Source organism: Lactuca sativa, chromosome 8, assembly GCF_002870075.4.
Source record: "Lactuca sativa cultivar Salinas chromosome 8, Lsat_Salinas_v11, whole genome shotgun sequence".
Lineage (NCBI taxonomy): Eukaryota > Viridiplantae > Streptophyta > Magnoliopsida > Asterales > Asteraceae > Lactuca > Lactuca sativa.
The window spans coordinates 191774899-191846987 of record NC_056630.2 but is presented as its reverse complement, the minus strand read 5'-3'; the positions used below and the strand labels follow the sequence as shown (position 1 = coordinate 191846987).

At 36.4% G+C, this 72089-nt stretch overlaps 2 protein-coding genes across 3 annotated transcripts; one reads left to right on the top strand and one right to left on the bottom strand.

Moving 5' to 3' along the window:
• Positions 1-32599: 32599 nt before the first annotated feature.
• LOC111890491 (uncharacterized) lies at positions 32600-33222 on the bottom strand. Its single transcript, XM_023886598.3, has one exon. The coding sequence runs from the start codon at positions 33147-33149 to the stop codon at positions 32727-32729; it is 423 nt and encodes a 140-aa protein (XP_023742366.1). The 5' UTR covers positions 33150-33222; the 3' UTR covers positions 32600-32726.
• Positions 33223-50276: 17054 nt separating this feature from the next.
• Positions 50277-56206, top strand: LOC111890490 (phosphatidylinositol 4-kinase beta 1). Of its 2 annotated transcripts, none has more exons than XM_023886597.3 (15): positions 50277-52180; positions 52261-52443; positions 52619-52667; positions 52765-53354; positions 53435-53515; positions 53586-53708; positions 53805-53874; positions 54246-54343; positions 54433-54537; positions 54640-54693; positions 54776-54919; positions 55001-55054; positions 55182-55256; positions 55409-55492; positions 55603-56206. In XM_023886597.3, the coding sequence occupies exons 1-15, from the start codon at positions 50729-50731 to the stop codon at positions 55702-55704; spliced, it is 3264 nt and encodes a 1087-aa protein (XP_023742365.1). In that variant the 5' UTR covers positions 50277-50728; the 3' UTR covers positions 55705-56206. The 2 variants fall into 2 exon arrangements, with proteins under 2 accessions (XP_023742365.1, XP_023742364.1); XM_023886596.3 differs by having other exon boundaries at positions 50278-52180; positions 52258-52443.
• The last annotated feature ends 15883 nt before the right edge of the window (positions 56207-72089 follow it).

Sequence of the window (72089 nt, the reverse complement as noted above, 5' to 3'; positions counted from 1 at the left end):
AGAGTCTGAGGTACCTCATGGACCAGCCGAATTTGAACTTGAGGCAGCGTCGATGGTTAGATGTGGTAAAGGACTACGGTTGTGAGATCCTTTATCATCTGGTCAAGGCTAACGTTGTGGCCAACGCCTTGGGTCGCAAAGCGATGGCAGCACCAAATAGAGATATACGTCCGAGGATGACGGTGATTACTCCATTGTTGGAGCAAATTAGAGAGGCACAGGTCGAGGTCCTGAGGGAGGAGAGACAGAAGTGTGAGAGGATTGTGGGCCGAGTAGCTTCATTCGACTATTACAGTCGAGGATTTTTGACCCTTCATGGGAGAGTCTGTGTGCCGTATTGGGGAGGAGTATGATAGGTGTTGATGGATGAGGCCCACAAGTCCCGGTTCTCCATCCATCCAGGGGCGATGAAGATGCATAGAGATCTTCGACCCGATTATTGGTGGCCCTGCATGAAGCGGGACGTAGCCTACTACGTAGAGAGATGCCTGACCTACAGGAAGGTCAAGGCAGAACACCAGAGACCCCACGGCATGATGTGGCCGTTAGACATTCCGGTGTGGAAATGGGAGGATATCACTACGAATTTCATCACTAAGCTTCCCAGGACCGCACGTGGAGTTGACTCGATTTGGGTCATAGTGGATCGGCTAACCAAGAGCGCACATTTCATACCGATTCAGGTGAGCATATCGGCCGAGAAGCTAGCCGATATTTATGTGCGCGAGGTAGTGGCACAGCATGGAGTGCCTGTATCAGTAGTATCAGACCGAGACGTCTGTTTTACTTCTAGGTTTTGGAAGCGGTTTCATGTCAAAATGGGGACTCGTCTTCATTTTAGCTCTGCTTTCCACCCCCAGACGGACGGTGTGACAACCCGAAATTTCCATTTGTACAAACAATATCTATTCAATAGAAGTCAGTTCAGTTTCAGTGATTTTCAGACTTTTCCGAACAAGTTTGTGTACATTAGGGTTTACGTTTCAAGAGATACCAGGAGAGTGGATGCTCCTAGATTTGTGAAACTTGAACATTCCAAGTTTCATAATGACATAGTCCAACCTCTGGAATAAAAATATTTTATGTCAAAATATGTCAGGAGTCAGGACTATAAATAGATTTCTGAATTAATTAATTCATTATTCACAAATCCAACTAGAGAAAAGCCATTTTCTCTCTGACGGATCTTCGGGTTTTCATCCCAGATTGTGAGTCTACTTTCCTAGATGTGTTTTATTACTTGTTATATGCTTTATAACATAGATTACATGTCTAAAATGCAAGATCCAGGAGTTTACCGCCCAAGAATGTTCTTGGGGAGTAAACTCCAAAATGGAGCTTTAAGGCTACCTAGCCCCGTTTCCTTGTTAGACAACTAGTTAAGGACTTAATGTATAACCATTAGAGGCTATAAATCATCAAAGAACAACAAGCAATTGGAGTTTACGGCCCAAGAGTTCTTGGACCGTAAACACCATTTCCAAGGGCCAAAAGTGATCCCTAAATCACCCTTAAGGCTTAGGACATTTACCCTCTAATACTTGTAGCTAATTTGGACACCAAAACACTTCAAAATCATAAAGACTTAGGAGTTTACGGCCAAGACATGCTCTTGGGCCGTAAACCCCTTTTTGAAGGGCTAAGGATGCCCTAAACACCCCTAAGGCTTTGAGACTATTACCCTTTGATACTTGTAACTTGAATGGGGAGTAAATGACACAAAAATCATCCCTAAAAGGGAGTTTACGGCCAAGGAACATCACTTGGGCCGTAAACTCCAAGTAAAGGCACAAATGTGTGCCTAATGTCCCCTTTAGCCTTAGATAAAAACATAGAAGCTATCCTACATGTGCAAGTGCCTCAAATGAATTAAAACCAACACCCCATAGGAGTTTACGGCCGTAAACTCTAGGGGATATGGTCATTAGGCCGTAAACTCCTCTATGGAGCATTCTAGGGCCTTAAACTACTTCAAGGATTATTCCAACAAAGCTAGGCTTATTCTAGGATCATTATAGCCCCTTAAAACACCCAAAACCACCAAGTGAGGAGTTCACGGCCGTAAAATCATGGGTTCATGGCCGTAAACTCCAAAGGTGGGGTTTGGTGGGTGGTGAACTCTTATATAAGGTCTTTGGAAGCTTCAAACCCTTTTGCCTTGTCCCGTATCGACTTAGATGCAACCCTTAGGACCTATAACATTTATACAAAGTGTTTTCATGTTCCTAAGTGTCCCAACTTATTTTATTAAGTTATTATTTGGCTAATTAGTTATATATATGCTTATTATATGATAACTAGGCTCGTGCGTGTAAACAAGTCTCCGTTTGCCACCTAGCACGGTATCCGACACTGCAATTCAAACAGCTCACCACAAGTGAGTTCATACCCCTTTAATCAACCTTTGAAATGATTTTAAATGTTTTAAATATTTTATGGGGGGGAATACAAGTCAAACACTTATAGTTATTGCTTCAATCACATGCGATTGCATTTAATCACATGTGATTAATAACTAGGAAACCAATGATTTTATCACTGTTCAAACTGTTTATCAAACTGCTTTACTTCAAAATGTTTTACAAACTCTTTTACTTTTCAAACTCATTTACAACTATGATTTAAAACAAATGTTCCTTATACTTAAACTGTTTTATCAAATTTATGCCTTCAAATTGTTTTATAGATTGACATCAAATCGATCTTTTCTTGAAATAATATTTATGATTCAAATGTCTTACAAAATTCTTATTTATGCTTTTACTTCTTATAAATTGCATGCCCATATATGTATAGATGTATAAATAATGTTTAAAGGGCTTAGGAATGCCATCCGCCCTATTTCCTTTTCCTCGATTTGGATGTGGTCTGGTGGGATTTCGGGTGACCATCCGAAGGTCGTTTCAATATTAATTATATATCAAATATACATATATAGACATAAAAGTACTCTCATATTCATACGTACTAGACACATCATTAGTTAGTTACCATCGGGATAACACAGGATCATACATATACAACTATACTACGAGAACATATACAACTATACTACGAGAACGTATACAACTATACTAGGAGGAGACCATATACAACTATACTAGAACTAGAAACATTACATTACATATACAAGAATACGTTAACAAATGTGATCCACTGTATCGGAGCATGCCTTAAATGTCATGTCCCGAGTTGTAGCCAAAATTCTCTTGGAGGGAGAGCGTGAGTTTGCGTATAGATCTATATTGGATTGACTATCCTACACCTTGCTGCTAGCTACAGCGGGACCTGCAGGTCTGTGGGTGCCAAACGTCATTCCTTTATTACGACCATTCGTATGTCGTTGTTACCAGTCGATAGCATGGTGCAATTATCACATATTACCTTAATATAAATATGGTTTAAGGTAGTTAGTACAATAGTAATTTCTATAAAACAGAATTACAGTACTACATTGATTTACCCATTACATATTTTTAGTGATAACCTCACTTAAACATTTAATGTACAAACTATATTTTATTAAATGATAGTTACACTTGGTAAATTACACACTTTTACAACAAACGAGCATACAAAACAGTTAAGCCTTGGTAGAAGGCCACTTTAATAGAAAATATAGGATTTTCTGAGAGATTCAAACTTTTACAAACACTTACATACATTTTACGAACTTATACTTGAGACACGTTCAAACGATTTTGATAACAAACCCCGACACTAAAATACTTATGAACTCACCAGCTTAATGCTAATAAACTCTTTCAAAATAACTTGTATTCTCAGGTCATCAGTAGACAGGTACCGAGGCTAGCTTTTGAGAAGATGGAGTGCATTCAAGAATCATCATATTATTATTTTGATTTACGTTATATTTTTGGTGTCTAAAACTGTACAGAATACTCTTGTATTAAAAATATATATTTAATGCAATGGATGATGTTGTTTGCTTATTTACATTTACTGTGTTGTGATACTTTACATGACGTCCTCCACCCCAGAACGTTTCCGCCGTTCTTGGTTTTGGGGTGTGACAGACGGGCAGAGCGAGAGGACGATTCAGAATCTCGAGGACATGCTTCGGGCATGTGTCCTAGATTTTGGAGGCAGTTGGGATACATATCTTCCTTTAGTGGAATTTTCGTATAACAACAGTTACCACGCTAGTTTTGACCGCCCTCCTTTCAAGATGCTCTATGGAAGGAAGTGTAGGACCCTGATTTGTTGGGGCGAGGTCGGTCAGCAAGTCATCGGGAGTACCGAGGTGGTACTCAAGACCACAGAATTGATTCGGCAGGTCCGTAGCAGATTGCAGACTACGCAGAGTCGACAGAAGAGTTACGCCGACAAGAGGCGTTCGGACTTGGAGTTTCAGGTGGGCGATATGGTCCTCCTGAAGGTATCAACCTGGAAAGGTGTTATCAGGTTCTGGAAGAGGGGCAAGTTGGGCCCCAGGTTCATTGGTCCTTTTAGGGTTTTAGCCAGATCCACAAGACTTTCCATGTTTCTCAGTTGAGGAAGTGTTTGGTGGATGAGTCAGCAGTTGTACCCGTAGAGGATATTCAGGTTGATAGCAGCCTGAATTATATCGAGAGACCAGTTGCGATCTTAGATCAGAAGATGAAGACCTTGAGGAACAAGGTGGTTTAGTAAGTGAAGGTGCAAAGGCAGCACCGAAAGGGTTCAGAGTGGACATGGGAGACCGAGGGGGAGATGAGGGACCATTATCCTGAGTTATTTTCGGATTCAGCGGCAGCAGACTTCAAGGACGAAGTCTAAGATAAGTGGGGGAAAGTTGTAATGCCTTATTTCTTGTATGTAAATTTAATTAAAGTATCTTCATTTCTTAAGGGGTACTCGATGAGTCTGTAGCCCAACTCGTCGAGTAGAAGTGGGATGAGCTCGCGATTTAAGTTGGCTACTCGGCGAGTCCATATGTTTGGACTCGGCGAGTCTGCCTGTCTGGATGAAGCCCTAATTTCAAGGGTTTGTACACTATTTAAACGTCATTATAGCCTCCCACCCCAGCCTCCAGCACCTTTAGAGCATTTCCCCTGTAAACCCTAGCCCCCATTGTTGAGCTTGAGTGTGTTTGTGCTAGTTTGGAAGTTTTGGAAGAGAAGGAAGGAAAGAAGGTCCATAGAAGAGAAAGGCGATCCAAGAGTTAGCTTCCATCTGTTTCTCATTCAGGTAATAAAGTTATTACCTGGTGTATTCCTCCATTAAACCCTCTTTTATGCTTGTTATGTCTCTTTTGGAGCCTTATGTGATTCAAAACTTGAGATATGGACTCTCCTTTGGATGGCAACCTTAGATCTGATGTTATTGAACTCTAGGAGCTCATTATAGCCACCTTTATGCAATCATGGCCTTGTTCCAAACCCTAAGTGCTTAGTATTTGATGATTTTGGGTATTTTAGCCCTATACCCTTGTGCATGCACGTAAAGTTGGAAACTCTACGTGTAAAATCAGTCCTAGAAGCTCATATCTATGATTTGGAAGCACTGAAATCGATTAGAATCGACAGTATAGTAATAGCATGCTTGGGACTCAACGAGTTGTTCTTCAACTCGGCGAGTTGTTCTTCAGACTCGATGAGTTATTCATACGACTCAGCGAGCCACAGACTGGACGTGTTCATATGATGAAGGAGAACTCGACGAGTTGTTCATACAACTCGGCCAGTCGAATGAAGTTAGACTCGATGTTAGTATCAAAGAAGAACCCGTCGATTCTTTGCCAAACTCGACGAGTAGAAGCGAGTAGAGGACTAGAATGGATGATAGGGACTCAGCGAGTTGGTGGCCCAACTCAGCAAGTCCGGTCAACTGGAAGTTGACTTTGACCAGGAAGTTGACTTGACCAGGAGTAAATAGTCATTTTACCTTGAGCACAGTTATCAATATCTGATTTAGTGTTTATGGGATTGTAGTCGGGGAGTTCCGGAGTAGCATTCAGGTAGTTTTAGATTTAGCATCTCGGCAGCCAGCGTTACGAGGTGAGTTTCCTTCCAATAGGAACGGGTCTACGGCCACAATGTCGGCCCATCTAGTTAGCAATAGTTCCGGACTTCGGTCCGATGTAATATTTCAGGGTGCTTGATGTGTTTATGATTCAAGCCTGTCTTTGTGTTATGTGTTCCGGACATGGGTCCGATGCAGTATGCAGTATATGTGTTTATGCTAGTAGTTACGATTATGCTATGCTATGTTCAGTCAGTTTCCGGACTTCGGTCCGATAGAGAGGGAAAGGCCCTGATTAGTTCCGGACTTTGGTCCGATGCAGTTTCTGGACTTCGGTCCGATGCAGAGGGCAAGGCCCTAGTTAGTTCCGGACTTCGGTCTGATGCAGAGGGCAAGGCCCTAGTTAGTTCCGGACTCCGGTCCGATGCAGTTTTCGGACTTCAGTCCGATGCAGTGGGCAAGGCCCAATATGTGTTTATATGTTGTTGTAGGTTATGTGGTAGTTTGGGGGAGCTCACTAAGCTTCGTGCTTAGAGTTTAAGTTTTGGTTTCAGGTACGTCGCTAGCAAAGGGAAGAGCTCGGGTTGATGGCATCGCATCCACCACTGCTTCAGTTTTATCCTAGGAGTTTTATTCAGATATTTTGTTATGATTGATACAGTTTTGTTTTGACACAGTTACTATGACTTTTGAGTACTCATTCCATGGTTCTTATTATATATGACATTGGATGACGTGATTTTTAGTAATATTAAAACAAAAATTTTTGGGTCGTATTTTGGGTCGTTACAGTGGTTTTCTATGATGTTTACCCTGGGCGCATGACATACACTTTTCAAAAGTTATAAAATCTCTGACAAGTAAGCCTCGGACCATCTCATTCTTTGCAAGGCGATTTAGGTTCTTAGCGTTCGCATGACCAAGTCTTCGGTGCCACAGCATTGCGTTCTGTTCTAAAACCTTCGAAAAGAGGCAAGTGATTTGTTCAGGAATGTTGTTATTCATATCAATAATATTTGCATTTCCATCCCGCTTTGATTTGACAAGAATCCACACTTCTGGGATGATAATGCCTGGCTTGAGAATCACGCACTCTTTGTCAGGGAAATGTGTAGAATATCATTTGTCACAAATTTGGGAAACACTCAACAAGTTATGTTTTAACTCGGGAGCAAAGTTGACATTCTCAAAGCTTAGCACTCCATTTGTAACGGTTCCTCTCTGAGTTATTTTGCCACCTTCTCCGCCCGCAAAGGAAACATATCCCCATTAAAAGATTGAATGTTGCTCAATTGGGAGATGTCTCATGTCATATGCCGGGAGCAGCCGTTGTCGACGTACCAAGGTCTGACGACATTCCTCCGCAACTGTCCCTGCAAGATGAGCAGGATCATTTAGATTTAGGAACCCAGGTCATCATTATCCTAGGTTGACCCTTCTCTTTCTCTGATTTATCTTTCAAGATCTTCAAGTTTGAATTATCATTTTCGACCTTTTCAGAGGATGATGATGATTGATTGGAGGTTAATTTGGGCATCCAATGACATTTAGGTTTTCTAACAGCCACAAATGGTTTTGAAATATGTTTCTTATCAGTTTGCATGGAACATCTGGTTTTTCTACCATAATTAGTTGAAGATCCAGAGTTGTTATTTGACGAAACCGATCTTGGAGAAACCGTGTTCGGTTTTGGCAAACTGTTTGGGACTTTGTTATGAAAAACCTTTTTGTTCTTTTGAAAAACTGCCCTTTTCTACTTCGATCATCCTTCCAATCATCATCCCGAGAACGAATTCTTGATGATTTCTAGTTAAAGACCTTCCTTTAAATTTGTTCTCTCCTCTTTGTGACGTATAATGTACAAACATTCTATTTGGACAATTCCTAGCTATACGACCACCAATACCACAATTAAAACAAATATGTTTGTTATTATTAAAATATGTACTGCCTTTTTCAGATTTATTTTCCATACCGACGCCCTTACTTTTCTCACATGAACATGAACAAGAAGCAGGTTGTGAGATAAGTGAGGGTGTATCAGATGGAGTGACTTGTGGAAATGGTGAGTTTTTATTAGTATCATTACAAACATCAGAATTATCAAACAACTCATCAAACACTTCAAAACAACTTAAACCAGTATCAGCAGGTGCAGAAAAATCACAAAAAACATCGTCATTTTTAACATCAAAAATAATAAAATCTTTATTTGGAACAAAAACATCAGGTTCAGACTCAATTTTGTTATCAGAAACAGATCATTCAACTTCATGCTTTGACTGATCTAAGGATTGATCTACAGGGGTAGTAGAAACGTTAGAACTTTCAACATTAATAACTCCTCCTGAAACAAAACCGGTTGGCTTGCCATAAACCATGAAAGATTCGTTGGCAATCTCCTCATCAGTGACAGGGTGATACTGATAATTATGATTAAAAGGAGGAGGCACTTTATCGTATCCTAAACCCTTTTTCTGGTTTTGTTTAAACTGCAGGCAATGGTCAATCATGTTGGCAACTACCTCGCTTGATACATCATATTTTTTAAAATCAAATTTTGCAGTATCAAATTTGTTTTTTAATGGATCAAGCTCAGCAATTAACTCAACATTCTGTCTCTTGATATAATCATCGTTTTCACATTTATTACTGTAGTCTTCCTGAAGTCTCCTAAAGTCCTTTATCTTTGTCTCTAACTGGGCCTTTAGGGGTTTTTGTCCTTTTCTAAGTTGGTAACCCTCATATCTAAGGTCCTCTACTTCTCTACGCAAAGATTATATTTCGTCACGAAGAATTTTAACATAGTCAACACATGCTTAAGAACAAGAAGGTAAACTTACCTCATTTTTAGTTGGTTTAGAAGTAGAAGATACCATTAGCGCAAACTGCAACTCCATCATCTTTTCTTCTAGATCAGTTGCAACATCCTTCATGGGAGCTTCATCATTGACTTGGGCCAGGTGAGCATTCTCAGGTCTTGAAATGTTCAAAGCTTGAATCTGGTCCTCCCAATCAAATGACTGAGCAACCATAGCTTTCTCGCCGTTGACCTGAGCACCTCCCTTATTGTTTCCCACTGCAACCTATTATCCTGTCATTGTTTAATCTTCTATCCGGCTTCGGGCACTCACGAGCAAAATGAACCGGCTCGTGACAGTTGAAACAACGCAGCTTCCCTTTGCTAAACCCTACCTTTTTATCAGCATTCATGCCCCAGTTGTTCTTCCCAGTCTTCTTGGCAAACTGCTTAGCCCTGAATACTGCCATGGCTATCTGCCATGTGATGTCCATCTCTTCCACATCTTCTAGATGAATCTGATCTAGATCAGCAAATGACAACTAAGGTGGAAGCTCTGCAGCAAGAAGAGCATTATAGTAGTTCAAAAGTCCTGTGGCAAAGGCCAAATTGTCATCACATTCCTTTGTGTTTGAGGAAGATGCCACAACTAGTACATTGCAGGAGGGAGCAGCTTGAGGAGTGACATGCAACTGGCTTTGCGAGTGAGACATGGATGACGTAGCAGTAATTGTTTGGATCCAAGGCTGTTGAACAGAAAATGCTTGACTTGAGGAAGGAATGACTGATGAAAGAGCATTGTTAGAGGAAATACTGAGGTTTGCAGTCGAATAAGAATTCTCATGATTTATCTCCCGCTGTTTATCATCAATATCACAGGCTTTGATGATAGCCATTGTTTCAGCAATAGTGAGACGATTCAAATCCTTGATCTTCTTAATGACAGCTACATTCATATCCCATGAATTTGGAAGAGCATCCAGTAGCTATTTGTTTATCTCTGACTTGGTCAAAAAGATCCCATAAATGTTCATCTCAGTAGTGAGAGTGGTGAATCGCTGCAGCTGTGCCTCCAGGGTTTCTCCGGGAATGTAGTTGAACATGTTAAACCTTCGACACAACATATCCTGGCGGCTTTCCTTCATGTCTTCATTACCTTCATATACCTCAATCAAGGCTTCCCACAAAGCTTTTGCTGAAGTATACTCTCTGAAACCTTGAGCTATATCAGGAGATAAAGCCATGGTCAGAGTGGCCAAAGCCCTTTCCTGTTCTTCCACTTTCTCAAAATCTTCATCTGTATAGTTTTCAACTGCTTTGTCAACTATCTGTCCTGCAACAGTGGTGGTAATTCTGACAGGATTTTTGATGATGCTTCTCCAGATCTTGAAGTCCTTCATTTTAATGTACTTTTCAATCCAATATTTCCATTCAAGAAAACCATCTGTAGACAGCAGTCTTGGAATGCATGAAGTTGTGCCCATGACAGAATCCAGCTCATGATAATGTGTTTGACTTTGAGAATCCATTTATTATGATTTTAAAACTTAAAGTTAATATTTTTTTTAAATGTCAAAATTTAGTTTACAGTCAAGCTGTTTACAGTCGGGTAGTTTACGGTCAAGTAGGATGCATTGATTACGGTCCAAGAACACAGTGTACGGCTAATGAATGTTCTTCAGTTTATGGCCGTAAACAGGGTATACAGTCGTAATCTCTTGGCAGTAAACTCCCAGAAATCTCAGTAAACGCAAGTTTGAGGCAGATTTAACCCCTTTAGCAATGAAAACACCAAACCCTAATCTCAAACAGTGAAGAATATGAGTTTAAATGGATGAAAACTCGATTGAATGATGCTTTGACACCGGTCTCGCTCTGATACAAATTTTTAGGTTCTAAAATAGATCTTAACAGTTATCAAACAATCAAACAATCAATAGAAACAAGAATATGAATGGTAGAAGAGAAATCAAGCTTGCACACGTTTATTACTGAAAAACGTCTGGTACAACTCGATATGTCAGGCCGTGAACTCTGTGGTATCAACAACCAATAATGACCTAAACAACTCCTATATATAGTAGACTTGGGTCGGAAACTGGGTTTACGGCCATAAACTCACTAATGGGCCGTAAACACACTAACAACATACCAAAACACAATAAAGACTCAAAAGAACTTATTACAATGAAAGCCTAGACCAAACCACTAACTGCACCCTTCAAAAGCACACACACAGGTTAAGAACGAAGGGTAGCTCTCTCTTAGGGTTTCACTCTCTGAAATGGTGGCTGGGGATAAGGCCATCACATTCCTTATAAAGGGCTCAAGACACAATTAGGGTTTTGCATCTGGGCCGGTTACGCCCAGCGTAACCTTGGTACGCCGAGCGTACCCAACCGGGTCCACGTCCAACTTAAGCGCATGAGTATGTGCAGCGTACTCTTTAGTATGCCCAGCATACTCATTTTCCATAAACTTCTTTTAAGAGCTAAACTTTACAACTTAGAAAGGAAGAAGGGTTAAATAGGTGTACCTAAATTTCGGGATGTTACATGAAGGAGCATATCTCAGATAGAGATAAGTGTGAGATCACATTACCAATTCGGATTGGAATTCCAAGGTTGGTTCATCGTCAGGATCTCGGAAAGTGATATATTCCGAGGTGAAACATTCTCATGATATCGGACAAACTTATTAGATGGAACTTTAATGAGGTGGCAATCTGAAAAACTTAAGACTAGAAGGAAAGGTTAGACAAAAAGACATATAATGATCCTTTATTTTCCAAGAAGAAACAATTATGAGGTAAAAGGTTTGGTATTAATATTTGACTTTCCGATGTTTCCATCAAAGAGTACAAACTTCTTGAAAGAATTTAGGATCAAACATCATCATTCCCATTTTGTTAAGAAAACCATTGGATTTGGTTTCGTCTAATTCCTTAGTAAAGAAATCAGCAAATTTCATCATCAGATGGAATAAAAATGAGCTCAGTGTTACCTTTTAAAACATGATCTTTGATAAAATGGTACCGAATATCAATGTGTTTGGTCATGGAGTGTTGAATTGGATTGTGAGAGATCGCAATAGCACTTTGAGAGTCACAATAGATCAGAATCTGTTGAAATCAATAACCATAGTCCAAAAGTTGAGATTTCATCTAGAGAACTTGTGAGGTGCATCTTGTAGCAGCAATATATTCCACTTTAGTTGTTGAAAGAGCAATGTAGTTTTGTTTCGTGGATGACCTGCTAACCAATCTTCCTCCCAAAAAATTGACAACCACCAGATTTTATTTTTCTATCAAGTTGATATCCTCCATTGTTTAAGTCCGAATAAGCTTGTAGTAGGAAACTCTCATTTGCAAGATACCAAATTTTGAAGTTCTTTGCTCTTGAGATATTGAAAGATTTGCTTGACAAACAAAACATGAAACATCTTCGGATTAACCTAGAATCTAGCACACAGAAATGCAGAAAACATGATGTCGGGATGACTTGTAGTGAAGTACAGTAGCAATCCAATCGTCCCCCCATACTTCTTTTTATTAACGGCTACATCGGATGGATCCGAGAAGATCTTGCGTACGAAACCCATTGGAACCTTTGCAGAGGCATAGGTGTCTATTGAATATTTATTTAGAAGTTCAAAAATGTATTTCTCTTGATGACTGAAGATTCCTTTATTGGTATGTTTAACTTGCAGTATGAGGAAGACGCTTAATTCACGATTAATATATACTCATTTGGAATCGACTAACCATCAGCTTGGCAAAGTCAGCAACCATCTTCAGATCAATTGATCCAAAGATGATGTCACCGGCATATATTTGAACTAACATGAGATAGTTTCCATTGGATCTTCGGAATAATGTATGATCAAGAATTCTTTGTCGAAATCCAGAACGCTTCATAAAATTATTGAGTGTCTCATACCAAGCACAAGGAGCTTGCTTGAGGCCATAAACATCTTTTTGGAGTTTGTAGCAGTAGTTTGGATATGAAAGGTTTACAAACCCAGGAGGTTATTGAAGATATACTTCACTATTAATTTAACCAATGAGAAAATCACTCTTAACGTCCTTTTGGTAAGCTTTAAATCATTTATGAGCAGCATAAGAGAGAAAGATTTGGATAGCTTCAAGACGGGCAACAGGAGAAAAGGCCTCATCGTAGTTAAGTCCTTTGATCTAAGTAAATCTTTTGGTTACCAATCTCGCTTTGTTTCGAATTATAACTTTGGCGTTGTTAGGTTTATTTTGGAAAACCCATATTGTTCCAACAATAGGGTTATCATGAGGATGAGGGAAAAGAGTCCACAACTGATTTCTGTCAAATTCTGATAATTCTTCTTGTATGGCTGTAATCCAATCATAATGTTCTAATGCTTCTTTGATGGATTTAGGATCAACCATTGATATGAATTCTAAGAAGTGACACTCATTTTGAATGTTAGCAGCAGAGCGAGTTTGAACTCCAGCATTAAGATTTCCAATTACTTGATTCGAAGGATGATCCTTTGTCCAGATATGCAATCTCGGAAGTTCTTGTGTAGCAAATGATCCGACATCAACAATTGGGTTGTGTTGCTCCCCCTTAACAATTTGAATTTGAGGGTGATGGTCCCCCTGAACTTCTAAACCAGATATGTCAGCATCGTCATCGTTTGGAAAGTCTAAGAAGTTGACATCATCTTCATTTTTGTTTGGAATTGGGTTAATTTCAACACATTGATCTGTTGGATCTTGAAATCCATCGACATTTGATTCAAGGGTTGGATTACTATTCTCGCCCTCGGCCTGAGAAGGTTGAAATGTCATGGAATAAAATGGAAGAAAGCTTGGGGTCGGAACAAAGTCATTTTGAGAAACAGGAGTGACAGTTTAGGATGGTCTTGATTGATATTTCGAATCAAGAGAAATTTTTATTGGTCTGACAGGATTTCAAAATCAACTTCATAAATAACTTGAGGATTCGGAAACCTAGGAGGTGGAGCATCGGATTCCAAGATATGTGTAGTAACATGAGTAGGTACTGAGTTCCGAAAAAAATTATCATCAAAAGTGATATCAAAAATTTCTTCAATTACATGAGTTCTATGATTGAAAACTCGATAAGCTTTTGATTTAGCTGAGTATCCCAAATAGATGGCTTCATCGGATTTCGGTTGAAACTTGATGAGTTGCTCAAGGTTGTTTTTAATAAAGCATTTACAACAAAAAAATGTGCAAGAATGTGATACCTGGCTTCCAACCATTCATTGTTGCATATGGTGTCTTGTTGAGTCGACGATTGATGATGATTCAATTTTGAGTGAAGCAGGCTATAGAGACGGCTTCATCCCAAAGATAAAGAGGAAGATTTGCAAAGTTAAGCATTGACCGAGTGGCTTCAACTAGAGTTTGGTTTCTTCTTTCGACAACACCATTTTGCTGAGGATTGTAAAGGAAAGAAAAGTTATGTTCAATGCCATTATCTGCAAGGAATTTTTCAATTGTGGCATTTGTGAACTTGGATCCATTGTCACTTCGAATTCTTCAAACATATAGTTTAGTCAAAACTTCAATTCCTTTAATGAATTTTATGAGCTCAGAAGCAGTTTCCAACTTTAGCCTTTAGAAGTAAACCCAGGTGAACCTTGTGTAGTCGTCAACAATCACAAGAATGTACTTTTTATGATGTAAGCTTTCTACGGCAGACAACCCACAAAGATCAATGTGAAGAAGTTCAAGTGGTTCTGAAATGGATTTTTTTTATTAGAACATGATGACCTTTCTTTGATTGCTTCCCACATTTACATGCAGTGCAGAGATTATCGTTTTCGAATTTAAGGAGTGACAGACCTCACACCATTTCACCAGAAAATAGATCATTCATGTATCGGAAGTTGAGATGGGCGAGCCTCATATGGCATAGCCAACTAAATTCAGGAACATATTTTGATAAAAATACACAATTGAGACATCCCGGTAATCATTTTGATGTCCAGAGGATACATATTTTTGATGTGATCTAATTTGATAATACATTCTTTTAGGTCTTTTGTCATAACATGGCTATACTTCTTATAGAACTCAACTCTTCGATTTGCATCATTGAGTTGGGCCATACTAATCAGATTATGCTTGAGATCAACCACATAAGTTACATTTGAGACATATAAATTGTTGTTGGTCAAGACCTCATAACCTCGAATTTGGGAATTTGAATTGTTTCCATGGGTAATATAACCAACATTTGGATCAAGCTTCAGATCATCCAGAAAATCCTTCTACCCAGTCATGTGCATGGAACAAGCACTATAAATATATCATATTATATCTTGTTCTGAAGCACAAAAAGCCTGGAAAATCAGTGAGTTTTGGAGATTTTAGGCTCTGAGTTAGATTTAGGGACTTTAGCATAGGCTTTGGACTTGTAATTTCTGAGTAGTTGGTGTTTCAGAAGGATTTTTTCGAGATTCTTTTGGAAAAATGCAGAATGTCAGAGTCTTTTCATTAATCCAAAAATCATACTCAACTATCGGTTGTTTGGGCACTGCTTTCCTCGGAGGATCAGTTTCCTAAGATGTTTCAGGAAGAACTGTGTTTCGAGGTGTTTCAAATGAGTTCTCATCCTTTTTTATTTTCCATTCAAACTTTTTATTTGAACCTTTAGAAGGTTTCTAAACAACAGTGTTTCGAGCATCTTTTCCTTTGTTCACTGCATCCGTAGGAACATTTGATTTTGGAAATAGTTTTGGTTTTAAAATCATGCCATCCAAGGTGGTAACAATCACTGAAGAAGATACTCTTCAAGGAGAAATAATTTTCTTAGATGATGTCTCAATAGTAACAGTTTTAGATAACTTTTGACTGATGTATTACGAATATCCGAGCTAACAGGAATCAATGGTCTCTTAAGAATCTTAACAGGCATGAAAGTATTCTAATTCCTAGTAGCTAGAATGACTATTGGAGGAACTTTCTTTTCGGATCTCTCAAGGAACCTAGATCATTTCCTAGACCTATTTTATTTGCCTAGAGCTTTCCTAGCTTCGATCTTTGGATGAACAATTTCCTTCTTGCTCAACCAAGGTTTCTTCCGAGATTCAGATGATGACTCGGAAGTTTGTCCAACAAATGGATTTTTGAACCGAGGCTTAATTGAAACTTGGGTCTAATTAGAAACCAATTTTCAGTTAGAGATATAGGACTTGGATGAAGTTTCATCATCACACCAAATTTTGTCATCTACATCACTATCAAAAGATGCCTAAAATGAATTTGTGGTGTCATTAAGTTTGTTCAGGTCATGTCCGTTTATGTCAAAAATGATTTCTTCAATAACACAATTATTTGGAGGACCAGAGTCAGAAAAACAAACTCTAGTACCACGTGTGCAATGTGAAGGTTCTGAAGACGGATTCAGTTCCAAGGATATCAGAGGCGGAAATTTCATGGAATCAGGATATGTAATACTAATCTATTTGAACTCAGGAATTAATGATTGATATTTGTCTAAGGTCTCATGAAGGGACGAAAATGGTGAGATAGGGGTATTCAAATACCTATGATTCAGAATATCTCTCATGAATGTTAAGTTTTGAAGTTCCTTTAAGGGACAAGCAATAAGTTTCAGAAACTCGCTTCCGAGACCCGAAGCTTTAGACCAAGGGTGAAAAAAAATTATGTGTCATCCTTTCATTAGCTTCAAGAACATCAATTGAGTTATGTAAACTATCAATTTTTACATTAAGACACTTGTTATCATTAACCAAAAGATTTCTTTCACTAATTGAGATTTCACATTTTTCATTCAGAATAATACATTCATATTTGGACATTACAATTTCTCTCTCTAATGATTCTATCTTAAGCTTGTTGTCTTCAAATCGTAATCTAAGACGAGTCAACTCACTATCCAGCTTCTCACTAACTTCTATGGTAGACTCATATGCTCTATAAATAACTATCATATCTTATTAACTTTGAGTTAGATAAGGTTAGCAAACAGATAAATCAACATTATAATCAGTGGTCATAGATTTTACATGTTGGATGATGATACGGACAAGTGGATCGTTGGTTTCCATGTAGCAGTAGTTTGGCTCATCATCTTCATCATTAGCTTTAGAACCAGAAGACCAGTAACCTTCATCACTCATTTGACTGTCTAGCCTTAAGACACAAGTTTCTTGTAGATTTTCCTTCACCCTCATCTCCAGATGACCAATACCTATCAATATTCCTTGAAACCGTAGTGACAAAAGCCTATTCACTCTCAACAAGTTCTTGTGCTTGACGAGCATAGTAGGCAGAGTCTTTCACCTTTGGTTCTTAAGGAACATCAGCCAAACAGTCCTTTGCATAGTTGTTTCCGATACCATATTTGTGATAGCCAATCTTGGGCTTGGCTGAGTTCGGAACTTCCTGAGGTTCCAAGGAGCGATTCGGAATGTTGGATCGATACGATGGTGGATTTTTGGTTGGTTTAGGGTAAGGTTGAGGATTGCTTTGGTGAGGAGCATGAAATCTGTTTTGAGAAGTTTTTTTATTAGGATTCCAAGGCCGTCTATACTTCATAGACAAAATTGCAAACTCTTACATGAAACAAATTTCGGAATTAGCGGCTTTTGGATCAAAGTTTTCTTCGTACGGGTAGTTCGGAATTGGAGGAACAGGTGCAATAGGCAAAGTGGGTCGTGTAGGTTGAATATGTAGAACAAGTGGGATGGCTCCAAAAGGATCTGAAACAGATGGGTTCGGAATCAATGGATTGACTGAGCTGAATAAAGCGACAGGACCTCCTGAGAGTTTTCTCAACGTTTGGGCAACGTTGAATTCATGACCTTGAAGTTCGTCTAACAGCTGATAGAGCTTCAGTTTCTTCAGATATCCATTGCACTGAATACAGGACTTAACATTTCCGCATCCTTTTCCTAAATTGTTGATGAACTAGAGATTGTACTTAATAGGAGTTCGGACTACTCCATGTGTTGTTATGTTATTCACCACGATCCTATACCGATTTGATGCAGAGGCTACAGATTCACCAGGAGTGATAGTAAAGGTTTCAAAGTCACTTACCAGTGATGTCAAACACTTATCCTTCACGTTCTCTAATCCTTCAAACAAATCTTTTAGTGTATCCCAAATCTCTTTTGCAGATTTGCATAACTTAATGTATTCAAAGAGAGATCGAGTTACACCAAAACCTTTTCAGAGAAAGCGATTTGATCTTCATGAAGTTTCTCAATGTCATTTGTAGTCAGTGGTGCTGGTTGAGACTCTTCGTGACCCATGAGAGTGGAAACAACATCTCCAACCACTTGTCTTATAGCAACATGAGGATCTTCTTTCACTGACCTCCATATTTCTTCGCCTTTTTCTTTACCAAGCAAAAATCTCTCTATTCTAACTTTCCAGTGATCATACTCTTCAACTACCAGCAATGGGGCATGTGATAGGCAACCCATGCTATTTGTTATTTGCATTGAATACATTTGTTGAGATTGATTAGAAGCAGTCATTGAAGTTGAGATATTAGAGCTGAAGTGTTATATAGAAGAACTTTTATCCTGAACACATAAATGATTGAGATACCAAGGTAATATTCAACCAATTATAATATGTTCTTATAGATTCAAAGGACAACCACTTAGGCTCTGATACCAATTGTGAATGCATTGATTTGCGTGGACAAGGTTTGATAACTTAAACCTTGAATTAACTTAAGACCAATGATTGCTTATAATAAAGCTCCAGTCAATTTTGGTAAACCCGTCTTGTCTTGAAATAGAGATAATCAACAAAGTGCTCAATATGGAATAATAATAAGTATGAAAAATGTAAAGTAATTCAAGAACAAGAAGAATGTAAGAGAGAATGATTGACTGAATGATTATTGATTAGAATGAAAAAAGGTGCACACCTCTCTATCTTGATACAAAGATGAAAACACCTTAAATACTAAAGGAGTGACTAAAATGCAAATCAGATAAAGTGTGCATGTACTGAGAGACTTTTGAAGATCAATAGACTGACACCGATGTTGTTGTTGATCTTGTCTCTTCTACTGTACTAGAAAACAATTAGAACAATACAAAATAGTACTTGCAACAATTAATGCATTACAGGCGCAAAATATTTCTAAACAAACATAGATCTCGGATAGTACTGAACACTTTCACTTCGGACTCAATCTTCATCACTGAAGTCTTCATCTCGGATTGCATAAGGATCAATTTTCCATGTTCCAACAATTTGCCATATTACTGTAGCAAACTTTTCCACATGCCCGCCAAATTAAAATGGCGTTGAAAAAAGCAAGTTTACTCTTTTAATAAAGGAAAGTCGTGAAAATATGTTTGAAAAGGTACAAAATATGCTAAGAAAATCATGGAAAATCAAATTTAAGAAAAAAAATACATTTAAAAACTATTCATTTAGCCACTTTTTAATTTCAATATAACAAATTTTTTCATCAATTGTTTTTAATGTAAAATGTAAGTTTTGATTTGATGTTTTTATTATATATTATTATTGTTTGTTAATTTAAAAACTTTTTCATCAGAAAATTTCACTTAACATGGACTTATTGAAACACCTCTGTGTTTGTTTCTGGGTAAAGAGTTAAAGTTAAGTTACTATAATATGTGTCCTCTTTACCTTTTATAAGCTTTATTACCCTATTCTCTTTCAATTCCCATTGGGTATGGAATATGTGAAAAACCAAACTCTCTAAACCATTTCATTAGGAGTTGTCTCATGAAACAAACAAACACAATAGTTATTCTTTATATATACAAAAAAAACCTAGGTTTTCCAAAAAGTGAATGGGGCTAAGGATGACCAATAATTAAAGTTTTATGTCGATTACCATTTGGTACTAGACTCCTCGACTTTGAACTTCACCTTCACATGCTAGACTTTGAGGTTAAAACCACGGTTGATTATGAGTGATCCGGATGGAAATCGTGTTAATTTCTAAATTTATTGATCTGATATTGTTGTAATAACAACATCGAGTGGGTTTTTTTAGAAAGTGGGAAGATAAGACCCGATGTTGAATGACACTAAGCATGGACTTATTCAACCCTCAACCCCCCCCCCCCCCCCCTTATTTGTTTGTAGGTGAAGACCTAAAGTTCTGTTATTGGAAGGATGTGTCCTCCTTACCTTTTTTTAAGCTTTATTACCCTATTCTTTTTCAACTCCCATTGAGTGTGGGATATATGAAAAACCAAAGTCTCTAAACTATTTCATTAGGAGTCCTCATGAAATAAACAAACACAGTAGTTATTCTTTATATATACAAAGATAGGTTTTCCAGTAAACGAATGGAGCTAAGGGTGAACAATAATTAAACTATTATGTCGGTCACCGTTTGGTACTGGACTCCTTGGCTTAGAACTACACCTTCACCCGTAGACTTTGAGGTTAAAACCATGGTTGATTATGAGTGATCTGGGTGGAAATCATTTTAATTTTCTAAATTTATTCATCTGATGATGTCATAATAACAACATCAAGTGGGTTTCAAAGAAAGTGATTTTGGTGACACAAGTCTTTAATGGTATACATAAGGAAATTCTAATACATGGCCATTGAGTCATTTTTTCTAAGAGATGTGTAACTGACACGATTTAGGTGTAGTAGTCATTATTAGTTGGGTCTCCTATTATACTATCATACAACTGTTGAATTCCCTCAGCATCGCACGAAAGGAGGTCTTAGATTTATTGTAAAGCTACATGGTAGTCGTATTCCGTTTAGGATAATTTTTATAAAATATATTTGTGAGATGATACCGTAAATCGACAGTTCCATGATCAAATCGATTTTGCTCCACACATGATCATAATTTTCAATAGGAGTTTATAACATGTTTCGTCAATATGATAAAAAAAACATAGAATCCAATACAAAGTGTGTAAAATATTTCTTTTCGGTAATCATGATTCAGGCTGCCAAGGTTGAGAAATAAAAGAGCACGCTCTTCTATTTGTGATAGCGTGACATTGGAGAAAGAGGATGAGGAGGTGTCGATTATGGCTGCTTGAAAAGGTTAAAAATAAAGGTTAGTGGTTGTTGATGCTAAGAAGGATGTAGGGGAGAGGGATCAAAATTAGGAGAGACAGATCAGCTTTGATACTATTAGAGGTGATCCCAAACCCTAATATGCATGAAATTATTTTGTTGAATCTAACACAACTGTTCCTGAAAATTGTTGCATTTTCTATTGTGCGGTTTTTTGTATTTTGTTTTCTTGTACGTAGGTTTTCTTATTTTCGGATGCATTTTTTTCTTTTGTGAGAAACTCGGAAAATATTAAATAAAAATGAAGTATTATGTGGTATTTAGGAGTCATTTATAAATAAATTGTCCTAACTATTAAGAAGTTTTTAGTTTATTTACGAAACTAAGTAAGGTTTAATTATAAAGACTATTTAATTGTGGTTATCTCATTGATTCCAATGGTTCTTCTTCTCCTCTTCATGTTGTATTCCTTTCTATTAAAGGTTTATTTAAATTCCGTTAAGAGTACTCACTAGTACAAAACTGGCTTTTGCCATCGGTTTTTGAAAATACGGTGGCGTTGGCTTTCTCCAAATGTCATAAACAAATTTCTAGGATTCTTTCCATGACAGGTTACTCAAAACTAGTCAGGATTGCAAATCTGACTTCACACATTAACTTCGGTTTTACATAAGAATAGTGAAAAGTAATGCGAGAGTGGAATACCCATCGCCAAATATCATCTTTTATAATGAGTTTTTTATTTTATAAGTACATTTACCTTGTATCGGCCATTAAGTGAGATCTAAAGACATATAAGATTTTAAAATTTCATTTTAAATGATTAAATCTTATATGGAAATTTGTAACATGAAAAAACCCGTGACAATTCGTGTCACGGTCGAAAACGATTACCAAATGTCATCTTTTATAATGAGTTTTTTAATTGATATGTATATTTACCTTCTTTCGGGTATTAAGTCAGATGTAAATACATAAGGTGATAAACTTTATTTTAAGTGATTCCCTCTAATTATTTATTTTAGATTAATATAAATATTAAGTAAATTGGTAATATGTGTTTTGGAAAGTATGTTTTAATATATATATATATATATATATATATATATATATATATATATATATATATATATATATATATATATATATATATATATATATATATATAAAAGATCAATATGTAACCAACTTAAACTCATAGAACCATAAAACTATATTTATAACCATAAGATTAAAAAATAAATGAATTAGATCAAAAAGTTACACAATAAAAATATACACCTTTATATATGAGATCACATAAACAAGAAGATATAATAGAGATTCTACATTATTAGTATTAAATTAATTATTCTACATTATTATTATTCTACATAATTAAATTAAAATAAAAACAAAATATATTTTTTATTACCAATAAGGGGCAATAACATGATTGAACATTGTTTGTCTTCTAAATTAACAAAAAAATAATACTAGCAATGTTTTGAATAGTAAATCTAGCAACTAAAGTTTACAAAACGTCAAAACATAAGAGAATCTACATTATTTATTGGTTTATATATTGTCAACAGATTATGTATAAATTTGATAGATTTATTTTTATTTATTTTTTTTTTTTTAAATATTTTGAAATTATATATGCATTTCTGAAAGTGAGTTAACATGTGCATTGGTGTGAATTTATTGAATAAAACTGAGTAAATTACACGAATGGTCTCTATGGTTTGGGGTAATTTACGTGTTTGGTCTCTAACTTATTTTTTAACTCGGAAGGTCCTTACTGTTTGTTTTTGTTACGTGTTTGGTCCCTAATGTTTGTTTTTATTACACGGTTGGTCTCTATCTTACCTAAAAATCTATTATTTAAATAGCAAAAAAAATGATGGAGTAGGTAAGGTAAGGTGAAGGGGTGAGATTGGGGGTGAGTTTATTTAAATAATCAAAAAATAAAGGGCAAAATAGTATTTTTAGGTAAGATAGGGACCAAGCGCGTAACAAAAACAAACAATAGAGACCTACCGAGTTAAAAAAATAAGTTAGAGACCAAACACTCAAATTACCTTAACCCATAGGGACTATTCGTGTAATTTACTCAATAAAATTGTGTCCATAAACGATGTATATAATTTGTTGATTGATTTATTAACAATTTGTTTTACATGACTTGCCCAAATTTCAAGTCACTTCCAAAAACAACACAACTAGCGATTCTTCTAGTTGTAATAGGGCTCACATTAAACGGAGTCGGGAAAGCATTAACGATTGCACACTTTAACATATTTAGGCAATGTATTCAAAAACGTGTATGTTCATAATCAAACATGTGTACGTACAGTATTTAGTACGTCGTGAAATGCTCAAAACAAGTATTTAGTACGTTCAAACCTACAATTACACAAGATAAATAAATAAGAATTAGTCCAATATAAGATAACAGGTTCCATTTGTCCACCATAACATACACATAACAACAAATAGACAAAACTAACAAAGTTTAAATATGCATAGTAAACTTAATTAAATTGTGTTACTTAATGAAGACCTTGTAGAAATTAACAAAACATATTAAATATCCACAAATATTTGTTCTTGTGACAAGGGTTATGTGTAACAAGATTATATTGCAATAAAAGGGTATTTTGTATATACACACCTTCATTGCATGTTGGATGTCCTTTGGAGATGTAAATCATTCCAAGGACATAATATGCTTCAGGGTGATCTTTTCTTGTATCAGTTAACCAATTAATTCCACCTTCGAAATTACAATTATAGAATTACTTAGTATGTAAATAACATTAAGATTAACATTATTACCAATAACAAATCAACAAAATTTAAAAGTTTTCGGACATTGGTTATCACGATTCATACATACCATTCCTTTTCAGCATGAGGCCTCTTGATTTGTTCAATTAGTCGGTCGTCATAAATCAGAAACCAGGAAACAACAGATGGACAGAGAGAATGATTAAAATCCATGTCTTAGTCCATATGATATCTAGAATGGAGGAATATATAATCCTTTTTCTACTGGATGCGTCATTGACTAGGTTAGAGTTCGAAAACGGCTTTTAAGAGCTACGATTATTAGTCGGGTTGTGGAGTCATACTTGCAATAATAGTTATTAGACTTATCCAAGTGGGAGACTGTTGGATTAGGTGTCTAAGCTCATAACTATAAATGGTATGTACTTGACCCGAGAGTAGCATGGTCCATTTGGGTTGCATATCACCAGGACAGTTTGATAGGATGGAATTTTGAGAAGAGGTTATTTATGATTTGTTAATATATTATAAATTCTAATATATTAATATGAAATCATATGATTTAATTAGTATTGATCAAGAATTAATTTTGTGATCAAAAGAGACTAATTAAATATATGGGGATTGATTTGGTAAATCATTCATTCTTATAGTGTGGGCCAATGATCCATGATTCTTTAGGTTGGGCTAAACCCATGTGACAACCCATGGATGATCAATGGGGGTTTAAACTCATGTAGCCTAAGGAATATGGAAGGTCATGCATATTAGGTTTTACATGGTGTAACCCTAATCTTGTCACACTATATGAGAAGCCCCTTAGCATTCAAAATTGGCTACTACACACACTAGTGTTCTTGGAGTTCCTTGAGTCTATTTTAGTGCAAGAAATACTCTCTCAAAAGTCTCCTTTGTGGCTTTGTCCAAGGTGTGTTTTGATTCCATTTGAGGTGCAACACTTGGGGCACTAAGTTCTTAAAGGCCAAACTCTAGAAGTTCTACAAGCTACAACAAAGAGGTAATTATATAACTCAATTTTATGTTGATTATGTCATTTGCATGCTAGTTGTAGGTTTAATGCTTTAGAAACAATATTGAATGGATAATTTGAGAAAACATAGATCCAAAGCATTTAGAGTTGTATGTCCACCATAAGATGTTGTAGTATACTAAAACCCATCACTTTCAACTAACTAGGCCATAATATAATCCGGATAGGATACACACCTATGTCTAGGTTTCTAACCTTGCCCCTCTAAGTGTATTCCCCTTTTTAATTAATAAGTTATTAATTCATCATATAAGAAAATTACATATTTAACCTCCCTAAGTAATCACATACAATTATTATCATATTTTAAGAGAATATTACTTCTCAAATTACTCATTATGAATACATACAAATTAGCTATAACAAATTAACCATTTTACATCAACATATTATATCATACACATATCATCATAGCATTATTATGACATAACACTAGCATGCTTTGTCCTAATCATCGTAGATAGATATTTCCAAGAAATTATAACATGCATTCATCACATATAAACACAAAACCCTCTTTCTATCATGGACCTAACACACATCTCACATCAAAAATGTGAATCTAGCATATAATGCTTCCTCAATTCGCATACATAGAAAGGAATCATCAATACCAGTAACATATCATTCACAATATGGGTACATGAAACCTATACAACCTAGGTTCATTCCAATCCCTCTAAGATATGGAATTTCCTAAAAAAAGGTACTTCATTTCCAGAAAGATTGACTCACCTTTGTCAATAAATGACCGTTCCCTCTTCGATTCACGTAAGCACTTGAGGTATCAAGATTTCCCCTAATATCACACAAACAACTATCTTACTAGATATTTTCAATATTAAAAATGATTATTTTATATCACAAACACATAGACGAATTACTAGACTAAAGTTCCATATTTTGACCAAAAACAACAGCCTGTTTAAGTCCATTTTAACACCACCAAAGCCTAATGTGTTAAGTCCATACAATTTTTTTACAATTTTCTATGGATTTTACAAAATTACATATCAATGTAGCTAATTCCAGACCATCCTATGAAAATGACGATTTTCACCTTAGTTAAAATCAACATCAGGTCAAGGAAAAAATCAGGAACACACTAGATTCAAAATCCAAACTTTGAGAATTTACGGATCCTAAATTCGAATCTTGATGATTTTTCTATAATTTTAACAAAACAGGGATAGAATTGATAATTTCATATTATTTCCTAGCTTGACCCATGTTCGGTGTTTTGAGCATAAAACAGAATCCACAACTCCAAACAAGATGATACTAAAGTTTCTGGAAGCTAGACTTGATTTTCCATAACTTTGTTTTTATGGTGATTTTCTCTAATCCAGAAGAGAATGGCCTTTATATCACTCACAAGATGGGTCAACGAATCTATCCAGATTTCTAATTTTTTTATAAATATCACCATAACCTCCTAAATTGTCCATGAACCCAACAACAATCATTTCTAAATAATCAGTACAGAAATAAAGGTTAAAAGATAGATTACTGACCTCTATAAATCTTGAGGAACACTAGGAGAGATTTGATGAGAAGAACCTTACACCAATTCCATCACAAATTCATTAAAAACCTTCAAGAACACCCACAACCTTCACCTGGATCACACCAATGCTCAAAGATGGAATCTATCCTACTAAAACTCTCTCAAGTTGACTTGTTGGTTGCCATTAGGATTACAAACCCAACTATTAGGGTTAGCCTCACTTAAATACCCCATAACAACCATAATGAGCCCTCAAAGTATCACAAAATGACTCCTAGACCCATATACATGATTAAGGTTCATTTTATTACACTTTAGACCTCTAAATATTACTTTAAACAAATGAAAATGTTAGTTTCAGAATAAAACTTAACGGAACACTAACACTGATGATGGATAGAAATTTGGATCGTTACAGACTTGATATTGTCAACTGGTGAAAACGTCTCATCATAGTCAACCCCTTGGGTTTGAGTAAATCCCTTCGCAACCAACCTTACCTTGAAAGTTTGTACATTACCATCCATCTCAGTCTTCTTCTTGAAGATCCATTTACAAACTACTATCTTTCGACCAGGCGTATAATCAACCAAGTTCCACACTTGGTTATCATACATGGACTGGATCTCGCAATTCGTTGCCTATTTCCATTTTGCAGCCTCAGGGCCTACCATCGCTTCTTTGTAGTTTGTTGGCTCATCCAAATTTACCAATGTTTTATCACTAATAAATGTGTCCCATCCGCCGTTATATGTAAACCATAAAACTCGTGTGGCATACTAGCTTTACTAGATCTATGAAGAGGTAACGAAGTGTCAATGCGCTCAACAGGTTCATCCTCTTGTTAAGAGCTAGTTTCATCTAAGGTTCTTTCATTGAATGACTCTTAAAATTTTTCAATATTAATCGCACTCCCATTTTCCTCTTTGGATATGATCTCTCTCTCACGAAAGACTCTTCTTCGAGATACAAAGACCACGTTATCATAAGGTCTGTAGAACAAGCATCCAAACGACTTATGTGGGTAACCAATGAAAATACACCTCTCGACTATGGGTTCCGGTTTGTCTGCCTAATTGATTCTCTACCTCATGCTTAAAAAATTTGAACTTTTCAAAGGTTTCTGATTTATGCTTGATTAAATAGATATACCCATATCTACTATAATCATCAGTAAACATCAATTGGTGATAGAAAGGATTACCCATTTCCTACGGCAATCACATCATTCGGGGTACGACCATAGCTCTGATACTATTTGTTAGGATGAATACAAGCCCAACCATGCTCAACATAGAAGAATAATGAAGTTCTATTTTCTAAAACCAATTGGTGATAGAAAGGATTACCCATTGCCTTATATGCTAGCATATAGTTTCTCTTTTTATCGATGTGGGATTGAGTTTTCATCCCAACAAACATAATATGGAAAATTTCATATCCATTAAAATGAGATGGAGAGGGAGAGAGTGAGAGAGAGATACACAGACAGACAGCGGGAGGGAAAGAGATAGAGAGAGAGAGAGAGAGAGAGAGAGAAATCCCATTTTTAATTATAAAATATATATTTTTTAAAAATAATCATAAAGGTATTTTGGTTTTTTCATAATTTTTTAGTTGGGCTAGTTATAAGGACCATCTATACACTATTTTTCAAATTTAGGGACCATCCTTGTAATAAATTAATCATAAGGACCAAACCTGGCTTGTTTTGTAAACTACAAGGACCATTATGTAATTTTGTCAAGTTAAATAGAACCAATACTAGTAAATGGTAATCTATCTCTTCTGATAAAATAACCCCTAACATGCCACATGTCTCTTTAGATCAAAACTTTGACATGTGGTGTTTTTCCTGCATCTTAATTTCTTTTCCTACTCAATTGCTTATATACGAGTTTCCAAATTTGATACCCTGAATTATGTCCTTCAATCTCACTTATTAAAATATTTATTCATTTTTTGAAATTTGAATTCCTCCCCTCACTCTTCGCCTTTTATAATCCCACCCACAACTAAAACCCTAAACTTATCTTGCATTCTTGCAACTTCGCTGTAGAAAGTAAGGTTGGCCACTGTATTTTCTATTTAAAAGGAAATTCCATGGATTTAGCATCACCCCTATGCATCCCTCTCAATTACCGATATCAAAACCTTATAAAACTAGTAAAATCTCTAATTCTTGTATTTTTTTGGATTTCACAAGTTTGATGTTTTGTTTTTTTATATCCTTGGTTCGATAATCTATGATTACTCCATCTTCGTGAAGCCACAACTACCAAATATATGTAGAACAAGAACTTGGTACAAACATCACTCTCATATTGAATCCCCTTTTTTTACAGCTGATATATAGACTAATTTGGTGCCTTTTTCTTTTGAAAACTTAGAGTTCTAAAGGTACGTAATATGTCAATGTATGCTTGGTTTAAAGGATAAGGTTTTGTTGTTTAAACGTGGATATTTTTGTATATTTGCGTGATAGTTATGATAAATTGTATCTAACAAGCAAAAAGGGTGAACTGTATAAGAATGGATGATGATTGATCATCTTTGTGGCTTGATTTTATTCATAAGAATCATTACTAAATCCAAAAAAAGGAGTGTGAATATGTATGGGTGTTTTATAAAAATTACCAACAACCTGTTTAGGATCAAGTTCACAACGTAAAGTTTTGTGAATTTCTATTGGTGTTTCATAAAAATCAACAACTACATGTTTAGGATCAAGTTCACAATGTAAGGTATGATCCTTTTAGCTAATTAAAACATGTTATATGTATTTGTAACATCCCAAAAATAGAGATAAAATTTTTCATTTTAGAAATCATCAATCCTTACATCAGGTGTCTTAAAATAAAACACAATACAATGTATCAAAATCATCAGAGTAAAATAGTAATCAATGCAGAATCATAAGGGAGATATTGTGCGATCACGTCAGGCCTTTCCCTTGCAAACCGAAAGTATAGGAAACATAAACATGAAACTGTAAGCACAAAGTTTAGTGAGTTCCCTAAAATACCACATGTCATATTAATCAGTGGGCCCAATATTGGGGTATATTACAATCCAACATACAATCAAGGGCCCAACTCTCGGCTATGTTTCAACCCAAACATACAATAATGGACCCAACCCTGGGGTATCTTTCAACCCAAACATACATACAAAAGTCACAAAGACAAATAACATCCAACATAACACAATCTAGTGAGTCGGCATTTATGTTTTCGACCCACAAGTATAGTGAGAAGACTCACCTAAAACTGAAGACAAATGAATCTCACACACGAGTTGTCAAAACTAGAACTCTCACACTAAACAATGCATCATAAGGACTTGATTAGAAATTAACATAATAATTCACACTCAAAGGTCTAAACCCAGAATCTATTTCTCTTTTTATGGGTAAAAGACAATTTTCCCCTTCCATGGCCATGATCCACTCAACTTGACCTAAATCCATTTGACCAAAAGTCAACATCTAGGTGTATGCCATGTGTACCATGCTCTATGCCCAACATAGAGTCTTGGATGGGAATCGAGACAAAATTAGGCTACACCCTGCGTACCAATTTTGTTTTCAAACTTTCTCAATAAGTCCTTAATACCTTAAGACCAAACGCCCAACTCCCAAATCTAAACCTAAGGGACATCTTAAATGATAAAGTCATAAACTTTATGCCTTTGCATGGCTCAGAAGGGAACAAAACCAAACCCTAAGTCCAAAAACCACTCAAAAGCTCAAGAGTTCATACATGGTTGGATGGGAGTGCTCAAACTACCATTTTTATGACTTCTCAACTCAAAACCAACAGAACATGGTGCTTAATAGGTCTGGAGTACATCCTACTCCATAAAACCAAGGTCGTGGGACAAAAGCATAACAAATTATGAGCTAAGCTAATATTTATCAAAAGGAAGCATAAAGGCTCTAACTTTATACCTTCAGAGGCTGAAAAATATAAGGTAGACCCTGTATCTTCAAGCTTGAGCTTCACCAACTCCAAAAGTGGACTCCTCCTTCTTCAAGATACACCATAAAACACAAAAAAAAAAAAAAAAAAAAGGCTCAAAACTTCCTCAAGGATATTAGGGTTTCGAAATGATTGATTGGGAGAGTGGAGGTTGAGGTTAGAGAGGGACTCAAAGGAGTTAAGGTCCTTAAATAGGGTCACAACCCTAAAAATTTGGGTTTGGATCATGTGCACCTATATGATGCGTGGGGCATTAAGTCCTCGTGTTCTTAATCCCTCCTACGCCATGCATAATAAGCAATATTATGCCTTGTGTAGGACCATTTTTACAAAATAATTTATTACATAATTTAAAAAGGTAAATACCTGGGAAACAGATGTTATAGTATCTATATGACAACCGCCATTCATTTTTCTAATAGTAAAATCTATGTAAGCATGATGATCCGTATATGAGAAGTTATGTCTTGAAGATCTGGAATTTTTCACTAATTGCAGCAAGGTAAATATGATTTTAATATCTATTAAGTCCTTATGATATTTATTCAAGTTCAAGAAAAATTCAACCTTTTTGAAATATAACCCGAAAGATGTTCTTGAATCATATTGAAAATTGCCAAATTTTTTATTATTAATAGGAACTAGAGGACCCCATTGTTCTAATTCATGAGAATAAAATTTCAAGCATTAGTTTTATAATCAAAGTGTTAGAATTGGAACTAAAGGTTAAGACTTCCAAATATGCTAAAATTGATGCATTGTCAACCTTACTATAGGTTTTAGAGGAAAGTTGAATAATTTCCAAATTATTTTGGGTACATGTGATGGCCAATCAGTTCTATTTAAAGCTATGACATACTTGAAAAGAATCATAATAGCCTTGTGATGGTTTGGAGTTTTTTTTTTTTTAAGGTTAAGGGTATTTTGGTCATAAATAAAACTACATGAAAAATGAATTCAAAATATTCATAAAATTTCTCATAATTTGAATTTATTTGAATAAAATGATAATAAAACTAGAAATTTTGATTTTAAACGGCCAAAAGATAGAAGAATTTGGTTTGAAATTATATCGGTAATGGCAATGTACTTTGCTATTACGATTATTAGAATTTGAATTTTTTAAGTGGGATAATTCAGTATGTATTCAAACGAGAATGCTTTGGGAAATTGTTGTTTTGAAGTTCAAATAAGCTTTGATGTGCTTCTGGAATTTTTAAGATGAAAGGGACATTTGGGTCTCCTAACACCACATTTTCATTGTTCTTATTTTTTTTTATGAGCACACAAGTCAATTTGTTCATAATTTACAGATGTTTGGTCTCTTGATTGTTGTTCTATGGTTTCACTTTTGAATTGTTTGTTCAGAGTATTTTCAAGTATTGGGAGTGGTTAATGCTTTTGCAGTCAAAGTTTTGTTTCATGCTTTATAGGTCGGTGTCTGCTTTATGTTCTATCAGATTCTTGGCTTGAAATTGCTACATGTGCTTGAGCATACTTAGCATCACATTTTGGTGAGTTTTGTTGGTGTCCCTAAAAGTTGTAATAAAATCACCAAGAATCATGATAAGTTGTTTATATTCAATCGTTTATATGATTTTTTTTTTCTGTTATGCTTTTTCTACACGAATAACTGTTATTACAATTGTTAGTTTGTCATGAAAATCTACTTAACTTATTCAATACTTTGATCAAGATGTTTTAGTTATCCAACAAAATAAACAAAGAAAAACAGATCCTTGGGGTAAAAGAAAAGAAATTTCTTAACTTTTAGATCATTCTCTTCTACTAAAGGTGATATGTTCTAACTTTTTAGAAATTTTCTTAATTTATCTTTTTTTTTTATTTGATGACAGAGTTAGAACTAATAATGAGCTATTTAAGCTCACAACTATTTAATTTGGTTTTTATTTGAATTCAGTATTTTGAATGAATTTCTTTTCCAAATGGCTTCTGAAAAATATCATTTTAATTTTTTTTAATGTTTATTTTTTTATTTAATATTTCCTATATATGTTACTGAATTTTGAATTTTAAAATAAAACCATACTATTAAAAATCTTTATTGGCATTGTTATTTTCAATATATCAAAGTTATATATTTCATGGTATACAATTGTTATTTATTTACTAGTTGTCATTTAAATAACATTTGTTCGTAGTTATTTATAATCAATTTATAAATTACATTTAGACAAATATGATATATTTAATAACAAATAGTTCCATTGTATTATGTAAATATTTGTTTTCAACATTTTTTTATAAATGATTAACTTTTATTTAATATTTTTTATATTTTAATTTTTTCAATATAATGAAACATGCCATGATCTAAGAAATACCTAAACCATCATAAGAAAAAATGATTGATATTACCAAAATGGGCTCTAAACATATAATAAATAGAATATTTCGAGTTTAGGATATTTAGTTTCAATTTTCTATGAGCTTTTTCAGTTGTTATGTGTATATTAATTAACATGTTTATGTTATGTGACACTTGTTTTATTGAAAATACCATCTTATATATATATATGTTCTTACGCTATTACAACTTTCAATCAAACCCATCAAAATACACAGGAAACCTTGAACTAAATTCATCCACAAATCTTTCGCTTAATTTCTCACTCCACTTCTTCAAATGCCGTCGTCGGAAACGTACGAGACAGCCCCGCCGGAGTTCCAAACGTTATCTTCCCGGACTCATCCGCAGAGATATCCGAAATCGTCACCCAAATCAAAAGCTCCTTGCTCTTAACACCTGTTAGATTCCGCATCCGCCGATTCTCAATCAACGCCGTTACTTCGCTATCGTACGACACATTCCGACCAATCGCACGGAAGAGATGATTCGTCTTCTTCTTCCGGCGAACCCACACGAACCCTGTGGATTCGTTGTGGCCGATCTCCGTCACGTCAGTCATTGGAATCAGGCCTTTTGGTAGGGAGAATCTTGCGAGTACTTCTTGTGCTTTCTCTTTGCATAGATCTTCGCCGGTGAATACTTGGGCATCTTCACGCTGAGATCGGATCTGTTGTGACGCCATTTTGGGGGTTTTGAGAGGGAGAATTTGAGGGTTTGTTGGAGGGATGAACGGGATGTGGGAAAGTTGTGGGGTTTTGGGGGACTATAAATTGGGTGGCAAAAGGGTTTACGTGTTGAAATACTGTATTTTATATTGCGTTACAAAGGTTTTTTTTTTTTTTTTTTTTGTTTAATTTGTTACTAAAATTATATTTTGTTAAAAGTTTTTTTTTATAAAAATGATTTACTTTTTGATAAAATTCTTGAAGTGACAAAAGCATTTTAAGATTCATTTCATGTTGTATACGTCCAAGCAAGGATGGACCGATTCGAGGACAAGTGCCCATGAAGTCAATAAGCAGCCTTCTTTCAATGTTAAATCTTGTCCCCACAACATCTTTAAAAGATAAACAATCTTGTGTAAGCAAGCATATTTCAAAAGAAAAAAATGAGATGTGCTTGTTCCTCAACGATTTACATGTTGTTCGTGTCATTCCCAAACGTTTTTCTCGTTATTCTCGAGCTAGTTTTGTACCTTTCCTTTGAAGTTTCGCCCTTTGTCCTGTGATTTCCACCAAAACAAAGAGATCCACTATCTCCCAAATGCGAGTATTGGCAGATTGAAGTTGCATGAGTATGTAGCATGGTTGTTCTTTGGATAGTATACTTACAAAAACCGTTAGGTTCAAGTCTTCACAGCCATATTTTAGAAGTTTTAGTTTTAGTATAATGTAGATCAAGATCTTTATCGACAATGAGATCATACGTCAGCTACCAAACATGTCATTCTTACCTTGTTGATCCCTCGATTGATGTTTTCTAGAAGTTGGAAGGTTGGAGGCCAATTCATGATGGCAACAAGAATAAATTAACCGTATGTATAAAAGGGGCTTTTTGATTCGCATAATGATTTTAAAAATAATGGAACTGGAAAATGTTATGTATTGGTTGATATGGAATGTAATGTGTTATCTGTTTGGAAAGTAACTATACATTACAACGAAAATACTCTTTTGTATTTTTTGTAACTTATTATTATTTTAAAAAATATGATAGAACTTTCATTAGTTAAACTCTTAGCCACTTATACTTATGGCGGCATGTCAACGTGGGGCGTAAGCAAGTATGTGTACATGTGGGTATGGTTGCAGTAGCGGGGGTGGGTAGGTGGGTATGGGTATGGGTATGGATGTGGGTGTAGGGTGGGTGGGTGGGTGTAGCGGGGATATGTATGTGTGTGGGTGTTAGGTTGGGGTGAGGGGCATAGTTGGGTGTGTATAGGGGTAGGGTGTAAGTTTAGGGTTGTGGGTAGGATGGGGTAGGCATGTAGAGGTAAAGGAGTGGTGAGTTGGGTAGATTTATTTTTAGGTGAGTAGGTAGGACGGGATCGGGGTCCCACGAGACTTTTTGACATCCTACCCTCCATGGGGTTCTAAATTTCAGCCATCCCTATTCCTCAAGGCAAAGCCGAAATTTTTACTTCCCCCTCTCTTCTCTCTTCAAGTCTCCTAGTTGCTAGGGTTAGGTGTGAACCATCAGAGACACGAAATTTATGGTGCTTGCTGTCACACCCCAAAACCGGAACGGCGGAAACGTTCTGGGGTGGATGACGTCATGTCAAGTATCACAACACATGAATTATAGTAATCAAAGTACAACAACCATTGCATTAATAGTAATAGTTTTACATAGTTTACATTACAATACATCAAGGTAATACAAGTAAATATAATAAGCACAGCATGGTACTAAGCTATCTTCATCAACAGCTCCGGGGATGTACCTGTCTAAATGCTGACCTGAGAATACAAGTTATTTGAAAAGCGAGTATCAGCATTTTTACAAATGTTGGTGAGTTCATAAGTATTTAGTGGCATTTTATCCAAATAACTTAATAAAAGTGGTAGTTTCAGTGTATCCATTACATTAGTGTTTTTTTCCAGAAAATCCTATATTTTCTTTAATAAAAGCAGTCTTCTACCAAGACTGGACGGAGTTATGTGGTAAAAAGTAGTTTTCCCTTAATCGCTATCATTATCAAAGTACAGAATTTGATTATTAAAGAAAGTAAGAGAAATCGGGGAAATAACATATGCCTCAGCAGTGAGGACTGTTGACTAAGGCAAAGGTATCATAGACTCCAGGAGAGTGTCGAAAGAACGACACGCCTGGCTCAGTCTAATAAAAGGAGACACGGACCCCAGACGGTACCAAATGAAAGATACAGCTGGTAAGGTCTAAAACAGAGAATACAGACCGCAGATAGTATCAAATGAAAGATACAACTTGCAGGGTCAAAAACAGAGAATACAGACCGCAGATAGTATCAAATGAAAGATACAACTTGCAAGGTCAAAAACAGAGAATACAGACCGCAGATAGTATCAAATGAAAGATACAACTTGCAAGGTCAAAAACAGTGTGACTCTGTGAATGGGTTTCCAGCATACAGTGTAAATTGCTGGTGAAATACCGTTCCCCGAAGGCCATGAATTATAAGGTAGCCTGGGATACTCGTAACCATACTAACCGACACTAGAGTACCTGACGCCCTACAAGCGTCTATAAAATATGACATTTGTCACCCCTTGGCTTGGTGGGCCGTGGACTGTAGCTAGCAGTCAGGGTGCGGGGGTGTCAATCCCGTATAGATCTATACACACAATGTCCGTTCTCCCTACAGGAGACTCTGGTTACCAACTAGACGACGGAGAAGGCTGTGTCCCGAAGATGCATCCCAATTAGTGGGTAGTGGGTTTCATATGTAAGTGCTGAACTAGAGGTAGAGACTCATAACTGGACTGACTAGAGTAAACCTATATGTCTATGCTCATATACATAACATATAACTAATGAATCAAACGACCTTCGGATGGACATCCGATCCCACCAGACCACATCTCAACGAAGAAAAGGAAATAGCGCGGACAAGCCTTCCTAAGTCCTTCAATCATTACTTATATGCATCTAAACAAGCACATACATACATCTAACTACGCTTGAGTGTGTAACAAGTAGATTCATATTGTGAAGTATAAGTGTACAGTGTGGAATAACCGAATCGTGAAGTATAAGCGTGTCAAATGTAAGTGTATCACGAAGTAGAAGCGACAACAAGTGAAGTAGGAGCGTATCGAGTATAAGTGAAGTAGAAGCGATACCAAGTATAAGTGAAGTAGAAGCGATATCAAGTATAAGTGAAGTAGAAGCGATATCAAGTATAAGTGAAGTAGAAACGTATCACTAAGTAAGAGTGTGAACAAGTATAAGCGTCTAGCAAGTATAAGTGTATCACGAAGTGGAAACGTTATCAAGTAGGAGTTTAAACTAAGTAAAAGCGAAGCAGCGGTATCTAACAAGTAAGAGTAAAAGTATCCGACATGAAAGAGAACTTTGATTTAAAACCTTGGAAAAACCTTTATACTTAGGAAAATCACAACTTGGTATTTGTTTGAAAACCTTTAGAAATTCTTTGGAAACCTTTCATAAATCAGTTTGAAATGAAACTTTGAATAAACAGTATAAGTAAGAGTTTTGAACAAGTGAAAACATTTTAGAAAACCATTTATAGTTATCCTACTCGGTAAAACAGTTTACAGTGTGGTAAATCCTTGTGCATGCGAGTTATCAATCACATATGATTGATATGATAACTGACATGTTTAACTTGTATTCCCCCCTATAAAACGTATAAAAACATTTAAAAGGTTCATTCAGGGGTATGAACTCACCTGGTGTAAGTGGATCCGACGAAGGCGCCGGTTGGGTGCTCGGTGTCAAGTAAGGACTTGGACACACTTAGAGACCTATTTAACATATGATAACATATGTTCACATACAATTAGTATATTATATACTAATTAAACAAGTATACACACTCTAAGGAGCGGAAAACACTTTGGTTAAGTGTTTGGGGTGTCCCGGGTAACATTTAAGGGCTCAAATGGCTTAGGAATGGAGTTTACTCTTCAAGAGTAAACTCTATACACTTTGTTTATGGCCCTAGGACAACTCCCCATGAGTTTACGACCGTAAACTCATGGTGAGGGGTTTCTAGGGTGATTTAAGGCTTCATATTGATCGTGGAATTATACTAGGTCCAAATCTAAATTATATGAAGGGATTTAAGGCTTCTAAAGGGACAATATGGGAGTTTACGGCCCATGAACCACCCCTATGGGAGTTCACGGCCGTGAACTCCTACCCTCTTGGTTTCATTGAAGTTTAAGGTCCTTATATCAATCCTAGTAATTATTCAAGGCTATAGGGGTGTTTGGGGTTCCAAGAGTGCACTCCTTTGGAGTTTATGGTCCAAATGACCATCCCTTGGGAGTTTACAGCCACAAGCTCTTGGCTTGGCCATGAACTCTCATATACCCCCCCCCCCCCCCTTAAACTTTGATTTCAAGCCCTTGATTCAACCCTAGCATTTTCTAGTGAAGGTATAAGGCCAATTAGGGGGTTTAGACCCTCATTTGGTGAGGTTTGGGGGTGTTTACGGCCTAAGCATGTTCTTGGGCCATAAACTCCTTTTTACCCCATATTTCCTTGTGTTTAAATGTTCCAAACCCTAAATAGCTTGCCCCTAATTTATGTCTTAAGCCTAAGGGTGGTTTGGGAGTGTTTTTGGGGCATTATTACAAGTTTAAGAGGTGTTTACGGCCTAAGCATGTGCTTGGGCCGTAAACTCTCTTTTATGCCCTAAAATCTTGTGTTTTGATGATTAAACACTCCTAGACAAATTCCTTAATTGGTTCCTAGGCTCAACGAGACAAGTTTGGGTCATTTTGGCCACTTTTAAGGGGTTTACGGCCTAAGGAGGCTCTTAGGCCGTAAACTCCATTTTAACAGCTTAAATGGTCGAATTTTGAGCTATAAACACGAGTCATGATGTTTAGAATAGGTTAGGGTAAAGAGACTTACGTTTTGGAGGCGGGAATTTGCAGATTTGAGGCTAAAACGAGTTTTATGAGAGAGAGTATAGAGAGAGGGTGATATGGGAGTGGGAAAAGAGTGGAATGAAGTCCACTCCCCCTTATATAGGGGCTCGAGTTGGGGCTCAGTGGGATTCTACCCGATACTGCCGTTATACGGGGCTTTTGGTCGCACCCGATTTAGTGGTCGTAATAATAAAAATTAACTTTTTCTAAATTACTATGGAAATGTAATTTAAGTGTTTTTATCTACTTTATTACGATTATAACGACACAATATAAATAAATAAATAAAACATTTATTTATTTTGCGACCCCTAGTTAACGGAACTTTTAAAAAAAACGGAATATTTTGTTAACGGTAACGGGGTGATGTAACGGAATAAGCTTGGGTTGTCACACTTGCTTCCAAAGCTTTGAAGAAGGGTTTTTGATTGTTTACTATAACAAATCAAAAGGTATGTAATCTTCCATTATGAATTTTGATTTCATCAAGGTTGCTGTAATTTGATAATTTATAGTATATTGCCTTTATGTGAAAGACATTGATCATTTTAGGTTGCATGTTCCCTGATCATTTAATTGTTAAATGTTTTTCTGCTTAGAGCATTGTTGTTGTAACCTACGTTTTCTATCAGTGGTATCAGAGCATAGGGTTGTCTTTCGTCTAATTACACATAAGTGAATCGAACAAACAAAGAAAAATCGTTTTTTTTATCTCACGACGTGAGATTTGGAAAATTCGATTTTTTTCGATTTTAATCTGCCTAATCTGTTATGCATTATTATTATTTGGTAATTATCTGTTTTGTATTTGCAAAATCCGAATTTGCCTATATATTTGCCTATATATTTTAATAATTAATGTCAAATCTCTAGTATTTTAAAATTGTTTAAAATACACCTTATACTCACAACGCTAGCACGCCTCATTCACGAAGCCATACTATAAGGGGAGTTTAAGAAAGTGCTCTATAAAATGATCGCAATTTGATATTCATTCTTACCCACCACTCTTTTGTATGGTGGAAGTTCGTTAGCCGAACGTATTTGATAGGACATAATCTCATTAATAAGTATAATGTTATAAAAGTAACTAGACCTTTTTAAAACCCCACTCTTAGTTACTTTAGAAAAAATACGAAAAGTATGCTAATCTATGAAAAACGTACATCATGCTTTATATGTCGTTAGTGGAGCGTGTGTGGTTAACTGACACACTAATAGGGACTATAAAGAGATATGGTGGACATCTTGAAAATTATCATTGTTGATAGAGCGTGTGTGGTTAACCGGCACAACCATTTTAGATGGTAAATGACATCAAGGTTGTCAAGCGGGTTTGCATGGTTATTCACATTTCGTTTGTGATCATGGGCATATCAGTCTCAAAAAGTGAGAGTATAATCTGATATTAAATATGTCATTAATAAGAATCAATGAATCTCAAAAGATATAGGAGTTTCATAAGATTGGAATTGGTAAAAGTCTTACCTACCTAAAATAGATTCGAATTTAATTATGGCATCCCTCTTCAAAGTTCGAATAAAAAATGAAGATCCTAGCCTTAATTTAAATTTATGGGTTAATACTTAAGGATAAAAATCAACTAACTTGAATTCTCTTTTCTCCTAATTTTAGATGTCTTATGAAGATAGAAATCGTCTCCCTCATTCTTTTGGAAATGGTTTTCCTCTTCCTTTTGAAGATGATATTCCACATTCTAATCAAGGTGAAAATGTTTTTCTCTTCTTCGGGAAATGGTGGAACTGGACATTATGCTTCTTCAACTCTTCCACCTCCTCCTTCAGTGACTCTCCCAACGTCTCGTTTTCCTCGAGTTGAAAGATACAAAACTACTCAAGCCCTATTGGCATGTAGACATCACGATGGAAATTTTGTATGTGCGTATGTTCTGAAAATGAAGTAGTACATTAACAAGCTAGATAGAATGGATGTTTTTTTTTCCCAAGGGAGCAAGCCATTTATTTGGTTCTTCTTTCGAATCAAAATTCATACGAACAGTTCATAGAGAACTTTCATATGATGAACATCAACGTGACCTTAATTGATCTGACCCAAATGTTGATTGTTGCTGAAGCAGATATGCTTAAGAGTACATCTGAACAGAGGTGCTTAAAAGGGTCTAATTCTAAAGATTCCATGGACATTGACAATAATGACAATTGTGGTCCAGAAAAGAGTTCTCTTCCCAATGGAAAGGGGTCGGCCAAAGTCAAACAGTTTGATCGTATGGTAAAGAGAAAGGCTAGTTATGAGATAGTTTCATGTGTTAACCCCAAAGATTCCATCCGTTTCTGTTTCCAATTGAAGGGACATTGGTTGCGAAGCTGCCTAGAGTACCTGAAAGATCTCAGAGAAGGTGAAGTCAAGTTTTGTAACTCTACTTCAGGTACATCCTATAACGTCGTGTTTCGAATTTTTTCTTAATTCAGAGTCGTGACCTGAAGATCAGTTATCATAAGGCTTGGGGCCTTAGAGAAAAATAGATTTAGACCCCTTTGTATGTGATAATGTAGATTAGGTGATCTGAGGATTTAGTTTGTGTTTTGGAGTCCAAAGGAATAACCATAAAGTGTTAGTTCGGGTCTTTTATGAATTTTGGATTTAAGTTCGAAAAGTTAAAGGAAAAGGAAAGTTTATAGGATTGTAGAGATTCTCATAACCTTTTCATGGATATAAAGAACGTCAAAATCGGAGTTGGAACGAAGAAGTTATGACCGTTTGAATTTACAAGGATTTTGGGTTAATCCGAGTACATTGGGCGTACAGGGAGTACGTTGAGCGTACGAGGCTCAAATGATCGCAATAGACCACCCACGTACGTTAGGCGTACAATCTTTACGTTGGGTGTATGCCAAATAGACCAAAACCCTAGTTTTGGGTCTTGGATCCTATTTAAACACCTTAACTTCTTGGGAACCCTTCTTATCTTTAGCCTCCATCCTCTCTAACCCTAAATACGAAACCCTAGACTCTATTTGTGAAATCCTTGATTTTTTTGGTGCTTTAAAGTATTCTTGGTGTATCTTAGAGAAGAAGGATCTCTTTGGAGAGGTTTTGGTTGCCTTGGAGCTTGTAGATCCAGACTTTATTGACGTTGATCTATCTTCTGGAGGTATAAAGTTTTGATCTTGATGGCTTCTCTTGTTGATCTAGTTTGGGTGGTAATTTGTCATGTTTTGGTCCCATGATTGTGGTTCTTTTGAGTAGAAGTTACTCCATAATCTTTGAGCCTCGTATTTGGACTTTGTAGAGGTCATTAAGTCATAAAAATGTCATCTTGGGGGATTTTGATTAACCATGCAAGAGTTGGTGTTCATATTGTGGATATAGATGGATAAAAACAAGTATTTGGGTCCCATTAAAGCATGAAAAGGAGTAAAATTACCAACTTTACATTTTAAGAAATTATTTAGCATCAGATCTGAGAAGTGGACCTAGTGGCTTAACCATTTAAGCACTTAATAGTGAGACTGGTTTGTTGTGGAGTACGTTGGGCGTACCCAGTTCGTACACAACTCGTACTGGCCAAAGATGGTGTACGATGGGCGTAGATTGAGTACGTTGGGCGTACTCAGTCGTTTAACTTCCATTCACTTTTGTTTACCTATTGACTTTAGGTCAACTGTGGATTGGCTTGGGACTTATTTAGGGCAAAATGGTCTTTTGCCTATTTTTGGAATATTTGACTCGTTTATGGTGTATTCTCTTAATTACTAATTAGGGTTGTATTTATTTTTAGTTAGTGCGAGATTATCCGGTTTAGTGACCCAGGCAATTATTTGGTTATCAACGGATTGAGGTGAGTCTCCTCACTGTACTCGTGGGTTAAAGGCACCAATGTCGACCCACAAGGATATGTTATGCTAGTTGTCTTTGTGACTTTTGCATTGTATGTTGGGCTAGTCCCATTGTATGTCGGGCTAGGCTCATGGTATGACGAGCTAGGCCCATTTGTATGTTGGACTAGGCCCATGGATAAGGAAGGGCTAGGCCCATTATATGTTTTGTAGGGTGCTAGCTGTCTCTATGACTCTTTTATTTGTATGTTGGGTTGGGCCCATTGGTTTGGTAGGGTTGGGCCCAATATGTGGGCTTGGCCCAATGATATGTATATTATGTGGTATTTTGGGGAACTCACTAAGCTTTGTTCTTACAGTTTTATGGTTATGGTTTCAGGTACTTCTAGTTCGAAAAGGAAAGGTCCAACTTGATCGCAGTGCATCCACCCATGTTTCTGCACTTTATGATTTTAAGATTGTACTCTGATAACTATTATAACTATGACATGCTTTTAAATGGTTAATAAGGACAAATGGTGTTTATATGTTGACTTAAAAATAAAATTTTAACCTTATGATTTTTAGGATGTTACACATCCATTATCTAACTCCATTGTTTTAACAAGTTCCTATTCATAGCCTCTTGATGCATGATGTGATTATCACATTTTGATGTTATTGTAGGGTCTAAGAGAAAGAAAGAAGTTTAAGCACAGTGAGCTAAATCTGATCTTGAGAAATGGACTTCAGATGATTCGATGATCAAAATTTAGAGCTACTATTTAGGAGTTAGGATAATTTAACAGATTGCTATTACTCTTAGGAGATGTCTAGAAATATAGTTCTTATTTTATGCGTTGTAAGGACAAGTTCCACCTTTTCGTTTATTTTCAATAAAAGTGAAATTTGGTTTAGTTGGTTGCCACATTTTATATTTCTTTGCTATTGCATTTATGAAAGTGTTGGTTACATTTCTAATATTAGCACTATTAATTGTGGATTTGATTCTTATGATATATCGCATGTGGTATTGTCGTAATTTACCAAGTGAAAAGAAATCTCATCACCAACTGGACAGATACTTGGTATTGTACAAGTCGCATTGTATGGTATATGAGAATCTTGTTCATTTGAAAGTTATAACTAACTCGTTGATCACATGTTTATGTGAGTCGAGTGAAGGACTAATAGGATCTAGTACATGTCGATATGGACTATTCAGATCCACCACAAAGGAAGATAACTCTATTCACCATGATTTTCTGATGTTTCAGTAAATATGGTTGTGTTTATAAGATTAAACGTAATTCCGATTCTTTGAAAAGATTCAAAGAGTAGTAGAATGAATAAGAATAATCAATTAGGCAAAAGGATAAAAGATTCTCCAACCTGGTAAGAAGGGAGAATACTTTAGTATCATGTTTTGTGATCATCTTAATGATTATGGAACCATATCACAATTGATCCTCAAAGAATATCTTCGTAAAGTTGTCTGATTAAGAAGAGGAATTGGATATTGTTGGAATGGTTCAATCAAGAGATGAATCATACTTCATTTTCAATCGAGTTTTAGAGCCATGCTCTAGTTACTAGAAATTGTATTTTGAAACTCATTTCAAACTAAGAAGGTTTATAACACCTCGTGAAATGTGGAGTAATAATTCTTTCTTAATCTAACACATTTAGAATTGGAGTTGTGATGTTTTCGTTAAAACAAAATATAAACAGAGACCAATTCTATGAAGTGTTTTCTTGTCGGGAATCCACATGAACTTTTGAATATTTGTTTTAGCTCGTCAAGGAATGTTCTTTGAAAGAAAAACTCATATGTCAAGAAGTCAATAGGAGTTTTATTAATCTTGAGAATTTCCAGAGCCAATCGAGAATAATCATTTTAGTTATCACTAGCACACGACTTGAGGTTGATGACAAGTCCTGTTGAATTGACACATTCTTATTTCTGTGCACTTCAAGTTGAATTGGCACTGCTTATGAGTTCTATGTTTTTCATTTAATTACAATGGCATAACGTGTTGGTAAGTGAAAGTACATTGATCAATCTGTTTGAGTTGGTAACATCACAGAAGCACTGGTAATCCCTTGTGTTACGAGAGGGAAAGAAATTTAGAATAGCGAATTTTAGTCCATAGAGGAAAGCTAAATTTGAATTTTATTTTGTCCTAAACCTTGTCTCATGATTGTAGGTTGGAAATGATAGATTCACATGGATGGGAACGTATGCACCATAAAATCTAGGTGGAAAAGCTTTCGCTCTAATTCATGAAAATGATTGTGACGGAATACTTTTGTTAATAGAATTTAAAAGATCTGATAAAGATCAATATGGATGTTGGTTGTGTTAATTACATTCTCAAATTCACAATATGATTACAATACACCCATGAAACACAATCCCTTGGCCATAAACACTAATGTGTGGCCATGCACCCATTTTATGCAACCCTTAGTACTTCTAGCACTTGAATCTAAGTGTTTTCTATGACCTAGGGGTGTCTCTCCTTGCATAATTAGTTGTTTAAACACTAATTGTATACATATATGTATCATTATATGATAAATAGGACCCGTGTGTGTGCTCAAGTCTTCACTTGGCACTTAGCATCCTATACCACTCGTTCATCCAAACCACTCACTACAGGTGAGTTCATAACCCTTAATCTACCTTTTAAATGATTTTAGGGGGGGGGGGGGGAATAAAAGTTGAAACATTATAGTTATTATATCAATCTCATGTGATTAATAACTATTAAACAAATGGATTTACAATACTTTTAACTGTTTTATCAAACAAACTACTTCAAAATGTTTATCAAACTCTTTTACATGTTAAACTCTTTATCAAACTTATTCTTACATGTCAAGCCTTTTATTTTAACTCTTTTAAGCTTATATATTGTCAAAACCATATCTAATGCATATATAGTTATATAAGTAAGGTTGGAAGGACTTAGGACTGATAACTCACTTTATTTCATGTTCCTCGACTGGTTGTGGACTTAGAGTACCCTGTTGTTTGTCCGAGTGTCGTTTGATCCTTAGTCATATATTATGTATATATGTATAAGACATAAAAGCTTTTATCTCAGTTCAACACATTGAGTCATACAAACAACTCTACTAGTAAACTATAATAGGTATAGTTTAGGAAGACACTACTCATTACTTCTAGTACAACGAAACATACAAGAGTCAGTTCATTCATGAGTCAATACAAAATTACTATTATGAGAAACTAAGAAGATATACTATTATGAGAAACATAACGAATATACTATAATGAGAAACAGAGAGAACATACTACATACTAGACAGAGGGAACATACTACATACTAGACAGAGAGAACATACAATACACTAGTACATACAATACATATACAAGAATACAATAACATAAATGTGAGCCACTATTTCGGGGCATGGCATCACTTCCATGGCTCTTTTTGTATCCAGAGTCTCCTGGAGGGAGAGCGTGAATTTATGTATAGATCTATACTGGATTGACCATCTTACACTTTGTTGTTCGCTACAGTGGGACTTGCAAGTCTACGGGTGCCAAATGTCATTTCTTCCGACGTATTTCATCGTCGTGTTTTAGTCGGTAGTATGGTACAATCATATCACATTATACCTTAATTAACAACCGATTTAAGGTAGTTAATACAACAGTAGTTACTATTATACAACACTACAGTACTTTATAATTTTCCCATTGCATTCACATTGTGATCTTCTCACATAAATGGTAATGTAAAAACTATATTTTGTTAATGATAGTCACACTTGGGAAAAATACACACTCTTACAAGAAACAAACATACAGAACATTTGATGCCTTGGTAGAAGGCTACTTTTAGTAGAAAATATAGGATTTTCTAGGAGATACAAACATTTACAAACTTATACATCAAACACTTGCAAACATTTTCATACAAACAATGACACTAAAATGCTTATGAACTCACCAGCTTTAATGCTGATAAACTCTTTCAAAATAACTTGTATTCTCATGTCATCAGTAGACAGGTACCGATGCCAGGTTTTGAGAAGACAGAGCCTTCAAGACTCTTCTCTTATTTTGATTCATATTTTGGTGTCTTATAAACTATACAGAACACACTTGTATTAAATTATATTATTAATGAAATGGATGATGTTGTTACTTGTTTATTATTATGCTTTGTTGTGATACTGTACATGACGTCCTCCACCCCAGAATGTTTCCGCCATTTTGGTTTTGGGGTGTGACAGTCCTCCACGTCGTGGTGAGGGTTGACCATTGACTTTTGTTGAGCATTGACAGTTAACTTTTTGACCAATTTAACCTTGAATCAAACTTGAAGGAATTGGGTTATTGATTAAGGTTCTACCTTGGTTTGGTGCTAGTCGGTTCGCGGGAGGGATCAATGCAGGGAGTAAGTGTGTTGTTGTGTTTCTGTGGATCTTCGATTCAAGTGAGTTTCCTCACCATGCTATGTATTGTAGCGTATATCCTTGTATGTTGGGAGGTATACTTGTTAGAGTACTAGTAGGTTCGTGATCATTTAGTGGAGTGCTCTAAAGGCTATATGTAGTCATGTAGGATAGCCTGAGAACTCTTGATCTAGGCTTTTTTGCATGTTCCTTGTTTAGTTGTGGCTCTAGAGTAGAATCACCTATTTAAATGGCTATCTCACCTCTAGTTACATATAGCTATGCATTCCTTGGAAATCTGTCAATAGTGGCGTAATGTACTGTGTAAGGCCTGATATGCGATAGTGAGTTGTTAAACAGGTAGACTACGGTAGATAGTTGTCTATGCTTACGTGTTTACTTGATTGCTTGTTTGCTACATATGTCGACATATTGTGGTGGGTTGGGTTGATGCAGTACTGCTTTGTGCTATAGACCAAGATATATGGATGGGCCAACGGTATGTTGTAGGCCAGTGGTGGGTCAGTTGTATGCTGAGAGAGAGAGAGAGAGTTATCTATGCTTACGTGTTTACTTGATTGCTTGTTTGCTACATATATCGACATATTGTGGTGGGTTGGGTTGATGCGGTACTGCTTTATGCTGTAGACCAAGATATATGGGTGGGCCAACGGCATGTTGTAGGCCAGTGGTGGGTCAGTTGTATGCTGAGAGAGAGAGAGAGAGAGAGAGAGAGAGAGAGAGAGAGGTCCAAACATGTTGTAGGCCTTGCATGGCAAGCCAGACAGACTGAATACTCATGTGTTTGCATGCATTGTATTTATATTACGATGTGTGGTATTTTGGGGGAACTCACTAAGCTTTGACTTACAGTTGTGGATTAAATGTTTTTCACGTACAATTGGTAATTGTAGGAAGATGAAGGCGTGATTGTATGCATACAACATCAACAATGGAGATTCAATATTATCTATAGTACTATGATTTTCAAACAACTGTATTTTGGAACAAATGGGTTTCCTAACTTGGATTTTATGTAAAGGATGATTTTACCTTATTTAAAAAATGAAATTTTTGCTTGTAAAAGTGGGACGTTAAAGGATTTATTAGATGATTTGAAGATTTCACATATAACATTTGCAAAACCCATCAAATTCATATGAGAAATCGTCTGAAAAATAGTTTTTTTTTTTTTTTTGTCATTTGCATAAGTCAACCATATTTATCAAGTTTTCTTTTGTTGTGGAAATGGTTTTTAAAGATTTCTAACACAAAAAACTTAAAAAAATTGTGTTTTTTTTCATAGATAAGATATGCAATTTTTTCCCCCAAAACGACATCGTTTTGGTTGTTACATCATCATTTATCATATGATATCATCAATTGGTAGATAGATTGCCAATTTCACAGATGTCCTCTATGAAATTGATGACTATTTTGGTGATTAAATTTTCCAATACTTCTTAGAAAATGGTTAATATGATTAACCTGATTTGTTGATTAACTTGACAGCATACTCACGAAGTTTAAACACTTTTAAGCTCTTAAAATTTGTCCAAACTAAACCTAACTTCCTTCCAATTACTTTTAATGATCCACTATGATCGATTAACATCCAAACACATGTTTTAAACTTTAACTATCATCCTAATACATCATTAATTCACTAATTTACAAGCTAATATTGGATATTTAATGATTTGTATTCAATGTTCATATGAGTTCGTAAGTTTCTTTCCAAATGTATGTTCATCCATATATGCAATTAGATTTCAATATAATGATTCCAATTAATGATTTATAACTATATTATTGATTATGTTGATAATCAAACTAATCAAACATATTCGAAATCAAATATATATTGAAAGCTATCTAATACATTCACGAATCTTGAAACATTCACATGACAAATTAGAAGTTACTAGCATAATATTTTGGAATCGTCAACTAGATTTCAAACTCCAATACAATTCTAAGCTAGCTATTTCATCAAAATCGTTACTTGAAATTATTAATCAACATGTCTCTAACCTAAGGTTCATGAGCTTCAAAACCACTCTTGAAGATGAAATCAAACAACAATAAATGTTGTTAGACAAATCAGAGAATAAATGTTGATTCACATATCTTCAAAATTGCAACTCCAAGCTTAATCTCCATTCCCTAAATATTATTATGAGGAAAAAAGAGCTAGTCTAAGGGTTATGATCATATCTTTACCAACTTGATGTTTTTAGTCCCTCAATTCCTTATTTTTATCATTTGACCCTAACACAATTGTAACTGATGACTAGCTATTTATAGTTACAAGATATACCCTAGTCAACTTCCGAAGTAACATAATGAATCCAAAATGAAGTTAAGTGAGTAATAAGGGTTGTATCTGATTTTCCTTAATTTAACCGAGTCAACCCCCAATTTCATAAACTTGACCAATTTTATATATTTAACTTATTTATATTATTAAATTCATTACGTTTACTTCTATTATCATTATATTTATATAATTAATTTAATTTTATGAAAGTTAAAAGCTATTTAACCATAAAAGGGGGGTGTTACATAACAATACTGTTTGCATATGTAAACTATACTCAAGTTTAGATGTATTCACCTTAGGAAAGTGATGCAATCATAACAAAATTTATTATTTCATTAACACACTTGTTTCCAATACCTACCATAGATTAAACTTAAGTATTCTTATCAATAAGATGATCATGAACACAACCCACCTTAAAATAACTAGTTTATCTATTATATGATATTTCTTTTTACCAAGCAAGTTCATCATGATATTTTTACTTCAATAATAGGTTAATTGCAATACTTTTGATTATGAAATTATATCTAATTGATATAATTTCATAATCAAACTCACATTTACCTACAATTAGGTTTTAAGTAAAATTGGTCACCATGGTGTAATTTAATTCAATATATACAATTGTTCAAAATAGTGTTATTACACCACAATAATACATATCTATATTGTATATAAGTTTAACGAATCATTAAGTTGAACTTTCACCAAACATAACATGAAACATGAATTATCGCTACTTCATAGATTAAGAACACTTGAAGTCATACTATAGTAGCTCGGTCTGAGGCTTGGAATAAATTGATTTGAGCTAGAAATTCTTAAAAAAATCAACTATAATTACTATTAATTTGCCATTTTAAACGCAACTTTTTCATACGGTGTCTGATTAGGTCAATTATTTTTTACATTGTCTTCCTTAGTTCCTTTTTAACTTAGGTACACATAACATGGAACATACAAATTACATACTATGAATATAATTGTATGATTATACCCAAAATAATAAATTGTTTCACTCACATTTTGAATTCTATTTTGAGAAATTAGTTACTTGACATATTAAAACATACATTTGCAAATCCAACCACATATTGCCATCTATAATAAGATACAAAATGTCGGTATGTTATAATTATAAAACATTATGATAAGATACAAAATGTCGGTGTGTTATAATTATAAACATTATGGTTACATGATATTTTATTGTTTTTTATTTTTATAAATAAAAAAAATATTTTTTTTTAGTTTTAGTTGTTTGTGACATTATATGTCTATAGAGGAAAAACATATTCTCTTCGAATAAAAATATTTCTGAATGTGACATATTTTTAAGAAAATATTAAATCATGTAAGGGCACTTTATAAAGCATTTAATATACATAAATAATAAATTAGTTAATATAAAAAAAAACTTTTGAAAATATTAAAAATAATTTAGCTAAAAGGTTTTATTAAACAAAAGTAAATAGTAAACTTTTAAGAAGTGAAAATGTTTTTAGATTTATATGTTATATTTAATAATTAAAAAAATTCGAATTAATACGATAAATGTTGATATATAGAAAAATATAAGTATCGACATAAATATTGATTAACGGGTTAATTTTATTTATTGGCATGATTTGCAACCTAATAGAAAGTTGAGAAAAATAGTTAATAGTAAAGAACAGGTGACACAATCAGGACGCAATCACATCGGGAGTTTTGTGCTTAATCATTCTTCAGTTCTCTGTGGCCGACGGAGACGACGGAAGCAACTTCAACGATTGCATTAACACAGCAGACCACGAGCTCATTTTCCTAATCTGCAGCATAAGCAACTCCTTTTGTAAGATTGTTCATCAGATCTCCTTGATTTCAGTTTTTGTGGTTTTTGTTTCAATATTCATCTCCAAATCTCTGATCTTGGAGTGTATGGAGCAAGATTCTGTAGCATAGGTTGATACATGGTCAGCAGTGATTGGAAAACAACTTCCATTCAAGGGTTTTAATCGGAATTTTGAGTGAGAGTGAAATTGATTGAAAATTGAAGTTTCTAGGGTTTAGAATCGGATGCTGTTTTCTCAACTAGGTTTAGTAGTATGGTATTAATTTGATAATGGTGGTGAGAATTCTAGGTTTGACTCGCGCAGAGGAGGAGTCGCCGAGGGAGATCACACGAAACAATCTGTTGAGTGAGAGCGGTGGAGAGAGTGGGTGGCTGATTAGATTCTTCGATTCTGCTTTCTTTTGTGAGTGGATTGCTGTTAGTTATCTCTACAAACATGATCACCCAGGGGTTAGGGATTACCTCTGTAACAGGATGTACACTCTCCCATTATCAGGCATTGAAAGCTACTTGTTTCAGATATGTTACATGCTTGTTCACAAGCCCAGTCCATCACTTGATAAGTTCGTTATTGATATATGCTCCAAATCACTTAAGATAGCTCTGAAAGTGCAATGGTTCCTAATGGCGGAGCTTGAGGATGCTGATGATAATGAAGGGATCAGTAGAATCCAAGAGAAGTGTCAGATTGCTGCTACCATAATGGGAGAGTGGACACCTTTGATTAAACCACATACTGAGCCCACCAACAACATTGGCAAAAACCAAGTTCTTACTAGGTTACTATCATCAAAACAACGATTACTATCATTAGCAACATCTCCTCCACCTCAAAAAACTTTCTCATTCTCTCCTGGAGCAAACCCTTTGCAGGATGAAGGTAGCAGCAAGGCCTCACCAGATGACAACACGATATTTAAGAAATTTATTCCCAGTCCAAAGGTGCGAAATGCTTTGCTTTTTAGGAAATCTGTTGATAAAGATGATGAGGAACCTGACAAGGATGGGTTCTTCAAGAGACTTTTAAGAGATGGCAAAGATGAAGATGAACCAGACAAAGATGGTTTCTTTAAAAGGCTTTTAAGAGAGAGTAAAGATGATGATGAACCAGACAAAGATGGTTTCTTCAAGAGGCTTTTAAGAGACTCTAAAGATGAAGAGAAAGATGATGAGGACAAGGAGAAGGATGGATTTTTCCGTAGGCTTCTGAAAGATAGTAAAGATGAAGATGAAGCGACATCAGGTTCGGATAAGTTTTTTAAACGGTTGTTTCGTGATAACAGTAAAGGTGATTTGGAGGAAAAGAATGTTTCAAAATCTGCTGAAGGAGACGATAAAGATGGGTTCTTCCGGAAGCTTTTCAGGGATAAAAGTGAAGAAGAAGAAAAAGTAACTAATTCCATTGAAGATGATGAGAAAGAAGGGTCGTTCTTTCGGAAAATATTTAAAGACAAATTTGAAGACAAGAAAGATGAATCTGGTAATGATGAAGGCAAAGGACATGCAAATGGTGTGGAAGAAGATTCTGCAGATGTTCCCTTGTTTCGCAGGCTATTTCGTATGCAATCTGATGATAACAAAACTGCAGTTCCAAATGAAAGTATTAATGGTGGTGGACTTGAAAGCAGTCCAGGAACCGAGATCTTTTTCAGAAAGTTGTTCAGAGATCGAGATCGTTCTGTTGAAGATTCAGAGCTTTATGGATCAAAGAAGAACAAAGAGGTTAATCCATAAATCTAAGAATACTATTTTTTTTTTTGTCTTGTTGGTGTTCTTTTTAATAATGTTTCTTTTGGCAGAAGAATGGTGGTCCATCAAAGCAAAAGACTGAGAATTCCAATCATAAGCCCCCTTTGCCTACTGCATCACAGTTTCGTAAAGGAACATATCATGAGTCCCTTGACTTTGTTCACTCCTTATGTGAAACTTCATATGGTCTAGTAGATGTTTTTCCAGTTGAAGATCGCAAAAGTGCACTTTGTGAGGTTGTTCTTTCTCTTACCTGTTTGCTTTTTTCCCCTTTTCTCTTTGAGCCTTATTGTTAGTTCCTGATTCATGCTCTATTGCCTATATAACCACCTTATGCTTTATTGTCTGTGTGAATGAACTTTATATTTTGTATTTACTGAGCCTCGGAATCTGTGATTCCTGTGTTTGTAGTCACTCACGGAGATCAATACGCATGTTTCTGCAGCTCAAACTAGTGGAGGTCTCTCTCTTTCTCTCTCTCTCTCTCACACACACACACTCTGAATATAATGTTGTACACATGTCTAATTTTTAGTTTACTTTTTGTTACATGGTAGGTGTGTGCTTTCCCATGGGGAAAGGAATGTATCGTGTGGTTCACATACCAGAAGATGAAGCTGTTCTTCTTAATTCAAGGGAAAAGGCACCTTACCTAATATGTGTTGAAGTATTGAAAAGTGAAACTGTGAGCATTGTGAAAGACAACTCCACTTCTCAAAAGCTCTCCAAGGGTGGAATTCCATTGGCTAATGGAGATGCATTTTTACCAAAACCTCCTCCATGGGCCTACCCTTTATCAAATGGACATGATCTATACCATTCTAGTTATGATAGAATGTCACAATCTGCTTCTGATGCAATTGACCAAGCAATGGGTCAACTGTGGGACTCAAAAGCAAAGTTTGTTAATGTGAGCCTTGTAGTGGAGAACCCATCGCCTCGATGTTCAAATTCAAACAGCTTTGAGATATCTGACATTCATCATTGTGAAGGTAAAGATTGTGCAAATGGAGGTGATTTAGAATGGGTGAGAGTGGTGTTGACTGCAGATTCTGGAGTCAAAATGGATGACATTGAGGTTCAAGAACCACCACGAAGGAGGGAACACCGCCGTGTTCCGAGTAATTTAGCTTTTGAGGAAGTGAAGGTGCATTATTTTCTTGTTGGAAATTTTATTAACTTTGAAGCCTGAGTTTGCTTCATGGTGTTTGTTTATACTTTATGCAGGCTGCTGCATTGAAAGGAGAAGCACCTGCTGGACTCCCTGTAAAAGGGTCTGGTCAAACTTCATCAAATGCACAACCGAAGGTGAGCATTAGCAGATGATGAACATATTTTAATGTGATTATGATTTTTTTTTTTTTTTTATTTGAAATAGGATGTAGATGGTGCAACTCCAAAGGCAGGTGATGCATTGTCTGGTGAACTTTGGGAAACAAAGAAAGATAGAATACGTGAGGCTTCAGTATATGGAAAACTTCCTGGTTGGGATCTGTGCTCAGTAAGTTTTACTTTTACATCTGATTATGTAGCAATCTTTTATTGTTTATATTGTCTGGTGTTAATCTTTTATATGTTATTGTTTATTTACTTTTAGGTTATTGTGAAAAGTGGGGATGATTGTAGGCAGGAACATCTTGCAGTGCAGCTGATTTCTCACTTTTATGGTATGTTTGTTCTTTATGATTTATATATAATACAATAAAATTCATATGAAAATTTATGTCATTCCTAAAGCTGAACCAAACACAATCATGTAACGAATTTCTTGCTAAGAAGATAAATATTAGAAGCTAAATACAAAGTTAAAGTTAACCTAACAACACAAAGCTAAATACAAATCAGAATGTTCTTTACGAATTACATTCTGATTTGGTTTCTCATATGAAGTATAAGGTAAAGATAACCTAACAACACAAAGCCAAGAAGATAAATATTAGAGGATTAGGAATAGGGAGTCATGCATTTACAAAGTACATTGCTGCTTGTTGCATTTTTTTAATTGGAAATTTGATGGATTGTTTGTTATAATCTTTAGACATATTCCAAGAAGCTGGACTACCTCTGTGGCTACGTCCTTATGAAGTTCTTGTCACGTCATCATACACAGCTCTAATTGAAACAATTCCAGACACTGTACAATATTTCATCTATATTTTTCTTTTTCTTTTTTTGGTTTGAAATATAATGATCTCTAAAATTTACTCCACTTGGGTTTATTGTAGGCATCAATTCACTCTATCAAAAGTAGATTCCCCAATATCACGAGCTTGCGTGACTTTTTCGTAGCTAAATATCAAGAAAATTCATCAAGTTATAAGCTTGCACAGGTATTTAAATGATCTTAAAACACAAACACAAACACCCCCTAAGATTAATGTAAATGGGGTCGGGGATTCTATTTCTAATGATGAATTTTTGTTGTAATGTAGAGGAACTTTGTGGAAAGTATGGCTGGATACTCCCTGGTTTGCTATCTGTTACAGGTATTGTATTCATTTCTCTACACTCAAACAATCAACATATGATATGATAAAATGTAGTTATTTTGTTATCCTTTTGGGGTAGGTGAAAGATAGGCACAATGGGAACCTGTTGCTAGATGAAGAAGGCCACATTATACACATTGACTTTGGGTTCATGCTCTCCAATTCACCTGGTGGTGTTAATTTTGAGAGTGCACCTTTCAAGTTAACCCGTGAACTTCTTGAGGCAAGTAATACATTACATTGAGATATGTTTTAGAAATGAACCCTTAACCCTAAACCCTTCCTATTTCTATTCCTGATTTAGGTTATGGATTCGGATGCTGAGGGAGTTCCAAGCGAGTTTTTTGACTACTTCAAGGTAGGTATAGATAATACCCATATAATAAATATACATTAAAATAGTGTATTTGACTATTTGTCTGTTTGTTGAGTTTTTTTTCAACAGATGAGATATGTTGACATTTGACACAATGTTATGAATTTAGGTTTTGTGCATTCAAGGCTTCCTAACATGTCGTAAGCATGCAGAGCGGATAATTCTACTCGTTGAGATGTTGCAGGTAATAAATAATCTCATCTCAATTGTATTAATCATTTATTGAGCAGATAATTGATTGAGTTGAACCTGCATATTATATTATATTATATTATTTATTAAAAATTAAAATGTATAACTTCTAAGCTTTGAAAATTTTGTATCTTTTTGCATCAGGACTCCGGTTTCCCTTGTTTCAAAGGTGGTCCAAGGACAATACAGAACTTAAGAAAACGATTCCACTTAAGTTTGCCAGAAGAGGTTTTTTTTCTACTTTTTATTTTTTTTCAACTTTCATTTCTTCTTTTATTTCTATTTGCAAATTTCCCAACTTGATTGCCAAAATATATGTATGTATATTTTTTTTGCAGCAATGTGTATCCTTGGTGCTTTCCCTGATTAGCAGCAGCTTAGATGCATGGAGAACACGTCAATATGATTACTATCAGAAAGTTTTGAATGGAATTTTATAAGAAAATATAAAATATCCATGATTCTCCTTTTCATTTAGGCCATGTGATTGATATATAAATCAACCAATTGGCCTAAAAAGACGGATATAATTCTTCCAACAACATACGGTAGTGTACAGGAGGTTCGTGGTGGTTCATTGTTTTCCGGCCCCACCATATTTCAAACTTTGCCGCCGGACTGCCGCCATCGGTACTTGTAAATTTGGTGGCAGAGGAGGAATGGCAATGGCGGTTGGTGGTGTTGATAGGTTGCTTGCTTATATGCATTGCATATCATAAACCCCATGTTTTTTTTTTCGTGTTTTTTTTTTCTACTTGGTTCACGGGAAGAACAACGGTTATGGTGATGGTGGTGTTGTGTATAATTCTTGTTTTTGTTTGGTCGATGATAATAGAGGAGAGAGAGAGAGTTACATGTGTTTTAGTGTGAAATATTGTGTATTTGTAATCAACAAACACTCGGATTTTGTTTCATTTTTAAGTAAATCCTTCGATTTCCTCACTTCACTATGCTCTCATTTATTTTGTTTGCAATTTATTGTTGAATTTTCTGAAATGTCTGTTTCTTTTAATTGTTGTCTTTTTTGAATTTTTATCATAATGGAAATATTTTTTTTCTTAAAATAAAAATATCAAGATACAAAATTATTCATTAAACGTTGCTACGATTTTAGAAAATTTCTTTTTTACAAAATGTATAGTTAAATAGTCACACTTTCTTAGTTTGGTGTGACATCATTCAAGATTATCATGTTGTATAGAGTTTGAGAAACCAAGGTAGCAATTATCATGCACGCAGTTTTGAGTCTGGCTTTAAAGACTCAAGTATTTTTAATGGATCAACCATCAATGTCTACGGGTTGTGGACAGCCGAGAACCTTTTTTAACCATCGCCGAGTGAGGTGAAGACGGTAATGTGGAGTGTAAAGCCCAACAAAAATAAAGTTACATGAATACTAATCGTATTTTACAAAAATAAAGTTACATTAATACTAATCGTAAAAAAGGTAAAGTTGCATAAATGTATAATATGTCATTTGCTTCATCATAAATGTGCACTTACAAAAATATAGTTACATAAATGTGTAATATGACATTTGCTTCATCAACCCTCATCATTAGAGCATCCACACATGTGGTATTGTCAAATTTGACACATAATCTGATGATAATCAGTATAATATTAATATATTTTTTAAAATGGTCCCCACTAAAAATTAAAAACTATTTTATATATTTTAAAATATTAAATATATGTTCGTCTCTATACATATATTATAAATGATGATCATATATAATAAAATGGAGTGGGTCCTACATTACAAATCTTAACATGCAAGACTAAAGCCTACATGACAACATATAACCAATTTGAAAGACCAATATGAATGGTTTTATAATTAATAATGGTACCTGACCATATTCTTACTTAACTTCGCCATTTTTTTCCTTTGCCAGTAAGTTTACTAACATTATTAGGATCCTTTAGTGTATCTTCGTTGATTTTGTGTTTACCTTCATTCTCAATGACATCTTTTTCTTTTCAGGACATGTTCGGCAAAACTAGCTGATAGTGGGTAGCGTGTACCTGGTAAAGTTTTGTTAAACGCTACGTGAGATAGCTTTTAGATTTGAAGCGTTTTTTTAAAACTAAACGCTAAAAGTTTGTAGTGCCAAATGAGGGTTTTTATTCAAAATGGAGTGTTTTGTCAAACGCTATAAACTCCCAAACACTCATAAACGTTCCATGACAAACAAAGCCTTAGTGTTTAACTGCCATGAAATGGGATGAGACAAGTCGTGTCCTCAAAATCCAAATTGAGTAGAATAAATAAAGGAGAAATTGGTTTATTAATTATTATGGTTAATAATTAATTATAAACTAATTGGAAATATATTTTGGGAATTAGTTAACAATTTAATTAATTAAAGAGTTGAATATTCATTAATCGATAGTTGGTTAATCAGGAATGTTCCAGAACCCTTATGGAATTAGGGTTGGACGAAAATCACTCCATCCCACATGGGAAAAAGAGTGAATTTCATGGTTAGGCTCCCATCCGACATGGGAAGGAGTACAAAACCTAGGAAGGGATCCAAGACTATAAATAGGGTCTTAGGGATTTCATTCTTCCTTGCACCTTGGCTTCAAGTTTCGCCAGGGACAATTTTTAACCCTTTTTGGGTTTGTGAAATTGACCATTCTCCTAGTTATTTTTATTACACTCTTTGGCGTAATTGGGTGTGATACCATTAGAGGGATTTTGGTTTGGGTTCTCTCATCTAATCAACTTCATGGGGGATCAAGATCTCAAGCATGAAGATCAATGGCTACATAAGATGTATGTTTTTCTTCTTTGTTTTTATGTTTTCTAGAGTAGATGTAATTAGCATGAAACTATAGATCCATAGGTTGCATATACACTTAGGTATATTGTAGTTTCGATTTTTCCGCTACCTAGTTTAATGAATAACTTTGTATCTTGATATTTTCATTTTAAGATTTTTTTTTCTAAAATGTGTATTTGATGCAAAGAAAACCCAACAGAAATGGGATGAGACAAGTCGCACATGGCCACAATTCAATACTATTCATTGGTTTAAGGCTAAACTGTATTCATCATCTATAAGTTATGTCAAACGTTATGGATATTATCCATAAATTTTTTTCCCTCGTACTATCCTTGTGGTTCATTTTTGTTGCATCTTTGGTCCTTCATGTCAACATATTACTAGATTGACACTAAATAGTTAGAATAGGGCCAATATACCCTTCCTTTTTATTTATTAACAATTTTTAATTCTATTAAATAGTTGTTAGTGATTCTCATAGTTATTACCTTATTTGAAGGTCTTAGTGAACTCAATCATATATGCATAAACACATTTTCAAACATGATAAATCCCATCCATTGCTTCTAGTAATTAATGTCTTATCCCAAACCCTAAAAGGTGAGACCATATAACACCGAATAACATGCACGACCCATACATAACAACCTCAAGCCATTATATGAGTGCTAGATCAGGTACTCAACGACTTATTTGATAAGTTTTATAGGTTACAAAAATATGTGGCAGAAAAACTTAACCCTAAGTTCACATGCATCCTATTGGATCTAGTTTTCTCTATTGATTGCAACAAACAATTGAACATCAAGAACCCTAGGAATACTTTACTATTTTTGAAATTCACAAAGGGATTAGGGTTTACATACCTTTTGATTGTTGTTGTAAATAATCAATAAAACTCTTCTTGAACAAGCTCTAAAAAGCAAGCACTAGAAATCTCGTGCCTCTGATGTCCCACACCCAAAACCCTAGAAAACCTAGAATGAAGAGGAGAGAGATGGAGAAGAAGGAAATTTTGTTCCTAATACTCTTTGGAATGTCATGAACGAAAATTAATGACCTTGGGGTCCTATTTATAGTTTATGTACCTTGCAAGCAAAGTAGAATATGAATTGATTAAATAATAGATTTAATCTTAATTCAAATCATTTCCTTTTATGCAACCAGGAGGGTTCCAGAAACCCTAGAAAGAATCCTAATTTCATTCACCCCTTAGATGATTCTAGAATTGCTTCTTTTGTTCAACTATTGAAAAATTACAATTCATCTCTTGCACATTTACTTAATTTCAATTAATCCCAAATTAATTCCAGATTAATTCCGATTAATAATTAATTAATTCTAATTCATTTTTTATTAATTTATTAACCATATAAATTGTAACATCCCAAAAATAAGGTCCAAAATTTTTATTTTTAATACATTAATTATGAAACCATTTGTCTGAAAAAAACCATATATCAACTCGTATCAAAATCAAAGTATCAATAGTCAAAACATGTCATGATAAAACAACATCAGAGTGAAAATCCCAAAGATCTCATATGCGGAAATCCTGGTGTGATGCGTTGCAGTCATGCCGACTCCTTTCCCTTCGAAGAGGAAGTACCTGAAACCAAAACTAAAACAGTAAGCACAAAGCTTAGTAAGTTCCCCCATCATACCACATACCATACAATACACATACTGCCTAGCATATCCGGGTGCTGGCCTACCCCTTCGGTCTCTTTCAACTGGTAACCGCTTAGCATATCTGGGTGTTGGCTTACCCCTTCGGTCACTTTCAACCGGTAACTGCCTAACATATCTGGGTGTTGGCCTACCCCTTCGGTCTCTTTCAACCGGTAACTGGGGACTATTTCAACCCTACCATTACCACATAATACCCTAGCATATTCATATAAATCACATACTGCCTTGCATATCTGGGTGCTGGCCTCCCCTTCGCTCTCTGTCGACCGGTACAGGGTCTATCCTACCCTTCCTACCACTATCGCATGACAATATAACATACTGGCACATAAAACATAACAGACAGTGGCATACTAGACAATTATCACAAAGACAATCATCTCAACTATAATCAAATACTAGTAGGTTGGCATTGGTGCCTTTGACCCACTCCTACTGGAAGGTAACTTACCTCGATAACTGGGAATAGCTGCAAAGACTCTTGTTCTGAAATCAACCCCTCTCAGATTCATATACATAAACATTTCCTTTAATTATCCTTCCGTACTCATGCCCCCTTAAGGGTCAAATTTGGTCAAAGTCAAATTCAAAGTCAACATCCTGGTCAAAGTCAACATCCTCGTTGACTCAACTCACCGATTTGGTCCATCAACTCATCGAGTTCCATGAATCATAAAACCTTGAAATCGCGATCCAGCTCGTCGAGTTCCTCCCTATAACAGAGTCGGGACTTATCAACACAACTCGTCGAGTTCCTCCGTGAACTCGTCGAGTTCTTCAATCTTTAAAACCCAAAAACCATGGCCAACTCGCTGAGTCCTCTCCTAGACTCCCCGAGTTTCCTCATTAAACAGAAAAGGTCGGGGGACCACGATCCAACTCGCCAAGTTGGGCGAACATCTCGTCGAGTTCTCTTAGTCTAAATCCATCCAGTCACTTCCAATCAAGTTCAATTCTTCCAAACCATAAATCTGGTCCCCTAGGGCTGATATATCACGTAAAGTTCCTATCTTTACTTGCATGCATGGACTACTTTGCTCAAAAGGCCAAAATAATGGCCCATAAGTTGCATGGGACCATTATGGCCATAAAGTTGGCACCTTTATGCCATGAAGTCCCCTAAAGACCCTAGATCTAAAGGGTTTTCCCCACATTGGACAACCAAGTCCCAAAGACTAGCATTCTTGGACCAAAACATGGAAAAATCACTCTAAAACTAGATCTAAACATTGAATAGACAAGATAGGATCTTTATACCTCCAATGAACCAAAAATGGAGCTCAACTTCTGGATCTACTCTTCTCCTTCACGTCCTTGCTCCTTCTTCAAGAATCCTCTTCTTCAAATTTACAAAGAATGCACAAAAATGGCTCAAAACACTCAAAAGTGAACTAGGGTTTGGGATGGTGGAGGCTGTAAATGATGCCAACCTTTGGAGGTTAAGGTGTTTAAATAGGGTGATAAACCCTGAATATTAGGGTTTCATTCTGGCAGCCCTACTCGTCGAGTAGGCTTTAAGTCCTCCGTCCAAATTCCGTTCCTACTCGACGAGTTTGGGGCCTCCAACTCGTCGAGTTCCTGTACAAAAATGAATAAATTGATTTAAAATACATACCAAGAACCAGGCGTTACAAACCCCCCCCCCCCTCCCCACTTATTTTAGACTTCGTCCTCGAATTCTGATGCATCTGGAAATAGCTTTGGGTAGTGCTCCCTCATCTCGTCCTCCGGCTCCCAAGTCCATTCCAAGCCCTTGCGGTGCTGCCATTGCAACTTCACTAAATTTACCGTCTTGTTCCTCAGATCCTTCATCTTCCTGTCGAGGATGGCTACCGGTTGCTCAATGTAGTTTAGGCTATCGTCCACCTGAATATCCTCTAAAGGCACCACTGCGGAGTCATCTACCAAGCACTTCCGCAACTGGGAGACATGAAAGGTGTTGTGGACCTGACTTCCTCTACAACAGCTTTTTTCAAAAACAAGAAGCTGATATTTCTGTTCTAAACGATAAAGATCACCACTAAGCTCAGAAACACGACGCTCCAATTCAGCCACACGAGATCCACACCCAGCATGCGTAACCTCCATCTCACCAAGCGATTGGATGCGTCGCGCACCTGTAGTATGGTAAAACATGGCCTGGGCCGCAGCATAAGTCATGTTATGAGAAAGGGCGGGGCTGTCCATGGCCTCCATATCTGCAACAGCCGCTGGAGGGAAGGCATGCTGGGCGAACTCCACAACGTTAGAACGAACCAAAAGGCGGGACTCGTTATGAAGATTCCAAGCAGGAACAAAATAAGGGGGCCCAGAAGAGCCTTCACCAGCACCCCACCTGGAGAAGTGGGAGCTTGTCCAGGGTTAATAGGACCACTTGGAGGTGAGGAGTCGATAGGAACAGAAGAAGCAACCTGAGCAGGAATGACGGGCTGTTTAGACGCCCCACTGACCCCTTCGGACTATTGAGCGTCGTCATCAGGGATCACTACCACGGCCGTCGACATTGAAGAAATAGAGCTCAAAAGGCGGGAGAAGCTACGCCTTCTTGGCAACGTTAGGAACATCGGCGACTACTTCACCCATGGCCAATACAACTTTCCTCTTAGCTTGCATGCGCCGAACATCTGAGATGATACCGTCCTTGCTGTTCTTGTTGCCCTCAATAGAAGTGTGACGAGCACCACCCTGCGGCATGATGGCGGAAACCACAGCAGATGAAGAACCTTGCCCCCCGGTCGGGGGAATAGGCATTGTGGCGGTCAAAGCAAGTTGATCCAGCCGACGAGGCGGAGGAAGGTGCTCGACCAGGTCCTCTTCCCGGCACTCCAACTTACCCCGATAGCGTTTTCACAAGACCTCATCCATGGATAAGGGGGAATCAACACCTGAAAATATGAAAGCATAAGGAGATGTACCAGCACACTAAGGCCCCAAAAGATTAGTACCCTAATCCTAACAAGCGTACCTAAACAAACAATAGGAAGGATAACATAGATACGTACCGTTGGCGATGACAAAGAAAACGGCCATATTGCCACCACGGTGCCTCCAGGAAGGGCTCATCCCCACGACGGACAACAGAGCTTCAAAATAATCCTCAGGAGACACCTGGACATTATTCAAGAAGTCAGCCACACTCTGATTATGGGGAAAGAGCTTGGGAGTAGTACCGGCGAAGGTATTAGCACGATAACAACCACTACCGACCAAACCCTGGTTCAGCCATAGCCATTTTTCTTGCCAATTTTTGGGTGTTCGCCCGTCAGGAAACTAGGGTGTGCCCTCCTCGTCGGACGGAAAATGTGTACTTATCCCCAGTACAACAAAATCTGAAGAAGTCTTCAAAAACAAAATAATCGGGGAGGTAACCGTTGGCCTGGCAGATCATCTCGAGTGCCACAACTTTGTTCACAGCATTCGGAGTCAACATTTGAATACTACAACCATCCTTTTTAAGAACTTCCTCCTGGAAGTCGGTTAGCGGAAGATGAAGACCAGCATCTAGGGTTTTTTTTTTATAAACCCCAACCTTTCCGGGAGGGGGGCATGATAGAAGAGCCAGGAGATGGGAACTCCACACCGTCCAAAGAAGAAAGACCATAGGTGACCTCAAGCTGCTGATATTCAGTAACAAAAGGGACAATCTCTGGAGGACTCGCCATAAGAGAAAAGAGAGGAGGGAGAAGAAGAACAGCAAAGGAAAGAAAGCGTAAATGAAGAAACATAATAAACGCTCTTATAAGAAGACAGAGAGGGTGGGATATTCAAAATATCTGACACGATGACATAACCGTTGGCCATCATTAGCGGTTATGTCGTCATTAAAATCGGAACGGCAGGCCAACAGGGACTCGACACGTGTAGAGTAATCAAGCCCAGAACGTCGTAGTTATTACTACAATGCTACGACTACCAGATTGGGGGACTTGATGACGTGCCTAAGCTAGCACAGAAGAGTCACGCCCGGCCAAGGAACTCGACGCATTGGCCGAGCCAATCTTAGCGGGCTTAGCACCCGCCAGCGCCCCTATGATCAGGGCGCCCCGGTGAAAGGCTCGCGCCCGCCATAGACGCTCGAGCGCCAGACAAAAGATACGGTCAAGCGACAAGGCAAATGGTCAGAGCATTACCTCCAGAGCCAATGGAAGTGCTCCCAATGAGTCACCAACAGACTCCCACCAGTCTCTAGCTCTGTCTCTCAAACACCCTGCTGCAAACCTCACCTTCCACCCCTCGGGGCAGAAGCTAGTCAACTGTGCAGACTCGATGTCTGCAATCCATCGTCTGGCAGCTATGGGGTCCTTCGCCCCATGAAAATCTGGAGCACCACTACCCCTGAAGTCCTTAAAGGACAGTGTGCGAGATCCTGACTGGCCAGATGTCAGGTCACTCCTGAATGCCCTGAGGCGATCCTCTATCAACTCAACTATCCCTTCCTTGATCGACCCGAAAATGATGGGGGTCGACTCAAGGATACCTCTGGTAATCTATGACGCTATGAACTCACATAACCCCTCATCTACTGGTTCGAAACATGATCCCGAAACCGATCCCTCTCCTGAGCTGCCAACTGCTAGCCTCGAACGTAGTACCACCATTCTGCAATACATAATAACAACCGTTAGTGATAATGATACCTCTTGAGGGATCACATCTACTACAAGTTCCCTGGTCTTATCTCAGCCTTCCTCAGTTCGGGTACGGATCCTCTGCTTTCAGTAGCACGGGCCCATACTACCTTCCACATCTATCCGTACCTTCTTCAAGGACTGCCTTGACTCCACCAGGTCCCTTCTACTACTAATATTGATCTCTTGCTAATCTCATCCTAGGCTTGCCCTAGGGTAATCACCAGCCCACTCTCCGCCATCAGCTGCATAAGAAGTCCCTGCTATTTTCCCCTAACTAGCTCGTGAATACTATTACATATTACTAAGACTAGATAATTCTTCGAATGAGAGATCCTACCCTACAACGGTTGGACTCAGACAATAGCTGCGCAATAGAGCTAGACCTAACCTTCGGAATTATTTAATCTTTGCAATATGTAACGTAACATATTCACTTACTAGATAGTAACGATAACTAGAACTTATAAAAGCACAAAGCAAGTAGCATTCGGGCATCGAGTACATAATCAAGCATATACCACTCTGGCTATCATACCGACTAATCTGCACTAGCATACAATGCTAAGCTCATACTATCAGGCATAACCTAACCAGGTTATCCTACTGCTGTCTACTCAATACTAGCATGCAATTCTCATAAGCTGAAGCACATAAAGCAGGCATGTAAGGCACCACTCCTAGATCTTTGGTCCTATTCTAGCATGTTGTTCTACTGAAACTGATAAACGTAACATAAGCTTGTATGGGTACTTGGGGAATACTTACTTGAGCTCAGCCGGTCGCGCACATCACACACTTCGTTCTTTCTTAAAACTCTTTACTTAATCCTTTAGAAAACTTTTTCTTTTTCGAAATCCTTTAATCCCTTGATTTGAGTTCAGACACCCCCGAAGGTGTGTCCGAATCCCTCAAACCAGGGCTCTGATACCAACTTGTAACGACCCAAATTTCACGCCCACAAATTTCGTTTTTAAAATCAATACTATGGAAAACATTGTAAATAAAAAATTGTCTAATCAAGCCATTTCATAACATACATCGTGTCTGAAAACCAAAATATGAAAATAACCCAATATCAAAGTACAAATCCCAAAACAAGCTTGTAAAGCGGAAAACAGTGTGTGTGTGTGTGTGTGTGTATGATGTGCCGCTACTGCGTCAGCTCCTTCCCCTTCGATGAAGAGGTACCTGAAACCAAAACTGAAAACTGTAAGCACGAAGCTTAGTGAGTTCCCCCATCGTACCACATACCATACAACCACATAACATATATATATTGGCAGACATATCTGGGTGCCCGACCTACCCCTTCGGTCCTCTCGACCGGATACTGGCTAGCATATCTGGGTGCTGGCCTCCCCTTCGGTCCTCTCGACCGGATGCTGGCTAGCATATCTGGGTGCTGGTCTCCCCTTCGGTCCTCTCGACCGGATACCGGGGACTATTTCACCCCTACTACTACCACATAACACATATCACGTACTCTATCTAGCATGGCTGGGCATAACTACCCCTCCGGCCCTATCGGCCGGTACTCTGGGGACTATCTCCCCTACTGTCACTAGCACATAGCATCATATCATACTATATCAGGTAGTAGCAAACCCAGATGAATATCATATAGACAATCATCTAATCATACAACTCCTACTGATGGGCCGACATTGTGGCCGTAGACCCACCGCTACTGGAAGGTAACTCATCTCGAAGTAGCTGTTGATCTGTGCGGAAACTGTCTATCTACTGCTGCTGCTTCGGAAATCCTCCCGCTGTAATTCCCACAAAACAGTCCATCAAACACTGCTAACTGTCCTTAGGGTAAAATGACTACTTTACCCCCAACCAAGTCAAAGTCAAAGCCAACTACCCGTTGACCTGACTCGCCGAGTTGGCTTGCCAACTCGCCGAGTCCCTATCCTTCCATTCGATCTTACACTCGTCTCTACTCGTCGAGTTAGGCGATGACTCGGCGAGTTTTCCTTCTAAATGGACATTGAATGAATCTTCATCTGACTCACCGAGTTGTATGAACAACTCCTCGAGTTCATCTTCAACTGATAAACAAGTCCTGTCCTTGACTCGCCAAGTTGTATGAACAACTCGTCGAGTTCATCTTCCTTCACAAGAACATTGCCTTGGACTCACCGAGTCTACTCATGCACTCGCCGAGTCCAATCTTGACCAATTACATACAGTCGATTTAAATGAGGTCTAACACACCAAAACCATAGACCTGACCTCCTAATGTTCACTTTATACGTAAAGTTCCAAACTTGATGCACATGCATGGGGTTTTTAGCTCAAAAATCCATATAAAGTGTCCTATAATGTGCATGGGGCTCTCATGGCCCTAAAGTTGGCACCTTTATGCCATGGGACCCCTCTTAAGGTCCAGATCTGAAGTCAAAACCCACTCAACACTTCCAAATCCGAAATATGACTTAGGAATCCAAAGAGATCCCAAGTTAAAGATGAATAAACACATGGATGAGTCAAGACATGGGCATTATACCTTGAAGCTGCTGAAAATGAAGTAAAATCCATGGATCTACTGGTCCCAACTCAAGTTCCAAGCTCCTTCCTTCCTTCCAAGCTTAACAACCACACAAGAACACCAAAAATGGCCTCAACAAAGCACAAACGGCTAGGGTTTCAATGAGAAGTGTTTTTGGGAGCATAAGGGACAATATGGTCGTCATAACATTGCTTAAATAGGGTGCAAACCCTCGGATTAGGGTTTTTGTCCGAACAGTACCTAGTCGTCGAGTCCATCACTTAAGTCTCGAGTCTTATCCCGCTTCTACTCGGCGAGTTGGTCCTTCAACTCGTCGAGTCCAAGGCCAAAAATGAAAATATTTAAAGAGTTAATTACAGAGAATACGTACTAAGAATCATGTGCTATAGGTTCCAGTCCTTTTTCCCTCTTAATGCGCTAGGCATTTGGAAAAATTAGAACAGACGAATATTATGGCATATGCAATCGATCCTATACCCGAAGCATATGGGATACGATTCATAATGTCTCACATAAATACATGATCCCATGACCAGTCTCTTGCTATAATATTTCCATATGTAGAATTTCCCATATTGAAAATTTTCAACATGACATTCTTATATATCCATGATTAAGTTTGATTAATACTTCAAACTAAACTTTTAGATTCGAAATAAAGCAGAAGTGTCCTCTCCCTTACTATAGCAAAACAACTTTTCACACTTTGCAACTTTGCATATCAAAACTTTGTTTCCTATAAATAGCATTGCCAACTCGCAACACCTATCATAATGATTATGCTCCCACTAGCACAATAATTATGTCCTTGCTAGGATAACACTTCTACTCCCACTAGCTTTGACATGTACCCATAAATCAGCTGGACTTCTAGAAATCAATACTTATTGACTTTCTTACCAAATTTCTGATTTTCGAAACAAGATGCTTCGATAAGACTTTATCTAGGCTTCTCAAACTCATACACCTTTCCTTATATAGTCAATATGTGTGTCTAAACTATCTCAGAACTTACAGCAGTAAGTCCCGAATGTTTAAACGATCTGCCATTTCTCACAATTCGAACTATGAAGAGGAATGTCGTAATCATAATCGAATTTGATAATGAAATTAACACAACTGCTATCTCTTTAAATCTACTTAGTGAAAGCATTTCCTCACAATCCTTTTATGAAGCGGAGAGAAACCTTTGCCACTTAGATTTTATGGTGTATGTGTTCCTATCCATGTGAATTTGTCATTTCCAACCATTATCATAAGACAATGTTTATGAAAAATACGAACTCATATGGACTGAACTTTCTTATCTTAATTTGTTTCCATTTGATAGCACAATGGCCTACCATTGCTTCCAAGTTATTGAGCAGCTCACCCTTACGGGTCAATGTACTTTCATTGATCAAGGTGTTTTTCCTTATGCAATCAAATGAGAACTCATAGAACTCACATGCATAGTCAGCTTAACTGGAATGACACAGAAACAAGAATGTGTCAACACGATAGGTTACAAACCTCAAGTCGTGTGCTAGTGATAAAAAAATAGGTTTATTCTTGATTAGTTCTTAAAACTATTCAAGATCATCAAGACTCCCAATGACCTCTTGAAATATAATATTCTCTTGTCAAGAAACATTCCTTTACAAAAAAATATACAAGAGTTAGTGCAGGTTCTTATCAAGACAAACATTTCACATAATTGGTCTTAGTTGGTCTTTGTCTTATCCAAGACCTCACAACTTACCAAATCCAAATGTGAAAGAGTAAGAAACATTTCTACTCCACATTTCATGAGTGTTATAAACCTTCTTAAAACATGTTACTCAAGGTATAACTTGGAGTAACTAGAGTATAACTCTAAGAACCAATTTTGGAACAAAGTATGACTCATCCTTTTGATTTTACCCATTTCAACAATTTCTGATACCTCTCCTTAGTCATATAAATGCGCTAAAGTGTCCTTAGAGGATCAATTGTGACATGGTTCCATAATCATTAGGATGATCATCAAACACGATACTAAAGTACTCTCCTTTCCTTTCAGATTGGAGGAACTTTCATCTTTCTGTCTAATTAATTCTTCTTATTTGTTCTGCTTATACTTTGAAACTTTTCAAGGTATTAGAATTATATTTATTCTTGTAAGCATAACCATATTTACTGAACCATTAGTAAATCATGACGAATAGTCTTTATCACTCATGTGGTGGATCTGACCAGTACACATCAATGTGCACTTGATCCTTAATCTTTCACTTGACTCACATGCATATGTGAACAAGAAATTAGTCTTACTTTCCCAAAGATGAAAATTCTAATTCATCACACAATACAAGACGCATGATTCCAAGTTTCCGTCCAATTGAAACTTGGGTAATAAGAATCCCTCCTTATTTGGTAAACTATGACACTTGACCACAAATGATATATCTAAGAATCAAATCCATATTCAATACTGCTATTAATAGAAATATAAGCACCAATTTTCACAAATGCCATTGCAAGGATATCATAAAATAAGACAAAATCAAATTTTTTTCTTTATTTATAAAAATGCAGAAAAACTTGTCCTTACAACGCAATTACAAATGAAAACTATGTTAATAAATATCCCTAAGCAATCTATCATAACTCCAAAACAGCAACTCAAAAATTTGACCGTCAAACCATGCGATCGAAATCCACTTCTTCATGATCAGACTCAACATGCTATTTCCTTTAAGCTTCCTTCTTTCTCTTTGATTATGCAAAACATCAAAATGTAATTTTACATCATGTAATAAGAATCACTAAATGGGAACTTAATACAATAAGATAATGGACTACATGGAGTAGAGTCATACATTTTGACTTTACCATCCTTGCAATCTTTCAGGTAGATACGACAACTTCGCATCCAATGCCCCTTCTCTTTACAAAAGAAACAAACAGACTCTTTTGGAATGGCACACAGGACAATCTCTGACTTAGGCTTTCTCTTTACCATTTGGTCAAACGGTTTGACCTTGGCCGACCCCTTTCCATTGGGAAGAGAAAACTTTTCTGTACTTCCAATGTTGCCATTGTCAATGTACATGGAAGTTTGGGACATTGATCTTCCAATGAAATTTGCTTGACCAGTGTGCCAAATCATTGTTGATTCAGCAGTAATTAACAAATAGGTAAGATCAATAAGGGTCACTTCGTGATCTGTCATATAGTAGTCTTTAACAAACTGACCATACGACTCGGGAAGTGATTGAAGAGCCAAGTCAACAGCCAACTTCCTTGGGAAAATGAAACCTAACATTCCCAGCCTGTCAATATGCAACTTCATCCCCAAGACGTGAGCACATACAGACTTTCCATATTCGTGTTTGCTTGCCAATAGGGCTTGAGTGACCTTGAACTTTTCAAGTCGATGAACACGTGGGTCAGGGAGAATAATTGGAGGAGATGGAGGAAGTGAAGTATGATTTCCAGTTCCTTGATCAAAACGTGGAACGTCATCTTCACGAGGAAAGCTTTTTCCAAAAGATTCGGGAAGACCATAGTTTTCAAAACTAGCCATCTCTAAAAGGGGGAAATTCAAGTTAGTTGATTTAGTCCATAATATAACACCTAAATGAAATATAATGGCTTGGAACCAACACAATAATTCACAATTCGGAAGAGGGATGTCGTAATCCAATTGTAAATTATTTGTCGGTAGGTAAATGACGATTTATCAATTCCACCACGGAAACGAATTGAGTTTTAGATGAAACTACTAGATATTTTGAGACTCATTGAACTTTCCAATGACATGCTTAATCTCGATTATGCCCTTCAAGTTTGTGACTGGGATACCAAGGATCACAAACAAGGTGTGAATAACCATGTAAATTAGCTTGGTACTCTCGAAGTCACTTATTACCTAATCAATGTGCTGGTTAACCACACACGCTCCATTGATCTATGATAACCTACGAGCTGCCCATTGTCATCCTTCATTAGTCCCATATTAGTTTGTCGGTTAACCACACACGCTCCACTGCTGGTTAACCACACACGCTCCACTAACGACCAATAAGGTGTAATGTGCAATTTCATGGATTAGCATAAAATTTCACATTTTTCCTAAATTAACTAAGATTGGGAATTTATAAAACATTTAGTTACTTGTATTTCATTGTATTTATTAATGAAAGTTTGTGTCCTATCCAACCCGCTCGGCTAACGACCCTCCACTGGTCAAGGGTGCGGTAGGTATGAGTGTATACCCAATGGCTGTCATGTTACAAGCCGCTTCCTTAAACACCCCTTATAAACCAGCTTCGTGAATGATGCCTACTAACGGTAAGACTGACTTTTAACTTATACATATATAATTTATTAGACTTTTAATTTTATATAGTATAAGAGTGTATTTTACATATTTAAAATACTAAGTGGTTTAATCTATTAATAAATTTAGAATTTTAATTTAATTAAACTTAAACCATGTCATTATGGATTTATTAATTCTATCTTTTAATTAAACACTGAATTTATTTAATAAAACCATGAGGCTGTAATTTGAACTATTCAAAATATCAAGGTTCTAAATTTAAGATTTCAAAATTAAGGTTATTTAATTAAATTTTAAATTACAAAACCAAGAGGTGTACTTTTGAACCTTTTCAAATTACTAGGGTTTTAGAATTTAATATTTTCAAAATTAAAGCTTTTAATTAAATTTTAAATTTCAAAACTTGAGGGCAAGTTTTGAAACTTTTCAAAACTTCTTAGATCAAATTTGAGAACAATTAAATCAATCATATAATTTATCTATATCACATAATTTCACCTAATCTAATTTCATATAGAAAGATAATTCACATCAAATTCTACAAATAATTAATTAATTACATAAACAAGTAATTAACTCAAAATTTGACAATTATCTTTCAATTGGATGAGGATAATCATTACCTTATCATAAAAACGAGTTTTTATCAGTCAAAACAGTTTGTGGTAATGATCCTAATGCAATTCTGGCAAAAAAAACTGATAATCTGCCAACTGACGAGACACCACGTTGTGGTGACTTTGACCACGTCGTGGTCATCAGGCAGGTTCCAAAAAATGATTTCCTTTTGCTTTGAAGAATTAACCAATGCATCAATATAACATAAAACAACTTAGCTCTGATACCACTGAAGGGTTTTGAACACTATAACAATCCTATGGTGCACATA

Coding starts and splice junctions, on each gene's coding strand:
- LOC111890491 (XM_023886598.3), bottom strand. CDS start 33,149: ATGGCGTCACAACAGATCCGATCTCAGCGTGAAGATGCCCAAGTATTC.
- LOC111890490 (XM_023886596.3), top strand. CDS start 50,729: ATGGTGGTGAGAATTCTAGGTTTGACTCGCGCAGAGGAGGAGTCGCCG. Junction 52,181..52,257: donor GATCAAAGAAGAACAAAGAG/GTTAATCCATAA, acceptor TTCTTTTGGCAG/AAGAATGGTGGTCCATCAAA. Junction 53,355..53,434: donor TAGCTTTTGAGGAAGTGAAG/GTGCATTATTTT, acceptor TACTTTATGCAG/GCTGCTGCATTGAAAGGAGA.